The sequence below is a fragment of the Chiloscyllium punctatum genome, chromosome 26 (genome assembly GCF_047496795.1).
Source record: "Chiloscyllium punctatum isolate Juve2018m chromosome 26, sChiPun1.3, whole genome shotgun sequence".
NCBI lineage: Eukaryota > Metazoa > Chordata > Chondrichthyes > Orectolobiformes > Hemiscylliidae > Chiloscyllium > Chiloscyllium punctatum.
This window is the reverse complement of record NC_092764.1, coordinates 13,797,043-13,860,215: the sequence shown is the minus strand read 5'-3', so window position 1 is coordinate 13,860,215 and position 63,173 is coordinate 13,797,043. Positions and strand designations below refer to the sequence as shown.

Sequence of the window (63,173 nt, the reverse complement as noted above, 5' to 3'; positions counted from 1 at the left end):
GGGGGGTGTTGGGGGTGGGGGGGGGTGTTGGGGGTGGGGGGGGGGTGTGGGTGTTGGGGAAGGGGGGGGTGTTGGGGGTGGGGGGGGGTGTGGGTGTTGGGGAAGGGGGGGGGTGTGGGTGTTGGGGAAGGGGGGGGGGGGTGTGTTGGGGGTGGGGGGGGGTGGGGCTCACTCACCGCCGCCCTCAGCCGCGCCGCCGGCCCCATGGAGCTGACCGTGTGTTGTCGCCTCCACATGACGTCACCGACACTCACCCGGCTCCCCGCCTCCGCCCCGCGCGGTCACTGCCGGAACTGCAGCCAAAAGGGCTGCTGCATTTCCCAGGGAATGGCGCTGCCCTGCAGCAGTTCCCAGGGAATGACATTGCACAGGACCTGGTGCAGATCCCAGGGAATGGCGCTGCCCTGGTGCTGGTGCAGTTCCCTCAGAATGGCACTGAACTGGAGCTGGTGCAAGACTCAGGAATGGCACTCAGAGTGCCACTGCTGTGATGTTAAATGATGTGCTATGACCAGAGCCAAGTAATTGTAATACTCAAAGCAAGTTCTGCATTTCTCTCAGAGAGGTTTTTCTCAAGCATAATCATTAACTAGAAAAGTTAAAGAATTGAAATACACTAATTGTTGAACTGGCATCACAATTTGTCATAGACAACTCCACCCTCCTCTTGGCATTTCCAAACTAACTACATTGGCTCCACTAGTACTTCTTTGACGTATAAAAATGTTTTTATAGTACAAAAATGTTGCAAACGTCCTGAAGAGTGCAAGATGAAGAGGTTCAACAAAATGGGACTGTGTTTTAGCAACACACTGGGATGTTTACTTATGTGCTGGTAAAATGTGCTTCACGTCAACATAACCAGATCAAAAAAAAATTGACATGGCCTCATCGTATGGAGACGACAATAGGACATGTGACTGATAGCTTGGTCAAAGGAATGGGTTTTCAGAAACATCTTGGAAAGGAGCAAAAAGATTGACAGACAGGTGGAGATTTGGGGAAAGAATTCCAGAGGACTGAGACCAAGCAGCTGAAGGAACCATTATTATTTTTATAAATTACTAACTTAAGGCAAAATTGTCAGTCATTAGTTATATCACAAATTCACTGGTGTACGTACATAAGTCAGTGAGGAACACCCAAACAATCAGGGAAAGAGTGGGGCCTATTAGAAACCAAAGGAAGAACCTGCACATGAACCAGTGGACATGGCGAGGTCTATAAAAGGATATATTTAATCTGTATTCACACAGGGAGAACATTGTAGCCAGGAATATCAGTTGGAATGGTGATGTTCTCGAGCATATTAAGATTAATAAGGAGGAGGTATTAGATGTTTTAATCAGACAGAAAGGTGCATAAAACCCCAGGTTCTGATAAGATGTAAACACCAAAAGAACTGCAGATGTTGGAAATCAGAAGCAAAAAAAATTACTGGAAAAACTCAGTAGGTCGGTCATCTGTGGAGAGAAATCAGAGTTCGCATTTCAGGTCCAGCAACCCTTCCTCAAACTCAGTTCTGAGGAAGGGTCACTGGATCAGAAATGTTAACTCCAATTTCTCTCCACAGATGCCACCAGACCTGATGAAATGTATCCCCAGCCTGCTATGGGAGGCAAGAGGAGAGATTGCTGGGGTGTTGTTTGGGCTAGTTAATACTTCATTGGTCACAGGTGAAGTGCCAACTGTCTGGACATTAGCTAATGTGGTTTCTTTGTTCAAAAAGTGCTGTAGGGATAAGCCAGGAAATACCAACTGTCTGATGTCAGTGATGGGGAAATCATTGGAAAAATTCTGGAAGGGTAGGGATTGATCAGTGTTAGTCAGCATGGATTTGTTGGAGGGACATCCTGTCTCACTAACTGAGTATTTTCTAAAAGAAAGGCGACTCAATAGTGCAGTTGATGTGGTTTACGTGGACTTTGACAAGATCCCACATGGAAAGCTGGTCCGAAAGGTAAGAATACATGGGATCAAAGGTAATTTGACAAACTAATTCCAAAACTGACTTAGAAATAGGAGGCAAAGGGTAATGGTGGAGGTGGTGTTTGTGATTGTGACCAACATTGTACCTCAGTGATCGGTGCTGGGACATTTACTCTTTGTTATGTACATTAATGTCAGGGATGGGAGTGTAGATGGTACAATCAGCATGTTTGCAGATAATTCAAAAATATATTGAGTTAGGCGATCAGCTATGATCACATTAAATGGTGGAGTACATCAAAGAGTTGAATAGCCTACTCCTGCTCCGATCTTTGAAGTTTCCAGTTTTTTTGCTGACTTGTGTTCACTTGCAGATTTATTACACCCCATAAGCCGATGGGCATTGACCATACAATTTTGATTCTTTCAGATTTAAAACAAAAGTGGATCAGATGCCATTCAATATTCCTCTGTCTCAAATACTGCTTAGTCAAAATCACCAATCTAATACCCAGGATTATTAGAATGACCACCGTACCAAAGATAGTCAGGCACTCTGTGCCTTTAGTAGCCACACAGGTTGATTACCAATATACCACTGCCTCCCCTTGTGCCAGTCACTGAACTAAATGTTCCAGGCCAATGCTCTGGGGAATTGGGTTCAAATCCCACCAGGGCAGATGGTGAAATTGGAATTCAGTAAGATCTGGAATAAAGAGCTGGGCCTTTGTAGTAAAAGCCATCTGTTTCACTTACACCTTTTAAGTTAAAAGGCTGGCATAGTCAGTGATGCCCACATCCAGTGTATGAATAAAAATTGTGTGTACAAAGCAAAGTTGGTCATTGCAGACAACCCTTTAAGCCAGTCAGGTATCTTGCCAAGTTTGGTTTATTGCTAATACATCCATATCTTACATTCACAGAAAAATAAATAAGAGAAAAATACATTGAAATGGCAAATGTACTGAAAAGTATATCCCACACCATGCACTCAGCTCTGAGATCTCTAGCTTGTGCTCTTAAATGCAATGTTTACAGGGCAAAGATGCAAGCAGCACATCCCCTAATGTTAAAATGTTGGTGGGAAGCCAATCTGGCAACACTGCACACAAAGAGCATGCCAACACATTCACATGCTCAGCAGAGGATAGCCACAATGACCAAACCACATTAAAGCAGGAAAAAGCCCACTAACGGTAGATGGATAGAAATAAAATGAGATTGAAATCCTATCAGAAGGGGGTTTGGAATTCTTCATTTCTTGCTTCCACTTTGGCAGAAGAAAATTAGTGTCGATGGGTTCCTATTTTCTATCAAGCGATGGGATTTAAAAAAAGAGAAGAAATCTGCCAAAATAGCACCTCAATCTGTTATTCAGAAGACTCTGCTGCCTTGTAGTGTCTTTGCCTTTCCACCCCCAGAACTCCCCTTGACCTGGTCATTAGAAATATCACTAAGCCACAGCACCATGGGACTGGGATGTGCACCTTTGCAGAGGGACATGGCCCTGAGGGAGGGAGAAGGACACCCATTTATTGCTCACAAAACAGAATTCCAAATTCATTTGCAAACTGAGCTGCAGGGAGATGGACACCTTATAACTGGCCTGCACCAACAGACGAAAACAGCTCTGTAGTGAATCTGTCATTTTCTATTCAGTCTGGTGCACTGCCCCATTGAAGTCAATAGGAATTGGATTTGCTATGGATACATTTCATGCCACTATTTTTTAACACCCCCAGCCTTTGGAAGAATTGGTTGTTGTTTTCAACTACTGATTGGTGGCCCACCAAAGCCATTCTGGATTTATCACCGGTGTAGCCCTATTCGAGGCAACTGGCCCTCGCTCAGTACACTCCCAATCCCATCAACCCATCTCCAACTTTGTTGGGTAGGCTTGGCAAATGGAGCCCACCTGCCCACTCTGACAATGCTTATTCATGAGAAGTGCTGCCCAGTTTTACAAGATTGGGCCATTGACTCTCCAACTGTTCACCACTGCCTGGTGTGAAACATGGAGCACAGATGCTGCAGATTTGATTCTGATACTGCCTTATGCTCATTTGCACATATCTCAACAAAACATCTGAATACAAAAATATTTCTGTTTGCTCTCAATGTTTCCAGGAGGGAAAATTATAACTTTACAGCATATTTCAAATATAAAAAATTAACCCTTTCCATCAGACAATACAAAAATAGTAAATAATCTGACATATGTGCAACTATGTACATTCCTTTCTGCACACATTCCATTGCCTATTTTCTATATAAAACAACTGATCGAAGGGGTAGGGATGTTTCAGCATCTACAATGATCTGTTCCTTGTCAGAATATTCACGTTATTGCAAACATGTCCTCTGCATCTTCACACCTTGTACTTTTGTCTTCCTCTTTCGCTGATCACACAAATATGCTTTGAAAGAAAAAAAGGTTTAAAGCGACACAGGCACAGTTTTGCTAATTAAAAAAAGTCAACATTAATCTTTTTGTTTATATTCACCATTACACTCAACTGTTTTAATGTTTTGGTGAACAGGTGTAACTAGAAAGAAAGACGTTGAGAAGTGTGGTCATTTTTGTGAAGGATGAGAGAATCAAATCAGTGCACAAACCCAACAAGCAGTAAAGTGACAATGGTTTCTAAAATAATGAAGGGTACAGATAGAGTTAATCAGTTTTTTCCGCTAGGATTGGGGATTGCGAGACTCAGGGGGCATATTTGTAAGGTGGGAGGAGGGAAACTGAAAAAAAGGGCAAATATTTTTTTGAAAAAAGTTTCGGGTGCGGAATGAAATTCCTGAGGACATGGTGGATGTGGGTACAATTACCTTTTAAAGACGTTTGGATGGAAACATGAATAGTAAAGGTTTAGAGGGACATGGGCCAGCAACAGGCAAGTTGGACTGGTTTAGTTTGGAATTATGTTCGGCATGTATCTACGCAAATGTCTTTTAAATATTGTAATTGTACCTGCATCCAACACTTCCTCAGGAAGTTCATTCCACACATGAACCACCCTCTGAAAACAAAAAATTGGCTTGTCATGTCTTTTTTGAATCTCTCCACTCACCTTAATCGTCCATCCTACAGAAAAGACAAATGCCGTTAACTCTATCTATACCTCTCATTGTTTCATAGATTGCCTTTCAACCTCCTATGCTCCAGTGAAAAAAGTCCCAACCGATCCAGTCTTTATAACACAAACCTTCCATACCTGGCAACACCCTAGTAAGTCTCTTCTGAACCCTCTCTGGCTTAATAATATCCTTCCTATAACTGGGCAACCAGAATGAAGCATGGTATTCCAGAAGTGGCCTCACCAATGTCCTGCACAATCTCAACATGACTTCCCAACACCTATCCTCAAGAGCAATGAAGGCAAGTGTCTGTATGTGATGCAAACTTTAAAAAAAAGAGTTATGTACCTGCATCACGAGGTCCCTCTCTTGCCGTTAATTGATAAGCCCTACCCTTGTTTTTCTTACCCATTTTTCACCACTACCTGAAAAATATCTCCGAGATACTTGCAGTACTATCTTCTGGGGGATAGGGTTACTGTCCAAATGAGACTTCTCTGAAGATTGTACCATTCAGCCTACCTTTTAAACCATATAAAGTAAAACAGAATCTTCTCAATTACAAATGATCTACTGGAAGGAGATAGGAAAACAAACTGTTGAATAATGATGGTGACTCATCTCAGTTAGACAGACTAGATCTAGATCAGCCTCAGCCACACACCATGTGTCACAGCGATAGCCCATTTCCTGTCTGAGTTGCTGCGATAACCTCCCACCCGCCAAGAGGCAGATTGAGGGAAAGGCAAATGAAAATCCACCATGCCTCAGAGTTGGAGCCAGAAAGCAGCAGCAATGATGTATTTTCTGCTGGATTGCAAGGATGGTCTTGGTTTCGCAAGCTGCTGCCTCAGTAAGAACTCCAGCTGACAGAAGCTGTCATTCCCAGCAGGTAGAGGGGGAGAAGAGGTGATGGGTGCAGAGCAGAGTAGGTCATGCCTTTTGAGTGACTGATTATCAGCAGCAGCAGCTAATGACTGTCAAAAAGAATTCTCGAAATTCATCTTCCCATCCAAGTTCAAGATTCTGGAGTGGGACTTATAGGAGAGACTGGGACTTTCTTCCCTGGAGTGTAGGAGGCTGAGGGATGACCTCAGTTAATAAAATCATGAGGGGCATGGATAGGGTGAATAGCTAATGACTTTTTCCCCAAGGGTAAGGGAGTGCAAAACTAGAGGGCATAGATTCAAGGTGAGGGTAGAAAGATTTAAAAGGAACCCAAGGGGAAACCTTTTCACACAGAGGGTGGTGCACGTATGGAAAGACCTGCCAGAGGAAATAGAAGAGGTGGGTAAAATGATAACACAAAACACATTTGCATTGGTACATGGATAGGAAAGTTTTAGACGGCTATGCGCCAAATGCTGGCCAAAAGCAATAGTTCAGTTCAGGAAACCAGGCTGGCATGATGAGTTAGCCAAAGGATGTGCTTCGTGCTGTATGACTATGTGACTTGTAGCTATATCCTGAATACTGCATGCTCCCGTTGGAGGAGTTTTGTGTCCCCTCCTCACATAAAACAGTGGACACCCAGCCCATCAGCTTCCCACACATACACCCAGAGGGTGGATAAACATTGAAATCAACAGCTCACCCAGAATTTGCAATTAAATTGTGTCAGGTCAACAGAGTTCTTTAAACGCTTAACCCGACTGCAAGATTTCCCTGTCCACCCCATAATTAATGGGAACGAGAGTGTAAAAAGCCCTCCCTGTTTTTTTTTGTTTGCAAAGTAGAAAGGAAGGAGTCACTATGTTCAGAGGCTGCCTCTTTGCAGATTAGGGGGTCACAACTCAGACAATAGTATCTCTCCTTCTTCCTCCCTCTAAAAAATTTAGAAACCAAAATGCTACCACCCTCGTCTCTCTCTCTCTCTCTGTCCCACACCCAATGCCAATCCCCCACCATGTGGGCAAGTCACCACTGCCTGTTGCCCCTCACTTGCCTGGTTCCAAGGGTACAAGGAAGCCTGCAATTCTGGGTAACCTCCACTGTGGAGTGCTGCTGCTACTGCAGTCAATCATGTTGACAACAGGTCCAGAAGATTGGACCTACTACTTCCTTTCACTGGGAATGGGTGGAGAGGTATTGACCTACTCTGCACTGATTTAGCCACCCACAGCGTGACACATCTGCAGTGCACACCTCTTCACAATCTGTCAGTCAGCTGCTAACTTTCCTTCAGGAGGCACCCTCCCCTTACCCCAGATGTTTCTACTCACAGATATAGCCAAGCTGCTGATTTACTGCATCATTGATTACAGTTTAACTGCAACATTATAAAAAGGGGATTACAGGTTAGGCAGGCTATTCAACTTCCCACATCGCCTGTATTCTGCCAAATGTTCAGCGAGGGTCAAGCACTAGGGACAACTTTCCAGCTCTTCCTGTGGGATCTTCAAGGTGTAACCGACAGGGTAGGCCAAGCCTCCATTTAACATCTCACCTGAGACACGATGGCCGACAGCGAATCACTCCCTGCGCTGCACTGGAGCTCCAACCCAGGGTTTGCTTAAGTCTCAGGAACGAGACATGAGCCCCACAGGAAGGAAGGGCCACTGGAAATGTTAACTCGGCTTTCTCCCCACAGATGCTACCAGACCTCCTTGTTTCAGCAATTTCCATTTTTGTTTCCGTTTCCAGCATCATCAGTTCTTTGGTTTTTTTTTTAATCCCCTCAACCCGCAAACAAGAGAGTCCCGCGTAGAACTCAAGCTACAAAAGAAGCTGTTTTTGCCAGCCAGTGTGTCTTTAATTTTAATCACTCTACCATTGCTTTCAAGGAAGGAATAGATATTGTTCAAGGGAACAAAGCGAATGGGTCGAAAGCAAGAACAGGGTATTGAGTTGGATGATTAGCCATGATTATCCTGCTGGTGGATGAAATAACAGTCATCAAGTCCCATTTATTTACATGTGCACAGTATACAGACTCTGACTGGTCAGCTCAGAGCCAGTCCCTACAGTGAGGAGAAGTCAGGAGACTCAGACTTCTATTTATATGTCAGCCAGGGCTCCCTGACTGTCCCACATACTCAATGAGATCCACCTGGCCAACCTCGTTTTGATCACCACAGCGGAGCAGGATTTTGAAGGGCCAAATGGCCTACTCTTGCTTCTAGCTAGTATGTTTCTACTGGTGATTAAGTCTTCAAATGCCTGGGTTATAATCTGTGAACACCATTTTCTCTCTCTAAATTCAACATATAAATGAGAAAAGGTGGAATAATTTTTTTGTTCATCACCAGATCATCCATGTCACTGGTTAAATAATTAACAAATTACAAGCACTACCTCCCAGGGGCAGTGCAGCAAGAAAATGAAGTTGGAAGAGGAAACTACTTCTCCTTTAGACAATGCCTTACAACCAGGCTCACCCATTCCAAAATATCCTAATGTGGGTTGGAATTGAATTTTGTTTGATTACCCTCCTGTGAAGGGATTTCATTTGTTGCCAATTTTGAATTGCACTGAACTGAGTCACTCATTCAACCATTTCAGAAGTTAGTTAAGAGTCAACCACATGGTTGAGAGTCTGGAGTCACAGGTGGGCCTGACCAGGTAACAGCAGATGCCCTTCCCTGGATAAAGGCTTTAGTGAAGCACAGCTTTTCACAATAGTTAATGGTATTGTCATATTCGACATCACTTTCAATTCTTGATAGAGATTAACCTACACCAACTGCTGTGATGGGATTTGAATGTGAGCGCCCAGAGCATTAGTCTGGGTCTTTATTTCAGTGATATTACCATGAGATTAGTGTGGTGCTGGAAAAGCAACACTGCCTCCCTCAGAAATATAGACATTGAATCTGAACAAGGAAACAAGTTTTTATTGGCCTGAGTGTCAAGAACCCAGAAGAGATCACACTCCATAAAAACCTGAAGAACTGAACATGTCGGAAATCTGAAACAAAAACCAAAGTTGCTGGAAAAGCTCAGCAGGTCTGTCAGCATCTGTGGAGAGAAATCAGTTAACTTTTTTAGTTCCAGTGACCCTTCTTCAGAACCGATGGTAGCTAGGAAAAGGTTGTTTTATTAAGTGTATAAGTTAGGTTGGGGAAGAGGATTAAGGAGTGACCGATGTGGAGAGAAGAACAGTTGAATAGATAAAGGAGTGAATAACGATCAGCATAGGAGATTGAATAGCTACTAATGGGGGTCAATGGGTTGTGTGGGGTTTGGGATAAGGACAAGGACATAGGAGGAGGTGCCTCAAGTCCCAGAATTGTTGGACCCAATATGGAGTCTAGAAGGCTGTAGAGTTCCACTCCAAATGGCTACCGCTATTGTACTGAGTGAGGAGAGGGGACAATGTGATGGGCATATCATTAGACTGTACACGAAAGGTAATGAGAGAGGGGAGCAGAACTGGATCATGCATTCGCAAGATCTAATAAAGCTGGGCAACACGAAACCTTTGAGTTAATGGATGAGGAATTGGAACAAGCCATTAATTACTGCACAAGTAAAGCAAATGTGAAAAAGAACCCTCATTACAATTTGTGTGGAAGCTTCAGAGTCTAAAAGGCATCATTTAAAAAATTCCATGTTGCAAATAAAACTTGTAGCAATGCATACTTACATTCAAGTCTCGGAAATACTCGTTGTAATCCAAGGCATATCCCACCACAAACTTATCTGGGATTTCAAATCCTACAACTGAAAAAACAAGGCATTAAATGTTAGCACCATAACCACTGGTAGCTGCAATGTCCCTAGATAAAACTTTGTTCAGTCCCTTTGATTGCAACCTTACTGAATGTTTCCTGTCTTCCAATTACAACCTCCAACCATTTGGTACATCGATTCAATCCATGAACTGGCCTCACTGGAATCAATGGTTAGGATGAGGCCATTCAGCTGATGAGGCCTTGTGCTAGTTCTTTGAAAGAGGACATCGGTTAATCCCATTCCCCAGAGTCCTGCTAACTGCTATATCCAATTTCTTTTGGAATATCACTATTGAATCAGCTTTTGCCATTCTTTCAGATACTAAAATCAAGAGTGTAAACTTGCTTAGGACAACTTTTCGCAGCCTCCCTTTGAGAGGACCATAGTTTTAGAGGCAGTGAAGTTACAATTATGGAAGCTCCTTCTGAATTCCTGATTGCAGGGAAATCTATTTGTCAGCTCCCCTTCCACAGTTCTACTAAATGAGGAGCGAAGCAAAAGCAACTTGAATTTATATAGCACCTTTGACAGAACTTCACAAGCTGCTGCAATTTACCCAGTACTCGGAAACACTGCCAGTGAAACCTACCTCCAGTGAATGAATAAAACACGAAACCTCACTGCAACAATAATTAACATCGGAGTCAACAAAACAGGCATTGCAAAAGATGTCCAAGTGTTTGGTGAAGGTGGCTTTTAAAAGGGTTATCTTAAGACTGGCAGAGATCTGGAGAGTTTTAGGAAAGAAATTCCAGGGATTACAGTCTGAATTGCTGGATTATTTCCCACTAACAAGCATTATGTGCATTTTGCAGCCTAAATCCAATAACTACATTTGGCTATTTTGGGATAACCCACACTCTGAACAAAGCTGAAGTGATAAACAGATCATTTGAATCCAGTATAATGATTTAAAATGTCACCTCTGCATCTCAACTATTCCAATGGTTCCTGACCATCCTCCCATAAACATGCACTCACCAAAAAACCCACAAACACCAAACATCCTAACACAAAGTCCTCTTCACCCATCATCACTGTTCTCTCTGACTGATACTGGCCCCTCGTCCAGCAATGACTATTTTAAACTTCACTTCAGATTTCAAATCCCACCCTTACCTTATCCCTTCTCACTGTTACATCTTTAATTGCATAACCTTCCCATTTCAGTCCTCCTCAAACACTGCCCTCTTGTGCATTCACAAGGTGGTGGTGGTGTCCTAATGGTGACGTCAATGGACTAGTAATCCAGAAATATGGGACTAATGCTCTGGAACACGAGTTCAAATCCCACTACAGCGACTGGTAGAATCATAGTTCAATTAATAAATCTGAAATAGAAAGTTAGCTTCAGCAATTGGGACTTTGAAGGTATCTATTGTCATTTAAAAGCCCATCTGATTCACATAGGTCCTTTTGGAAAGGTTATCTACTGTCTTTACCCTGTTTGGCCTACATGCAAGTTCAGATCCATAGGATTGCAGTTTCCTCTTAACTCTATGAAATGGCCTACCAAGCCACTCAGATTGAAATTAATTCAAGGTCAGTGATGTGCTTATATTCCAGAAAAGAATCAATTTTTAAAGTTCCAATTTCAACGGCTCAACCATTGGTAGCTGTGACTGAGCAGTGAGGACCCAAGCTCTCAAGTTCTGTCCCTATGCCTCTCAGATTCTCTTCCCCTTTAAGAGTGCCTTAAAACCTAACTTATTCTTAAAGCCTTGATCATCTACGTAAATATCCTTTGTGCTTTGGGTTCAACGTCGGTTTGAGAGTGCTGCTGTACAGCATACATTTTACAACACTGAAAAAGGTACAACAAAATGCAAAATATTGTGCTTAGTTTGTACCGCTCAACACCAAGCACAAAGATTGAGAATCCATTGGGATCTCTCGGATATAAAATTGGAGACTTTTGTCCCAAAATTTCTCTCTCAAAAAAATTTTTGATATTGCAACAGCAGGCTGTTTTACAGCCTCTAGTCACTGGGTGTAACTGCTAACTCCCAATCAGGAGATTAGAGCTGGGGCTCAATCTTCTTTCTTGGACATTCATCAAGTAAACGGAGTGCAGTACTTACAATCTGGTCTATATCCTGAACTTCGAGGGGTCCTTTTCAACAACAAGCTGCAAGTCGATTCAAAAGAGAAACAAAGTCATTTAACATGGGCCCATTCAGCAGCACCTTCATAAGCCAGGACCCTTACTGCCTAGATGATCACAGTTTTTGATCATCTAGGCAGTGGTTTTCCAAGGTCCATTCCAAGCCAAACATTATCCCAAACTGGAACTTAATCACTGTCTCTTTATAGTCAGTGGGTCAAAATCTGGGTACTCCCTTACTGACAGCACCCAAAGGACTGTAGTGGTTTAAGGCCGTGGCTCATGACCATTTTCACTGGGGTAATTAGGGATAGGCAATAAATTCTGGCCTGACCACAGCATCCCATGAATGAAAACAAAACAAAATAAAATTAATATAGTGACTTCCTAAACCAGCACAGTGAAAAACTGGTCATGTACCATGAAGGGAATGGGGTATAGGGCAGAATATTCAAGGTCACTACATTAAATTGTAATGGAATGTACAATCACAGTGGACTCCTTGATCCAACAATGCATCACAACCTGTTAGTTCAGCTCATGTGGTTATGTGCATTTTTGAATGTAAATTGACATTCTACTTCAGAGATGCAAGTATCTGCCTTAAATTGACATACCGTATTGTCAAATGTTGTCATCGCTAATGAGATAAAAAGGGGGAAAAGAAAACCCTCATTTCTGATAAGCCTTTGAAGAATTTGGGGCATCCCAACATTTAACACAACGTAGAAGTTTCTCATTAGCTCTAATGTAGGAAATCCAGGAACAAGGATCTGTAGTAGTCCATTTCAGACTGAGCTGAGTAGAAATGTCTTCACCCAGAGAGTGGTGAGCCTGTGGAATTCTCTGCTACAGAAACAGTCAGTCAGTCAAGGTCAAAACAAAGGGTATGGAGGAGAAAGTGGGAACAGGGCACCGAGCTGGATGATCAAATCAAGATCACAGACCCAGAGGACCCTATTTTCTAGGTTTCCACATAAATGCAGCAGTCAATTTTTTTCTCAGCAAATTCCCACAAACAGGAAGTGTGAATGATCAGATAATGACCAAAAAAGTTTTTAAATCGACCTGTAGGGACACTAGTACTGCACCACAGACTATTGATAATCTGTTTTATAGTGCTGTTGATTGAAGGACAGCTATTGAAAGGACACTGGGAAGCACTCCTCTGCTCCTCTTCAAAATAGAGCTATAGGATATTTTAGATTCACCTAAGAGTGCAGCAGATTCTCAAAATATAGTACTCCCTCACTGCTGGACAAGAGAGTTATAAAGACAGTGTCATACAGCGAGATACAGACCCTTGGGTCCAACTTGTCAGTGCCAACCAGATATTCCAATCTGACCTTGTCCCATTTGCCAGCTTTTGTCCCATCTCTCTCTCTAATCCCTTGTGTTCACGTACTCATCCAGATGTTTTTTTTTAATGTTTAACTGTACCCGCGTCCACTTCCTCTGGCAGCTCGATTCATCACTCATCATCACCCCCTAGTCACCCAAAGGTCAGAGTTGGATGTTGTACAGGGGCCAAAGTGCCAACTGGCCTACAGAAGTGCACTCTACCTTGCTACTTTGACCATTTGTGGCTTGTATTTTTCTAGGAGTGCGAGAAGTTTCCTCATAGTTCTCCCAGTTTCGACAATGTCCTGGAGAGGGAAGCAACACGAGGCACTGAATTATAACCAGGTAACGGAATTCAAGGAGTTAAATGCGGTGGGGCGGCGGGATGGAAGAAAATTAAAAGTACTACGTAAAACTAACATTACTGGCAATAAATAGCAGTACATTATACTCAGATCAATCACCTTTCCACAATGATAAACTAGCAATATCCCTAGCATCCCTGCAATCCCTCCATTTAACTGTATGGGTGTCACTGTTGGCTTAATAGTTCTGACCCTGGGGTCTGATGGGGTCAGTCTCCTACTTCTCCAGTCAACTGTAAAACACAATGTTAGTTTTTGCTTGAAAGACCCTAAATTAATAATCCATACATTATTTCAAACAACTATTATGTTTTGTATTCTGCTTGAAACAAATAGTTAATTGCAAAACGCAAGACTGTTTAGTCCTGGTTGTGACGAATGTTAATTTTAAATAAAGAAAGCGGTGATGATAAGAATAATTAAAATAAGTTTAAAAACTGACCACGCAGTGTCTAACCAAGCCAAAGACAGAATTATTGGAGGCAGTTCAGAAAATGTTCACAAGGATGATCTCTGGTATAGAGGGATTGTCTTTGAGCAATGTCTAAACAGGCTGGGACTCCACTCACTGGGAGCTTAGAAGATGGAGAGGTGATCTCATTGAAAAATAGGATTCTTAAGGGGCTTGACAGGGTAAATATGCAGAGGTTGTTTCCCTTTTTGGGAGAGTCTAGGATTAGAGGGCATAGTCTCAGAATAAAGGAGTACCAATTTAAAGACAAAGAAGAAGGAATTTCTTCTAAGGGTTGAGAATCTTTAGAACCCCTTGCCACAGAGAGCTTAGCCCTAAGTATATTTAAAGATGAGACAGATAGATCTTTGATTAGTCAGGGAATAAAGGGTTACAGGCAAAAAGGCAGGAAAGTGGATGTGAGGAATGTCAGATGAGGAATGATCCCATTAAATGGCACAGCAGGTTTGAGGGCCCAAATGACTTACTCCTGCCTCCTTATAGTTCAATTGTCTGGAAGGCTGGTTTTCTCTCCCAGATCTCCACGTCTTTGAGCTTTAATACCCAGCAATAAAATGAAATTGGAAAAACATTAGTTCACCATTAACTCAAATTTAGCTGCACATTTTGCAGGTTTGGGGAGGGAACCCCAGGGCTGAGGGCCTGAGAAACTATAGGGATTGCCTCTAATGAGAATGAGCAAGAGATTGAAGTTGGGTGAGCTCAGACATTAATCACAGAATTGTTACAGTGCAAAAGGAGGCCATTCAGCCCAATACCCACTGGCTCGGTGGGTATTTTGACTTGGTGCCAATCATCCACTTTGACCCAATAACAAGTTCACAGAGAAACAAATCATCCAATGCCCTCTTGAATGCTTTAACTGAACTCGCAGAGTGCAGAGAATGCTGGAACATTTAAGGAGGAGGGTTTTTTTTTAATTAGTAATGGGTTGAAGGGTTATGGAGAGCAGGCAGGAAAGTGGATTTGAGGCAAAGATGAGACCAGCCGTGGTCGTATCAAATGATGGAGCAGGCTTAAGGGTTTGATTGCCCTACTCCTAGCTCTGATGAAGCTGCTTTCACCCACAATTCACAACAGTGCATTCTAATCCTGAACCACTGTGAAAGTGCTCTTCTACCTCCCACTGGCTTCTTTTGCAAAAGACTTTAAATTTGTCCCCTCTGGTTCTCGATCCTTACATAAGCAGGAACAGTTTCTGCCTAAGTTCTCTGTCCAGACCCCTATTGTGAGATTTAAAATAGTTTACCGAAATAGTAAGGGGATTAGAAATTAAAGACTCATTTTTTAAAATTGATAGCACATGAAAGTCTATTTTCATAACAAACCAGGAGACCCATTGCATTTTAGAAGTCATATGCCAGACATTAGGAAATGAGAACATAACTGACTTACCTCAACTATTAGAACATTCTAGATCATGTAGCAATAGACGGGGAAGAAAAAAAAGAGATTAAAAGAATTTGATTTCAAATCAACTTTATAGTAAATGATCTGTAATCAACTTGTACATTGTTAGAAGATCTAGTTAGAAGAGTGCGATAGTTTTGGCTTTAGCTTAGTTGACTCCAACCAAATCCAGTCTTAATTGATCAATCTTTTCAGTCCCTCTACCTCTTCTCTTCTTTAACATAAAATGACTGTTGTCAAGGCTGCTTCCCACAATATTGATTTATAACATCCAATCAAAAAATCTCTTTTCTCAAGTTTTGAGAAGATTTGTAGATCAGGTTCAGGTTCTGGATGTAAGTTTGCTGGCTGAGCTGCTACCTTCCAGCTCAGTGAGCAAACTTACATCCAGACATTGCCCCCCCCCCCCCCACCCCTTCAACAACCCCAAAACTGCTCACAATATTCCACATGCAGTCTGACCAGAGCCTTACAATAATCTCTGCTTGCATATTCTAGCCTTCTTGAAGCCTTCACACTTTCCCATATTGAATTTGATCTGTCACTTCTTTGCCCACTCCTCTGAAGTGTCCAAGTCTTTCTGTAGTCTCCCCATTTCTTCAATACCACTTATCCCTCCAACCTTTCTGTCATTGTTGCGAAGTTTGCCAATGCCCTCAGTTCCTTTATCTAGATTGTTAATGTGCCATGTGAATTGTTGTAATCCCAACACTGACCCCTACAGAACTCCACTAGTAACTGGCTGCCATTGTGAAACAGACCTCTTATGCTCACTCTCAGCCTTCAACCAATCAGCCAATCTTCTCTTCATGCTAGTACCTTTCCCCAACACATTGGTCTCTTATTCAGCAGCCTCTTGTGTGGCACCTTGTCAAAGTCTTTTGGAAATCTAATTGGATGACGTCCACTGGCTCTCCTTAGTTTAAGTTACTCATTATCTCCTCAAAAGAATTCTAACAGATTTGTCAGGCACAACCTCAGCCTTATTTTACTATGCACTTCCAAGCACACTCTAATCTCATCGTTAATAATGGATTCCAAAATCTTACCAACAACTAAGGTCAGTCTAAGCCCTTCAGTTTAAGGTCTTTCTAATTCCTCCCTTCTTAGACAGGGGTTTTACATGAGCTATTCCCAGTGCTCCAGGACCCTCCCTGACTCGTGTTTCCTGTAAGATCACCACCAATGCCTCCACAATCTCTTCAGCCATCTCCTTCAGAACTCTGGGGTGTAGTCCATCTGATCATTTAAGGGCGTGGAATGCACTGCCTGCAACAGTAGTAGACTTCCCTACTTTAAGGGCATTTAAGTGGTCATTGGATAAACATATGGATGAAAATGGAATAGCGTAGGATAGATGGGCTTCAGAGTGGTTCCACAGGTCAGTGCAACGTTGAGGGCCGAAGGGCTTGTACTGTACTGTAATGTTTTATGTTCTATGGTCAGACTGATTTCTTTATCTTCAGCTTCCCAGCATCATCATCTTAGTAACAGCCACTACACTCACCTGTGCCCATTGAGTCTCAAGTTCTGGTACACTGCTGGTATCTTCCATTGTGAAGATCGATGCAAAGTACCTATTCAGCTATTCTATCATTTCTTTGTTACCCATTACTATCTCTCCAGTCTCACTTTCTAACAGTCCAATATCACTGTTGCCTCTTACCTTTAAAAAAAAAGTCTTGCAATCTTTAATATTTCTAGCTAGCTTACCCTCTTATTTAATCATCTCTCCCTCATTTCCTTTAAATTATCCTCTGCTGGTTTTTAAAGGATTTACAATCCTTTGGCTTTGCACTAATCTTGGTCATATTGTATGTTTTTTCTCTTATGCTGTCCCCGACTTCTCTGGTCAGCCATAGTTACCTCCTCCTCCCTTAATACATAGCTTCTTCCTGCTGTGCCTCCGATATTACCCTCAAACTCCTGCCATTGCTGCTCCACCATCTTCCCTGCTAGTGTCCTCTTCCAATCAACTTTGGCCAGCTCCTCCCTCAAGTCTTAGTAGTTACCTTTACTAAATTTTAATATTATATCCGATTCCAGCTGTTCCCTCCCAAGCTGCAGTGTGAATTCTATCATGTTATGGTTCCTGTTCCCTTAGGGTTCCTTCACCTTAAGCTCACTGGTCAACTCTGCCTCATTATACATCACCCAATCCAGAACTGTCAGTTCCTTAGTATGCTCCACAACAAGCTGCCCCAAAAACATTTGATAAGCCACAAATCCCTGTCCTCAGGATCAACATGATTCCCAGTTCATTTGCATCTTGAAGCTCTCACGTGATTATTGTAATAGAAAAGGCATTTAAGAAAGGCACTCTTGATTTATTTTTGTCTCCACATGATGCTAGGAGGCCTGTGTACAACTCCCAGCAGGAGCTTTTGAACTTTGTAGTTCCTCAACTCTACCTACACAGTTTCTGCCTTCTGACCAAATGTCACTTCTTGCTATCAATTTCACTTTATTTCTTACTAACAAGGCAACCCACCACTTCTACCCATCTGCCTCTTTTTTCAATAGGACATATATCCTTAGATATCAAGTTCCCATCCCAGATCCTCTTGCAGCCACGTGATATCTACAACATCCTGTCATTCCTATACATTCTGTACTCTGATCTATTCCTTGTTCTGGAAACTTGAACCACTGCTGAACCTTCCCCAGCTTTCAAGTTTTTCTATAATTTTCCATCAACTGAACACCCCCACCATTATTGTTGAAGTCTCTACCCATAGCTCTTGTTATGCAATTCACCACGACTCTGGTCCCACCATGATTCAGGTGGAGCCCATCCCATTGGAAGAGCTCCTTCCTTCCCAGTACTGGCACAAATGTCCCAAGAAATGGAACCCATTTCTCCCACAAACTTTGAGCCACTCTTTAATCTGGTTGACCCTGTGCAAATTTTCTCATGGTAAAAGGTAGTAATCTGGAGAGTATAACCTTGTTGGTTCTGACTTTTAAATTTATCCCCTAGCTGGACCTCTTTCCTCTTGCTACCTATATTGTTGGTATGGACCATGACAACTGAATCTTTCCCCCAACTCTAAGTTCGTCTGCAGCCCAGATGAGATATCCTGAACACAGGCACCAAGCAGGCAACAGAGTCTTTGGAACACTCTATCTTGGCTACAGAGAACAGTGTCTATTCCCTTGATTATACTATCCTCAATTACAATTACATTTCTCTTTTCTCACCCCTCTTGAATGGCTTCCTGTATCATGGTTCCATGGTCAGTTTGTTTATTATCATCCTGACTCTCAGCCACAGAAGAAACAAGAATCTCAAACCTGTTAGTCAAGCTCAAGCTTAGAGGCTTCTTCAGCTCTACCTCCTGGATCCCACTACCTGCCTTGCTCATAGTCACACCAAATTTGAGGTAGTTAATCTGAAGGATGTGAATGCCTCTTGAAACAGCATCCAGGTAACTCTTCTTCCCCCCCCCCCCCCCCCCCCCTGATGTGTCAGTGTTCAAAGTTCAGACTCCAGATCATCAACTCTGATGAGGCATTCCTCAAACAACCAACACCTGCTACAGGCGTAGTAATTACAAACCATAATGGGTGCCACCACCAATCACATCATACAGGTAAAACACATCATCTGGCCCTGCATCTCTATTTTATTTCCTCAGCTCTTAATTTGAGTTTTAAAAGTTTCCTACTGGCCTTTTAGTTCGTAACCAGTCAATATTTCCATTATCTTTCCTTCAACCTGAAAGTAACCTTTAATTGTCAAATTAATAGCCATTACCAATGATCTTACAGTCTTCCTGTGACATAACTATTTCTCTCTCATGGTGGGTCCCAATTTATTCTGGAAAAACTTTACAACAATGAACCAAAAAAGAGCAAGCAAAAAGCAAATCTCCCGCTTGGCACTGAATCCCATTGCAATATTGGTGGGTAAGTTAGTAGATTAGATATCCATTTTGTTGGGAGAGGGGGGCCGCAGGATAGCAGAGTCATCTGAAGCCCGATAAGGAGACCACCCATCCCCCGCATCCTCCACAGAAACGTGCCCAGCACCGTCAAATGGCAGGGTGAGAAACTGAAGGACATTGTGATGCCAAGCAGAACAACTCCAAGGGTACAGGCAGCCCAAGTGTGCTTCCTCACCCTCACCAGTTGAGGTCTTCCTAGCAGGTTGTAAGCTATCATCTGCCCCACTTACCAGAGTGCTCCCAACCTCTGAGGCACCCTCATGCTCTTGCTGCAGCCCCAGCAATGCCCTTCGCCAGAGGTGCTGCTGAGCTGTCATTCCTCTGATCGAGTGGCAGCTCTTGGTGTTGAACTACCATTCTTAATAAGGGTAGCCACTCCAGCAGCAGATCACCGAATTTGCTGCTGCCCATAATCTATGGCCGCAGTTCCACTGGCCAAAGTCACTCCATGTACCATATTCAATCCCAGTCCTGGCACCTCAAACATTTGGGCCAGGAAGTGAAGGTGGTCATGAATAATTAATTAAATGCTTGTTTAAAAATTACAGGAGGCATGAAATTTAATGAAACATTGCCAGGAATGAAGGGCTTGAGTTATAAGGAGAGGCTGTATAGGCTGGGACATTTTTGCCCCCACTGGAGCTTCAGAGGTTAATGGGTGACCTTATAGAGGTTTAAAAGATCATGTGGGGTATAGATAAAGTGAATGGCAGGTGCCTTTTCCCTAGGGTGGGGGATTTCAAGACTAGGGGCATAATGTTAGGGTGAGGGGCAGAAAGATTTGAAAAAGATAGGAGGGCAACATTTTTAAAATAAAACAGTGATGTGGAATGAACTTCTAGAGGAAGTGACAGATGTTTAAAAGACATTCGGGTAAGGATATTGGAAGGTTATGCGCTAAGTGCAGGCAAGTAGGACTAGTTTAGTTTGGGATTATAGTTGGCAATGGTCCAAAGGGTCTGTTTTTGTGCTGTATAACACTATCAAAATTGAGAATTAAAATGTTCAGTCACCCTGACGCACACTGCTTTATTCAAATGAATAGAAGAAAAAAAAAGCAAGGCTCAAAAAGTAGAACCAGAAGCCAAAATTCACCTGAGTCCAGCTGGGCTGGTCAGCTATAAAAAGGTTCTGAAATCCCTGGAGGTGAGTGGAGGGCAAGTACACAATACTAGAATCAAAGGGATAAAGTAGAGGAGGAGCTACCAGGCTGGGGAACTTAACAAAAGCAATGTCAGACATCATGATCGAAGGATTGTGAAGAAAAGGTGTAAATATAATTTTTTTGGTGTTTGGATTTTAAATTAGTGGCATATGGGTGTCGATTACTTCTATGAAGCATTTTCTTTTCAACAAAAACACAAGGTCAGACAAACCATCTGGAACAGCATCAGACAACAGGTGACTGCAAAACCCTGGATCAATAATAGAACAAGATGTTTATACTAAGGACAGTTCATGGAAACATCCAAGACCATTAATTTTCTCCGCCTCCACAGTTCACAAAAATCTAGGAGCAGCATTTTTTAAAAAAAAAAGTCAATCCAGCAGATAGATTCTTCACAAGCAAAGGGGTGGAAGGATAACGGGTAGGAATATAGAGTAACCAGATAAACCACATTTGGCAGAGACAGTTCAAGGGGCTGTGCCACATACTCACACTCATTTGTATGTTTGGCTGTTGAAAGTTGAAAACAATAGCATTATCTGCTTGATGGTGAGTGGTATTTTGCTGGGTGCTACTCTGGAATTCCCAGCATGTCGTGCCATGCACAAGTGTGCACATGCACACTCTATACACTTAAATATAGTTAAATTGTTATGGCACCAGAGAGTATTATACTAACCTTTCCAGCCAACATGCACAGGTCGTCCCCTCCAATAACTTTCACCTCCTCTACTGTCTGGTCATTCTTTACAAAAGATAGAGAAAAGGGTGTAGTAATTTTGCAGGAGTAACAGATGGAAGATCAATACACACAAAGCATTCACTTGGACATCACCAGGAATTAACTCAGTTCCTAATTATAAGTTATTGAAACCTACTGTGGATTTGATCCATTGTGGGCTTTCCTGTTTGTGTTTACATTGCAATTTCACTATTCACTGCTTTGTTGCACTTCACATTTCTACATTTCATACAGACACTTGCTGCTGGAGTCCCTCCGGTTTGGTGGGAAAGGATCACAATTATGAAGGAAGCTTGGTGTGCGATCATTTAATCAACTGAGAATTGGACCATTATTAATCCTCTGCTATGCATCAATGCTTGAGGGGCCAGCTGTGCGCATCCCACTGCCAGCAACCCCTTGTTATCTCTTTCCTCCTCACTACATCCCACCCCACTCCCCCTCCAACCCCCTCTCCCTCCCACAAAGCTGTAACCCCAGCAAGGCCCCAATTCAATCCCAGCCTAATGATTCAGGAGATTGTGCTAAAAAGGAACTGTTAGAGGTAATATGATGGGCTTTAAATGCCTTTAGGCTAGTAGTAAGGGAAATGAAAGAGGGATTACATATCCAAGCGATGAATGTTATTCACATGTCACCTTTTGCTGTTAAAAGTACCTGTGTCGCTTGGATCCAGCACTGACGTGAGCTCCGTTCTGCCAGACTTCATGGTTGCACAGCCTTCCAATATTCAAGGTCTAGGCTTATATATGAAGGGTTCTGGAGGGTGCTGACTCTGGCAGGAGTGGGATGTCGAGGTTATTAGAAGTGAATTTGGATGGGGTGGGTGATAGAAATCACAAAACCAAACCAACCCACCCACTTCTGGTGTCAACGGAGGGTGACCACCCAAACTGCTCCCCAGGAGGTAGATTGCTCATTTATCCATTTCAATGAGGGTGCGTGCCTCAAACTTCAGCTCCATTATGAATTTAACCCTAAGCAGAGAGACATCCCAACACTCGGAAAACCCAGCATTTAAGAGAGAGGTAAAGAATGCTGGAGAGAAATTTAATGTGTGGCACTTGTAAGCATATGAATCCTCAGTCCATAAATTAATCTGTTTTCCTTCCCATATTAGGAATGTCACCTCAGCGACCACCCCAATCCCTCCACAACATCCCAGTGTTTCTGAATTCTGGGTGCATCCACGAAGCTTAAAAACTAACATGCAGCTAACTCTGTCCACAACTAAATTCCCAAGCAGTAAGCAATAAACCAGTTCTTGGAGTGCAGCAGACCCCACACAAAAAAGCCACGCCCGTCCATTACAATGGTATCCTGCTTTGAAAAAAAAATGCCATAGCACCAATACCTATCCCGACATGAATCCCACCTATTCCCAATCAGCTTTTCCCCCACCAACTTGAAAATCCCACTTTAATCATCAGAATTGACAATACAAACCAACTCAGTTCCTGCCCCCGAAATCATAACATATTGGTTCTGTCTCCAGCTCACTTCACTACATTATTTTGTCCTCTGACTGCAATACGTAACCCAAACAGACCATTTGGGCCATCTTCTACAGCTGACAAGGACATACTTACACAGTAGCTTTTCAATCTGATGAAGTCAATGGTCATTGGCAGCGACTCGTCCTGGTTTCTATTTAGAGCCTTTATGTAGTCCAAAAGGTCTGCAAAGAACTTGTAACCTCCCTTCAGTACGCAAAGGACAACAATGTGATCACCTCCCATCTGCTTCATTATATCTCTGGCCATGCGTTCTGTCCTGAGAAAGCAAATAATACCTACTGCATCATCCGAATCCAGAATGAAACCTTAGGAAAGTCATGGCACAGAAAGACGCCATTCAATCAGTCATCTTTGCGCAGACTGCTGGAATCCTGGAGCTGCTTTGTTGCACGTCTCCAAACTATAACATTAATAGGCCAAGGCAAAAGTTTGATTTTCAGTTCTAATGTCACGCAGTTAATAAATCTCCATCACCACCTGTGCTCTCTGTACACTGGTGGTTAACTTTAACAAAAGTACAAACCTCAACTTTTATGCATTTCAAGACATCCGGCACTTCCTCCCCTGTAATATGGAGATTTTAAGATGTCACCATTTATTTCCCCACATTCTATATCTTCTATATCATTTTCCACAATAAACACGGATGCAAAATACTCATAGTGTCTCCTACATCTCCTGCAGTTCCATACAAAGACAGCCTTGCTGATCTTTGAGGAGCCCTAATGTCTCCATAGTTACCCTTTTGTCTTAAATGCATTTGAAAAACCTCTTTGGAGTCTGCTTATCTCTGTTTGCCAAAGCCAACTCATGTCCCCTTTTTGTCCTCCTGATTTCCATCAAAGTATCCAACTACTGCCTTTATACTCTAAGGATTCACCCAATCTATCTTGCCTACACCTGACATAGGCTTCCATCATTTTCTTAAACAAACCTTCAATTTTTCAAAGTTTGGGAGAAGATTTGTAGCTCGGGTGCTCATTGTTGTGGTTCTGTTCGCCGAGCTGGGAATTTGTGTTGCAGATTAGATTAGATTAGATTAGATTACTTACAGTGTGGAAACAGGCCCTTCGGCCCAACAAGTCCACACCGCCCCGCCGAAGCGTAACCCACCCATACCCCTACATCTACGTTTACCCCTTACCTAACACTATGGGCAATTTAGCATGGCCAATTCACCTGGCCTGCACATCTTTGGACTGTGGGAGGAAACCGGAGCACCCGGAGGAAGCCCACGCAGACACAGGGAGAACGTGCAAACTCCACACAGTCAGTCGCCTGAGGCGGGAATTGAACCCGGGTCTCAGGCGCTGTGAGGCAGCAGTGCTAACCACTGTGCCACCGTGCCGCCCACAGAAGAATGAGGGAGGGTTTAGATTACTTAGTGTGGAAACAGGCCCTTCGGCCAACAGGTCCACACCGCCCCACCGAAGCGCAACCCACCCATACATCTACCCCTTACCTAACACTACGGGCAATTTAGCATGGCCAATTCACCTGACCTGCACATCTTTGTGGGAGGAAACCCACGCAGACACGGGGAGAACGTGCAAACTCCACACAGTCAGTCGCCTGAGGCGGGAATTGAACCTGGGTCTCTGGCGCTGTGAGGCAGCAGTGCTAACCACTGTGCCACCGTGCCACCCACTTACAGGAACATATAATGTTTCTCCCCCTGTCTAGGTGACATCCTCAATGCTTGGGAGCCTCCTGTGAAGCGCTTCTGTGATGTTTCCTCTAGCATTTATAGTGGTTTGTATCTGCCGCTTCCGGTTGTCAGTTCCAGCTGTCCATGAACACCAACTAGCCACGAAACGACATGACCAGCAATCCTTAGTAGCCACACACTCAGATGACAAGCAACATGAACTCGACTGGGACAACACTACTATTATAGGACAAGCCAAACAGAGAACAGCCAGGGAATTTCTAGAGGCATGGCACTCATCCACAGATTCAATCAATAAACACATCGATCTGGACCCAATATACCGGCCACTGCAGCGGACAGCTGGGACTGACAACCGGAAGCGGCAGATACAAAGCACTATAAATGCCAGGGGAAATATCACAGAAGCGCTTCACAGGAGGCTCCCAAGTCCTGAAGATGTCACCTAGACAGGGGACGAAATGTCTGCAACACAAATTCCCAGCTCGGCGAACAGAACCACAACAACAAACCCTCCATTTCTTTAAATCATCCAGCATTCCCTTCACCCTAATAGGTATATACTGTCTCTGTACTCTTGTTATCTCATTTCTGAAGGCTGCTCAGTTTCCAGCCATCCTTGTACCTGCAAACATCTGCCCCCAATGAGTTTTTGAAAGCTCTTGCCTAATACAGTCAAAAAAATGGCCTTCCTCCAATTTAGAACTTCAACTTTTAGATCTGGTCTATCCTTTTCCTTCACTATGTTAAATCTAACAGAATAATGGTCGCTGGCCCCAAAGTGCTCTCCCACTGACACCTCAGTCACCTGCCCTGCCTTATTTCCCAAGATTAGATCATGTTTTGCACCTTCTCAGGTAGGTACATCCACATACTGAATCAGAATATTTTCTTGGACACACTTAAATTCCTCTTCAGCTAAACCCTTAACACTACGGCAGTCCCAGTCTATGTTTGGAAAGTTAAAATCCTCGACCATAACCACCCTATTATTCTTACAGATAACGGAGATCTCCTTACAAACTTGTTTCTCAATTTCCCTCTGACTACTGGGGGGTCTATAATAGAATCCCAGTAAGGAAGGGGTGATCACCTTATTTCTCAGTTCAACCCAAATAACTTCCTTGGATGTATTTCCAGGAATATCCCAGAGTTTTTTGAACTAACAAAAGGGAATTGATGAGTGCAGAGCGGTGAATGTGATCTATATGGACTTCAGTAAGGCGTTCAACATGGGAGACTGGTTAGCAAGGTTAGATCTCATGGACTACAGGGAGAACTAGCCATTTGGATACAGAGCTGGCTCAAAAGGTAGAAGACAGAGGGTGGTGGTGGAGGGTTGTTTTTCAGACTGGAGGCCTGTGACCAGTGGAGTGCCACAATGATTGGTGCTGGGTCCTCTACTTTTTGTCATATACATAAATGATTTGGATGAGAGCATAAGAGGTACAGTTAGTAAGTTTGCAGATGACACCAAAATTGGAGGTATAGTGGACAGGAAGAAGGTTACCTCAGACTACAACAGATATTGATCAGATGGGCCAATGAGCTAAGAAGTGGCAGATGTAGTTTAATTCAGATAAATGTGAAGTGTTGCATTTTGGGAAAGCAATACTTAGCAGGACTTATACACTTAATGGTAAGGTCCAAGGGAGTGTTGCTGAACAAAGAGGCCTTGGAGTGCAGGTCCATAGCTCCTTGAAAGTGGAGTCACAGGTAGATAGGATAGTGAAGGGGGCATTTGGTATGCTTTCCCTTATTGTTCAGAGTATGGAGTACAGGAGTTGGGAGATCATGTTGCAGCTGTACAGGATATTGGTTAGGCCACTGTTGGAATACTGTGTGCAATTCTGGTCTCCTTCATATCAGAAGAATGTCGTGAAACTTGAAAGGGTTCAGAAAAGATTTACAAGGGTGTTGCCAGGGTTCGGGTATTTGAGCTACAGGGACAGGTTCAATAGTTGGGGCTGTTTTCCATGGAGAGTCGGAGGCGGAGGGGTGACCTTATAGAGGTTTATAAAATCACGACAAGCACGAATAGGGTAAACAGACAAAGTCTTTTTCCTGTTTTTTTTTGTGGGGGAGTGCAGTCCAGAACTAGAAGGCATAGGTTTAGGGTGAGAGGGGAAAGATATAAAAGAGATCGGAGGGACAACATTTTCACACAGAGGGTGGTACGTGTATGGAATGAGCTGCCAGAAGAAGTGGTGGAGAGGCTGGTACAATTACAACGTTTAAAAGGCATTTGGATGTGTTTCTGAATAGGAAGGGTTTAGAGGGATATGGGCAGGTGCTGGTAGGTGGGACTAGATTGGATTGGGATATCTGATCGGCGTGGACGGGTTGGACCGAAGGGTCTGTTTCCATGCTATACATCTCTATGGCTCTATGACAAACATTCACTCAGTTACCAGAAAGCAATCATTTTCTTAATTTGAATGCAGGTTTTATTATTATGTGTAATTTACACTGAGAAAAAAAAACTGCAAAATACAGTGAAAAGCCTTTCCACTGTCGCCACTTTGAACATTAAGAAAAACATATAGCTTAAAAGTATCCATCAGTCCTGAGCCAGTTCATTGTCAACATTCCCCTCCTCATTTGAAAAGGCATTTGCTCATACAGCTGTGGGACACAAAGGGTTGAGAAATAGAACATTCCAAGGTCCAAGCCTATGTGCTGAGGGGCGCAGTAAAGCTTGGGGCAACTGCCGCTGAGGCAGTGGGGAAGAGACCACCATCTAAAGGTCTTTCTGAAGTTAAGTGGAGGTTTGTTCAGTTATCAGGCATCCCACTGCTCAAATATGTACATATAGTCATGGACAAGTGAGAAATGCCTTTGGTTTGTTTGGTAGATACAATCAAACTCTAATGCTGGTTTGTTTCTTCATAAGGTACTCTGCAGAACCAAACTGCTTTAGTGACTGTTTCTTAAAAAAAAAACTTCAAATACGCAAAAGTGCTGAGAAATGGAACATCTTACTTCAGGCAGTGTCAAATACTCCCGGCTCAGATGAACACCAAAGACCCCCTCCCTGTTGTAGTTTCAGAGCTACAGCCTCTCAAAGTTCAGTGCAGTGGGACCTCTTTCACTACACGCTGTACTGACATTGTTGACATTCATTTTGTATTGAACGTTTCTCCCTGAAGAAAGTAACTGCACATTCTGTCCTGAAATCAAATCCATGTCCCAGACTTGCCAAATTTCCATTTATTCACAGTGAGCGAGTGCCCAAAATAAGTGAAATTTCAACCACACCCTCAACCCTGCTGCTAAAAAAAAATCTTAAGTGATACATATGCACACAGCTGGATGTAGTCCAACGGACTGTGCTAGTAATCAAGAGCATAAGCATTTCAAAAGCCTCATCTCCAATAAATATTCTTTCAGGGATTTAAATCCAGGATTCTCAATGATCTATCTTGATAAAGCAGATTCAAACCTCATTCTCACCTTTCTTCTCCCACTTCGGTGGTCTTAGTCTGAATGCTAAAACATTATCCAGTAAGACAACAAATCCTATCAAAAGCAGTGTTACTTAATTCTTAGTCCAAAACAAAGTATAAAGTAGCATTCTGATCAAAGTCAAGGACTGGAGGGAGGTAGCCCAACATCGAGTGTACCTACTCCAGATCATTTTCAAGTTAAAAAATATTTCAACTTCATGCCGAGGACAGTTACAATTATCACGGGTTTGATGGACAGCACCTTTCAAGCTTCTGGATTAGAGTGGTGCTGGAAAAGCACAGCAGGTCAGGCAGCGGCCGAGGAGCAGGAAAATCGACGTTTTAGCCAAAAGCCCATCATCTGGAATACAGGCAGAGTGCCTGAAAGGTGGAGAGATAAAATGAGAAGAGGGTGGGGGTGGGGAGAAAGTAGCATAAAGTACAACAGGTGAATGGGAGCAGGATGAAGGTGATAGGTCAGAGAGGAGGGTGGAGTGGATAGCTGGAAAGGAAGATAGGCAGGTAGGACAGGTCATGAGGACAGTGCTGAGCTGGGAGCTTGGAACTGGGATGAGGTGGGGGAAGGAGAAATGAGGAAACTGTTGAAGTCCACATTGATGCCCTGAGGTTGAAGTGTTCCAAGGCGGAAGATGAGGCATTCTTCCTCCAGGCGTCAGGTGGTGAGGGAACGGCGAAGGCGGCCCAGGACCTACATGACATCAGCTGAGTGGGAGGGGGAAATCGAAATGTTAGCCACAGGTGGTGTGGTTGATTGGTGCAGGTGTCCCAGAGATGTTCCCTAACTCGCTCTGCCAGGAGGCATCCGGTCTCCCCAATGTAGAGGCGGCCACATCAGGAGCAACGGATACAAGAAAGTGATATTGGTGGATGTGCAGGTAAAACTTTGATGGATGTGGGCCTTGGATAGAGGTGAGGGAGGTGGTGTGGGTGCAGGTTTTGCAATTCCTGCGATGGCAGGGGAAGGTGCCAGCACAGGAGGGTGGGTTGTTGGGGGCCGTGGACCTAACCAGGTAGTCACGGAGGGAACGGCCTTTACGGAAGGCAGAAAGGGGTTGGGAGGGAAATATATCCCTGGTAGTGGGGTCTGTTTGGACGTGGCAGATGATTTGGTTTACGTGAAGGTTGGAAGGAGAGCACCGGGGGGTTCTGTCCTTGTTACAGTTGGAGGGGTGGGGTCTGAGGGCGGAGATGCGGGATGTGGATGAGATGTGTTGGAGGGCATCTTTAACCACGTGGGAAGGGAAATTGCGGTCCCTAAAGGAGGAGGCCATCTGGTGTGTGTTCTGTGGTGGAACTGGTCCTCCTGGGAGCAGACACGGCGGAGGCAGAGAAATTGGGAATACGGGATGGCATTTTTGCAGGAGGTAGGGTGGGAAGAGGTGTAATTCAGGTAGCTGTGGGAGTCGGTGGGTTTGTAAAAAAGGTCAGTGTCAAGTCAGTCATCATTAACGGAGATGGAGAGGTCCAGGAAGGGGACAGAGGTGTCAGAGATGGTCCAGGTGAATTTGAGGTCAGGATGGAATGTGTTGGTGAAGTTGATGAATTGCTCAACCTCCTCGCGGGAGCAGAAGGTGGCACCGATGCAGTCATCAATGTAGTGGGGGAAGAGATAGGGAGTGGTGCCGGTGTATCTACAGAAGATGGACTGTTCTATGTGGCCAAAGAGACAGGTACAGCTAGGGCCCATGGGGTGCCCACGGAAGTGGAGGAAGTGGGAGGATTCGAAGGAGAAATTGTTAAGGGGGAGGACCAGTTCGGCCAAACGAATGAATGAGTGTGTCTGTGGAAGGGTACTGTTGGGGACGTTGGGAGAGGAAGAAACAAAGGGCTTGGTGGCCCTAGTCATGGCGGATGGAGGTGTAGAGGGATTGGATATGCATAGTGAAGATGAGGCATTGGGAGCCAGAGAACCAAGTCTTGGAGGTGGTGGAGGACATGGTGGTGTCTCAAACGTATGTGGGGAGTTCCTGGACTAGGGGGGATAGGACAGTGTCGGAGTAGGTAGAGATGAGTTCAGTGGGGCAGGAGCATACTGAGACAATGGATCGGCCAGGGTGGTCAGGCTTGTGGATCTTGGGAAGGAGGTAGAACCAGGCAGTGCAGGGTTACAGGACTATGAGGTTGGAAGATCTCCTGAGGTGATAAGCTTCTGTGTGTTCTGGAAGATGATGATTTGGTGATGGTCATGGTCGAGGGGGTGGTAGGAGGAGGTGTCCTCAAGTTGGTGTCGGGCTTCAGCTGTGTAGAGGTCAGTCCGCCAGACTACCACTGAACCCGCTTTATCTGCTGGTTTAATGGTGAGATCGGAATTGGAGCAGAGGGAGTGGAGTGCAGCGCATTGTGAGGGTGAGAGGTTGGAGTGGGGTGGACAGGTTGAAGTGGTTAATGTCCCAGTGGCAGTTGGAAATGAAGAGGTTGAGGGCAGGTAATAGGCCAGCACAGGGTGTCCAGGTGGATGGAGTGTGTTGAAGGCAGGCGAAGGGGTCCTCGGAAGGTGGGCGGGAGTCCAGATTGTAAAAGCAAGCTTGGAGGCAGAGGAAGAAATGTTCGACGTCATGGCATGTATTAAATTCATTGATGCGTGGGTGGAGGGGGATAAAGGGGAGTCCTTTGCCGAGGACTGATCGTTCGTCCTCAGGTGAGGGGGGAGGTCAGAGGGAATAGTGAAAACTCAGCTGGGAGCTGGGATCTGGTGTGGGTGTGGAGCGGAGCCTGTAACTGGAGTGGGTGTGGTGGGGGGGAATGGGGGTGGAGTCATGAGCAGGGGTGGTGTTCCACAGGATTCTGGGGGGTAGGGATGGTGACAGTGGGATCTGTGGGGGGCGTGTCAACTGAATGCAGGTGAGTGGTGTTGGTGGGGGCGGAAGTGATGGCAAACACGGCTGTGGGGTTGGGGGGGGGGGGCAGCGTGGAAGTCACTGAGCAGGTGACATCAGTGATGATGTGAGGGGCGGAAGTGATGTCACATGTGGTGCACAAAGAATTGTGAGGGGCGCAAGTGGCTGTGGAAGTAGACATGATGGGGGCAGAAGTGTCATCATCGATCACCATGGGGATGGTAGCTGCACCAGTTGCATAGCTAATGGCGTCCGAGCAGTTCCAGAGGAATCTACTGTAATGTTTGAAGAGTGCTGGTTATGGAGGTGGGTAGATAATAGTTTGTTGTACTTACAGTTTTTGATGTTTGAAACGGTGTTGCAATACTGTTTGTTGAGTGTATGAATTCTCCTGAGGATTCAGTAAAGGAGGGATCCTTTGCAATTCTGAGAGAGTGTGACCCTCAGCTGAGGCAGGGCTGACTGCAGAGAGGTTAGGTGCTGGCATATTGCTGTGAACGTGGAGCGGAGGATCTTGAAGGAGAACCTTTGCTGGTGTTTTTGAATCAGTAGTCTGTACTGTTTGTCCTGTTCGGATCCGAACTGTGCTGGTTTAAACCTCACACTTTTCAAGCCCATATCTAGAAGGAGAACACCACTGGCAAGTTCCTCGATTCATTGGCTCTTGCACTGTCACTGGGTCAAAATCCTGTAACTTCCTCTCCATCAGCATTTTGGTGATGGGAAGGGCACCACCTGGGAGAATTCTTGTACACCTGGTTGGTTTGCACCACTGCATGCTGCCTTTGAAGCAGGTGCCAGGGCGGTGGGGTAGGAGTGACAATTGAGACTGGCACACATCATCTTCTGGACTATGCTTTTGCAAAGGAAGTCTGGAGACAGATGCAGTTGTTTTGTATTGAGGTTCACCTTGAGCAGCTCTCTGACGTGGGACTCTGTGCTCTCTGTTACCCAGGACGCACAGAGACAAACAAACAAACAAAACATCGACTGCACCTGGAGGACCATCAACTCAGTGAAAAACGTTCCTTGTTCTGCCTGAAACTTGTCGGTCTTCCAGAACATGGAGGTGACTTTGGCCAAGTGTTGCAGACTGGCACATTCCAAGGTCCAGGACTACGTGCTGGGGGATGCACTAAAGTTTGGGGCAGTTACCGCTAAGGTGTGGCCTGAGGTTTTCTTGTGAAAGTTATCAGACCTGCCCTAGTGTCTCAATGCATGTAAATTGAGTCTTGTAAGAGATGCCTTTGGTTGTTTGAACAGAATAAACTCAAATATTTGTTTATTTGCTTGCTTGACATGCTACTATACAAAACAATACTGCATCAGTAATATATTCATACAAAGATATTATTTGAGTCTGTCTACGTAAACAACAGGAGCAGGACATTCAGTTCTGAAATGCTGCCCTGTCATTCGAGAAGATCTTGGCAGATCTGCCCAAGGCTTCAAATTTTTCTTTTGCCCCAGCTTCTCTTAAGCCTCAGTCATCTGATATTTCAGAGATTCTAACCATCTCCTGTTCAAATAGTTCTGGTGCTTCAGCCTTGACAACTCTCTGGTGTTGCCATACCATACGTCAGACCAAGGTTGGCAGATTTCCCTAAAGCAATTAGTGAACCAGATGGATTTTTAAAACTGTTGACAATGGTTTCTTGGTCATTGCTAGACTTTTAAATACTGTACACGTTTTTACTGAATTCTATCGTCTGCTGTGGTGGGATTCAAGCCGGAGTACCCATAATATTACCTGGCTGTCTGGATTACAAGCTCAGTGACAACACCACTAAGGTCATGTAAAGGCTAGAGGCAAAGCAGTTTCCACTTGGCTGGTTCACCACTTTAATCTTTTAAGCAATGGCTCTTTAAAGCAAGACTTCTCTGCATCTCCAGGAGTCATGTTGTGAATTGGACATCACTAGGAGTGGGAGCCACTGCTGGTACTATAGGCTGGCCAAGTTAGAGAGAGCTTGGACAGTGTGGGGTGGGGTTGCAGATATTTTGGAGGTGCGATGGGGATGGAGAGAGTGTGGATGCAGGGAGCCCCAACTACCACCAGCAACATGGCTGCAGGCACTTACTCCCATGACAAAAACAATGACTGCAGATGCTGAAAATCAAACACTGGATTAGTGGTGCTGGAAGAGCACAGCAGTTCAGGCAGCATCCAACGAGCAGCGAAATCAACGTTTCTGGCAAAAGCCCTTCATCAGGAATAAAACTCCCATGACCCCACCTCCCCCCAACGAACTGGCCAGCTGCCCACAGGGTTAAATCTGCCAGGCTCTAAGTCAAGCATAGGCCCCTCCCAATTGTCCTTTACATTGGAGTGGCAGGCCTTTAACAGGCCCCAACTGCTCTCTTTAAAAATGGGCCTCAACTGGGTCACAGGAGGACAACCTGCCTGACATCAAAACTACTCTCCCTCCCATGTCACTCAAAATCAGAGTAGGGGGCATGGTGCAGCCTAATGGCCAATTTCCAACTACCTCATACCAACCCCCCTTTTATTTTTCCTGAACTGTTGAGTTTTCCACATTTTCTAACTGAACAGGAATTGAGGTGTCTGGAACATTTTTGGTTATGCCTTTTCTTTCTTAAAGCAGGAGGGGTAAGACCTTGATACTCTTCATCATTTGGCAAAACTCCCACTCCTAAAGCCTTTGAGAAATTATTGTTTGTTCCTCCCACAGCTCCTCAGCATTTAGAGATTCCCATCATTTAAAACTATTGATCTATTTTTAAAGTCAAAAAATGTTGGACTTCTGAAGTCATTTGCTATGAGCAAAAATTCAACATTCAATGGCATGGCCGGTTTGGTGTTAGGCAGGGTGATAAAGCTCTTCACATACTTCAAAGCAAACTTGAACCGGTCAAATTGGAAAGCTGACAAGTCTAAGACAGCTCCATAAAGTAGCAAAAATGTTCTTGGTAGTCGGAGGGAAAAGGAAGAAAAACCAAACATATAGACACACAGACCATTAAACAATGAACAATTAGCAGCACGTTTGTCTGGAAAGTCACATAATTGTAAAAAGATACATCCAGCACAGAGGCCTTACACCAATTCTTTGAAAGGAAAACACATCCAGAAGGCCTATGGACCCAAGTTGACTTGTGCAATATTTATTTGAAGGACGTATAAAATTCCCTTTTGAAAGTTACTCCTAAATCTGCTTCCTCCAGGACCTTGGTGGGCAGGGCAGTTAAAGGCCTAATAACTGGGGCTTGGGGAAATCCAAGGGGCTCATTTTCCTCAGGTTAAAGTGGTCAAAAGCTGGAGTTCCTAACCATTGATTTCTGTCCCTGACTCTGAAGCCTTCAACAACCAGCCCTTGCAGGTAACCCTTTCGCAAATCGTAACAGCTCACTGCTTAAAACAATTTCTTATTTCACTTCAGGTTCTTCCCCAATTACTTTGAATTGATGACTCTCGTCAAACTTTCTGGCAATGGAATCAATTTTATCAAAATACTCTATCAAATGGTTGCAAATATTTCTATTAAATCACCACATGCCTTTCTCTGCTCCAAGGGAACATCTCGGCAACTCCAGTCAGACAATAGAGTCACAGTAGTAATAATGTGGACAGAAGCTATTTGGTCAATCAGGTCTGTTCTGGCTAGGTGTGAGGACAGAACTCAAGCTGCGGTGTTTCTCTTGACTCAGACCTTTGGCCCAAGTGCATTGCCAGCTAAGAGCATTGGGGCTCTGTCCCTGGCCACAACTGCTCAACTGGTCCCCACTCTACATTTTCCAAACTCTCTTTAGATTATCAGATTCTTGTTTGAAATTCACAACAGACTCACAATAGAGGATGGAAGAACATAGCAGGCCAGACAGCATCAGGGAGTTGGAGAGGTCAACATTTCAGGACTCCAGCCCTGAAGAAGGGTTACATCTGAAATGTCAACTTCTCCACCTCCTGATGCTACTGGTCTGCTCTGTTCTTCCAGCCTCCTACCTGTCTATTTTGGATTCCAGCATCTGTAGTTTTTGTTTCCAACATTAAGGCAGGGCATTTCAGATTCTAACCACCCACCACGTTTCAGTATTTTTTCTCACACCACCTTTGATCACTTTGTCAAGCACATTAAATCAGTACGCTCAGGTTCTCAATCTTTCCACCAACAGTTTCTGTTACCTACGTTGTTAGATCACTCATGATTTTGAGCAGGTCAATCAAATATCCTCAACTACCTCTTTTTCCCCATGAAGAAAGAGCAGCTCTAGCTAGTCAATCCATGTAACTGGAGTAATTTAACCAATTAAAAAACAAACCGTTCTGGCCCTCCCTCCCTCCAATGACTTCAAATATTTCCTGAAATGCAGTGTCTAATTCTGAGCACAATACTCCAAGTGGGTCCATACCAATGTTTTGTAAAGGTGTATGACAAGTTCCTCACTTTGGATGTGTTATTTTTATTTGTAAAGCAGAGTATCCTGTGTTTGTCTCAACCTAACCTGCCCTCAGCTATTTGCGCATCTGTTGGTTCACTCAGCTTGCTGGAACAGCTGGTTCGTGAAGCACAGTAATGCCAAGGGTTGGTTCAATTCCTGCAACAGTTGTTGTTACTATGAAGGACTCTCCTTCTCAACTTCTCCCCTTGCCTGATGCACAGTGACCTTCAGGTTAAGCCACCAGCACCAGGTTGGAACCCTAACCCTATCGTGGTACTCTGCAACTATGTAACTGTGTAACCAGATCCCTCGGCTCCTCCACACCCTACCTTTAGAATTTTATCCTTTATTAAATGTTTTATCTTGCTTTCCTATCAAAATACATCACTCCACATCTGCATAAAACTTCATCTGCTGATTTTTGTCATCTTGAAGAGGATCACTTTGCTCCTCAGTTTATAATTCTTTTAAGTTTCAAGTCATTTGCAAATTTTGAGATGGACTCGCAAGTTAAGATGATTCACAGAAGTTTGATATAATACAATGCCAACAGGTATCCCATTAGTATCATCCCTCAAGCCAGAGACTGAACAAGAGTCACTTGTCTCTATTTCCTTCCACTCAGCGAATTTCATATTTATGTCTGAGTTTAAAGTCCCTCTTCTCTTGTGTCATTAACAATATTCTTTTCAAGGCCTTGACATCCTAAAAGTGCATTAACAAAATCTGAATCCAATCACCTAGCTGGGGGTCAACTAGTGATTCTTAAGATATTTTGTATAGCTTCCTTGTTTTGTTTATATGCAGAGTCGCTGTTTCTGGGAAATAAAACACAAGGATCTGGTCATTGATTAGCCTTAACTTGACCTCCCACCTGCGAACAAAACAAAAGGCAGATCATATTCAAGTAGAAGATGTGAACAGAATCAGGAACTTTCTTAAAGTCACTATCAAACTGAAACATTGTTCTCAAATTGATGTCCAATGGAGGATGCCCAATAAAAAAATACAAAGGGTTATTTCTTACCGGTCCATAATAAGGCCATGAGGAATGAAAACTCTTTCCAGGTCATCTATGTAGTGTTTAGGGATACAAAACATCTCAGGATCGTAACCACTTTCATTGTCACTGATCTGCAGAAAATCACAAAAAGATAAATTAATTCCAGATTTATTCTAACGTGCCAATTAGAAACCTGATGCTGCAGAAGGTGCTCATTGCATTTGCAATGCTTGGGTACTTGCATGGCAACGCAACTCAAAATCTATCCTAAGGCCTATATTTGGTGCATAAGTGCTATTCCAACGCTTTCCATTTTTATCACTACCTGCTCACGACATGTGGTCATGTTCAAGAATGGTCAATTGTACCATTCTTACATCTTTGAATAGGAGCATGCTTTCTCCCAATATCCAGCAAGGGTCTGTTAGCGAGTTTTGAGAAGACTTGTAGCTCAGGCTGAGGTTCTGGATGTAGATTTGCTCGCTGAGCTGGAAGGTTCATTTTCAGACATTTCGTCACCAGCAAGAGTCTGTGGCCAGAAGCCTGAAAGACCCTGTTCCTGGTGTTGAGCAAGTGTCCAGGAGAACATACTTGTGGTTACATTAATGTCTGAATCTAGTTGTTCAATCTTGTACATCATGTCAATACCAAAGTTCTGAAATGTTCTGGTTCCGCATTAACAAACATGTTATGACAAAGGAATGCTGTCTGCTAACTGTACGGTTAGAGGCCACAGTAAGAGAAACACAACCGACTGGAATTCAATTTTGCCTTTGGGGAAGGACATATTAAATCCCAATAACAACCTTTGTTTTTTTTCTCCATTCAATCACTCAATGTTTCTATGGCATTCATAATGCTTCAATTACAGTGCACTGCGCTCACTAATTTATAATGCTTGCTTTGCCAAACTATCCCTTGTCCTACTAACAGAGTGTGGAATAAACATCCACTTTCATCGAATCTCTACAGTGTGGAAATGGGCCATTTGGCCCATCAAGTCCACACCAAATCTCCAAAGAGTAACCTACCCAGATCCATTCTCTTACCCTATTATTCTACATTTATCCCTGACTAATGCACCTCACCTACACATCCCTGAAAACTATGGGTAACTTAGCATTTTATAATATAACATTCCTGTTCAATAAAAAAAGGCCCTGAATGAAGCTGCTTCAGGTATACATCAGAAATCCTTAGCGGACGTAAGCCATGCAGTGTCAGGGAACTGATCATACTCAGTGGCCATCAGAAATCAGATGCTGCAGAAGGTCATTTAGGTTTGAGGTAAAGACACATTGTTGGAGGTTAGAGCAGAATCAGCTAACAAAAAACATTTTCACTTTGTATCATAGTCAGCATCACTGAAGCAGAAACCAATGACAGACTTTAAATGATAACTACTACCCTAGTTAATTTCCTACTATTTTATGGAATAATGCTTAAAAACTTTTAAACACTCACTTCTCTTACTTTGTAAGTAAGAGAACTAGGTGATTTGGTACCTAAGATGGCATCATGTGTGGCAACATTAGACACTTTTCACTACACTCCTGTACTTGAGTACACGTGATAATAAAGTCTAAGTCTATTCAACACATTTGTCTTAAGAGAAAATGTGATAATGACCAGATAATATGAGAAATTGATTGATAGATAAATTCCCAGTGGTTCTTTCAAATTGTGCCAGGAGCGCATCCACTTAAAAGCAGGATAATGGGGTCCTTTGTTTCATCTGAAAAACAGCATCTCAATGCTCTCAGAACTGCACTGGAATATTAGCTTTGTGTTGTTTTGTGCGCTCAAACCCTAGAGTGGGACTTGACCTGGTGGCTAAAGGCAGAGTGCTACCAACTAAACCACAGGCAAGTGCCTATATCGTAGCTTATTTTTAAAAACATTGTGCTCCATGTTTATTCTAAAACTTTCCAGCTCTCAGATCAACCAACCAGACTATCTTTTCTGGTACTATGGATCCTACTTCCCCATGTATTGTCAAAATAAACCAACTTTGAACTACATTCCTAGTCTACCTTTAACACTGGTGTAATGGGAGAACAAAACAAGTCACAGTGTTTGAACAGGGTAGGTTAAAGACATGTGAAGTCACTCAACATCACCTTGACATCCAACCATCGTCACTGGTGGCTTCAGACCTCAAAAACAATTTACACCTGGGAAAAATAATTCACTCTGAGTATAATGTCTGAAGCAAGATTAAAAAGAAAAATCTATTGCTTGAATAGGTGTTGTGACAAATGTTGAGTGTGTTACTGGGAAAGCATAGCAGGTCAGGCATCATCCAAGGAGCACGCTCACTCCTGATGAAGGGCTCCGGCCCAAAACATTGATTTTCCTGCTCCTTGGATGATGCCTGACGTGCTGCGTTTTTCCAGCAACACACAACTCTGATCTTGAGCATCTGCAGACCTCGCTGTCTCCTAAGTGTTGTGACAATCACCACCCTGGGAAATCCCCATGTGATTAAGTTTGGAAGACATCTTTCTAAAATGGGTTAAAAAAACATCACAACGCCAGGTTATAGTCCAACAGGTTTAATTGGAAGCACTAGCTTTCGGAGCGACGCTCCTTCATCAGGTGACTGTGTGTTGGACTATAACCTGGTGTGTGATTTTTAACTTTTTACACCCCAGTCCAACACCGGCATCTCTGAATCATGACTTCTAAAATGGGAGTTTTCAAAGTTGAGGAAGTCTTGGGAGAGACTCAGTCCGAGGTGTGTTCAATGGAGCAATAGTGCTACTCTACAGCAAATCTTCCTAGTTCATTCTGCAGAGGTGCAGTTACAATGCAATGCATTACTCCCTAATAAGTCAATAATATCAACAGTATTAGCCTCCTTAATGGATGGTTTACAAGCACTACCTCAGTCTCCCAGCAGCCTCATCTCGCTCACTGGTGGGAAAGCCTCAACACCATTTCCGGTGATTTATTGGCATTTTAGTCACGAGTGGGTAACTGCTTTTTGTGTTGGTATTAAAAGAGCAGAACTTTCTAGAGGTTTTGAGATTTGGAACTATTCAACACTGAATGAGCCCATGTGAATGGGATCCCTGGAGTAGCTAAATAGAAATTCTTGGATAGTCTTGAAGAATTGTTTTTTTTTCCTAATTCACTCATGGAATGTCAGCTCCACTGGCTGGCCAGCATTTATTAGACATCCCCAGTTTCTCTTGAGCAGGTCGGGAGCTTCTTTCTTGAACCACTGCAGTTCACTTGCTCCAGGTAGACCAATGTTGTCATTCAGGAAGGAATCCCAGTGACACCGAGGAACAGTAAGATATTTCCAAGTCAGCATTCTGACATGTCCTATTCACCTCAGCTTTTGTACCTGTGTTTTGAACGATCTTCATATTTCTTTGTCTCATTTGATTTCACAACACCTTTCTAAAGCCAGCACTGAGGATGTTATGCTGGGGCCGATATGGCATCCCTAAGTTGGCCAAGCTTTAGTACCATAGAGAAATAGCGGGGGGGGGGGGGGGGGGGGGGGGGGGGGGGGGGGAAGAGAGAAAAGGAGGACTGCTCAGTAGACGTTATTATAATTGCTGAAAGCTCAAGTACATATACCACAGGTGGAACTGGCATACTGAAGAGGTACACCAGTAGGAAAAAAGGAAAAAAGAAATAAAAAAAAAGGAAAAAAAGAGAAAAAAAAAAAAAGGAATTTTTCCAACACTCCCCCATATCAAATGAAAGCATGAGACTGGATACATTTGTCATGCTTTGGCAAAGGATTCTGATCTTTCTGGTGCTCTGGGACAGTTCCATGTGCTTTTCGCCTTTGCAGAATATGTTCAGCAAGCAACTTGTGCATGATGAGAACATTGTAGTTCTATTACAGAGGTGTTTGCTGCCTTAGTTTTGGCCTACACCTGATTAAAGGTTATTACCACAACAGGTAATGGCAAGCTCCCACTACTAAATTACAGGTAAGTAGTGAGGACAGCAGATGCCGGAGATCAGAGTCGAGGGTGTGGTGCTGGAAAAGCACAGTGGGTCATACAGCATCCAAGGAGCAGGAGAATTGATGTTTCAGGCATAAGCCCTTCATTAGGATCCCTGGGTGAAGGGCTTATGCCCAAGATGTTAATTCTTCTGCTCCTTGGATGCTGCCTGACCTGCTGTGCTTTTCCAAGCTCACACACTCTCAATACTAAGTTATAGCAGAAATGCTGTAAAGGATTGGCGATAGTGTTGGAATGACACCAGCGTTTGAACCCTGGTTTGAAAAGGTCGGGCTCTGGATGATCCATTGGGGTGGCTCAGTTGTTATCACTGCTGCCTCACAGCACCAGGGACCCAGGTTTGATTCCAGCCTGGGGTGACTACCTGTGTGGGGTTTGCACACTCTCCCAGTGTCTGCGTGGGTTTCCTCCGGGTGCTCTGATTTCCTCTCTCAATCCAAACATGTGCAGTTTAGGTGAATTAGCCATGCTAACTTGCCCGTAGTGTTAGTGTTAAGGGATGTGCAGGTTAGGTCCATTAATCAGGGGTAAATAGGAAAAGGGAATGAGTCTGGATGGGTTACTCTTCAGATGGTCAGTGTGGATTTGTTGGGCCAGTTTCCACATTGTAGGGATTCTATTATTGTGTACAATTATTTACGTAGCATGCAGGAAGGATGGTATTTGTAAACTTAGTTGGTCATCTATAAATTTCAAGCAGCAGCTTGATTTACCGAGTCAAAAACATTTGAGCTGGATGACTGCAATTTCCAAAAGGATGTTTGGTTCTCTGCACATTCCCTGAAGTTGTCGTGCAATGAGGATCAGATCAGTTGCCCCTCTAATGGGGCAGAAACCACACTGGGAGTGTGCAATTGGTGAGTGGCTATTAACAAGTAACCTATTGTAGACTTTGCCAGCAGTTAAGGGCAATACTAGGAATTGCAGTAATCACATGGCAATTTATCTCATTCTTTAAATTGTGATTATCACCACATCTCCAAGGGTACGTCAGAGTGGGGTGGGAGGTTCAGTTTGCTTAGTTGGCAAGATACAGTGTGGTGTAGGCTGATGCCAACAATGTGGGTTCATTCCCTATCAGATCATGGAAGTCTGATTCCTTGCCTTGTCCCATACTTGTACAATGGCGCCTCCCATGCTATCAGCAACCAATTACTCTAGTGAAGAGAGATGCCCATGAATCTTTCTGGACTGTGGCTAATTACTGAAGGCATATTAAAGAAACTCCAATTTGCCAACATTTTACAAGTATAGCACGGATCCAAGGATTCATCAATTCTCCAAAAGCAACAATCTTCATCTGGGGCTGTCAAAATCATAAGAGTTAGTTTTTTTCCATGATTGCAGTTATAAAATTTGCTGATCTTTGGATCATTCCACTATACAATGTTCCACAGGTGTGCAATGAACATGCTGGGGCAGTGATTCGATAAAATGCACTTTTAAGAGGGAGTTGAGACAGCTTTTGTCCTAAAGATAGATGTACAATGTTGGATCTTTAGTATTGGCCTGCACGTTAAAAGCCCAGAGATTTCTTGTTGGTATCATGCATGTTAGTCAGGAGTTTAACTTCCTCGGCTTTCTCTGCCCACCATTTGTCAAATTTGAAACTTCAGTTGTGGCTGTTATTGGGTTTGGAAGGCTTTCTGTGTACAGTTATGTGTCCAACTATTTGTATCACTTTAACAAAACAATCTTGTGACTTTGTCATGTGTCAGAGGATTTCTTGCCATACAAGATGACAACTGAAAAATCACTGCAATCTATTTTGGATATTGATGATCTGTGGAAGCATTGTCCCTGAACTAACTGATTTGATTTCAAAATTCCTTGGCGTTTTTTTGTTTGATAGAAGCAGAGAAAGTTTAATGTCTCTGGCTTGTCACAGCTGTTGGATCACCTCCAGGAGAAAATGAAGTCTGCAGATGCTTGAGATCAGAGTGGAGAGTGCGATGCTGGAAAAGCATAGCAGGTCAGGCAGCCTTCAAGGAGAAAAAAAAAGACGTTTCGGGCATAAGACCTTGAGACCACCTCCAGCATCAATTCTGAAACAATGATTTGGCTGTCCATCCAACAGTCATTAGCCATAAGCATAGCACATATAATCCCCGATCTTCTCTGTCCAGTATGTCAAGATATCTCAAAACATGTTTTGTTGCCAATAAAGTGCATTCGTGATGACAAGATCAAGCCCAAGATACAGGGAAAGGTGGCACACACCACTGGAATTGGACATTGCAACTCCATGTCTTGTTTTCCTGCAGACATTTAAACTAAGGGACTAGTTTTCCCCTACCCACACAATGAAGTCACCAAGTCCAAACTTTGACTGGATGGTATCAATGCCAAAGTTGCATCTAGTTTAGAATAATTGAGCTTTCTTTCACTTTGCCTTTGGAGCTCAAGGTGGGGGAAACAAGTGCAGATGCAGGTGACAGTTAGATTATCCTTTAGGCTTAAGAGAGAGAGTGTTGCAAGCCAGTCACTGAACCCAGTTAGAGGTTCATGGAGTCTCTTACATGTTTGTTTTAAATAGCAAAGCTAACTCCATGAAACTTATCACTTCCTTAAGGTTTCACATTCCAGAAAAAAAAACCTTCACGTTCTTTAACATGTCCTTGATCTGCTCGCTAAATGGTGGCTATGTCAAGAGCATTGAACCTCACAATTATTGTTACTGTTCATTCCTCAAGTCATTCAAAGATATCAATTCATAACCAGATATTTCAAGATTTAACTTGTTTGTTTAAGAGTCCTGACTGCAGCTCTTGCAGGTGCTGTTTCCCAGTCAGACTTGGACACAGGCACATCATCTTTATAGCAACTTTTTAACTCCTTTCTATTATGGGGCTAATTCAGAAGAGAGCTGCTACAATATAGCCTCAAATCCTTGACCAAGGTTGATGGGTTGAAGAATTCATCTTGAAAACTGGATTCAGAGTTCAAGCCCCAGCAATGCACTTTTTTTTTTTTGAGGTCAGCTAACTCGAGCAGTACGGTGCCAAACTTTTCATCTGTAGGTTTGAACTCCAGGAGTTGCGATGCTTGTCATACAATTCCTTAAAATAAAATGGACAAACCCTTCAACAAAACAACAAAAAAAAGAGAATTTGACTGGTTACTGCTTCCACCATCAATGCACAATAGCAACAAGGTGTACCATCAAAATAATGCACTTCAGAAATGTTCTAAGGCTCTTTAGGTAGAATCTCCCAAACGCACAACCAGAATTATCTACAAAGACAAGAGCAGCTATAACATGGGAACACCAGTTGCCCACAAATTCTCCGCCAAACCACACATCATACAGATTTAGAATTATATGATTGTTCCTTTACTGTCACTGTGACAAATTCCTGAACTCCCTCCCACAACAGCACTGTGGATTGCCTTTACACCAGTGACAACAGTGGCTTAAGAGGTAGTCAACATCCCCTGAAGAACATTGAAGATGGATAATAAATGCTGGTCTAACACATTACATCCACATTCCAGGATTAAACAATAAAAAAGGTCCAGCTTATATCTACAGCTGTAATCACTTAGAATCATTGCAGTGCAGGTGGAGGCCATTTGGCCCAAAGAGTCTGCACCAACCCTTTGGAGAGCAATAAAATGGCAACTAGGTTATGATCCTCTGGTTGTCCATTTTCCACTGCAAGGACATCTTCCCCCTGAAATACCATGACGACAGATATTGACACTAATAATTGCCAGACAGTTGATGACTTCTGCGGTGCTGAATGTTAGAGGGCCATTAGAAGTGGCAAGCTGAAATGAAAAGCACAGCTGGCCAGAAGGATTCAGAAAACAGAAGTATATTGTGCCATGCACCTTCTCAACATGCCATCCTCCTCAGCACTGAAACAAACCTGGAAGCAGTGATCCAGAAACCCAGGAAGTGTTCTGAGGACTTGGGTTCGAATCTGCCACAGTAGAATGTGGAATTTGAATACAATAAAAACCAAGATCTCAAATGAAGACCATAAATCCATCGTCAATTATTCACTAGTGCTCTTCAAGGAAGGAAATTGCTATCCTTATGCGGTCTAGCCTATATTTGACTCCAGACAGTGTAAGTTGGTTCTTGCCCCCATGCCATAAATGATGAAAAAAAGGTAGGCCATATGGGCTTTGATCTTGCTCAGCCGATCAATATGATTATGGTTGATTCTTTATTTCAACACTACATTGCCACTTTCTCAACAGACTCTTTGAAGCTTTTAATATATATTAAAAAACCTCTTTTCTTGAGCATATTCTCTGACCTGGCTTTCATTGCCTTCTGCGGTAACAAACTCCACAAGTTGACCACCCTCTGGATGCAGAGACACAAAGACAGTTATGGCAGTGAAGGATTCCTGAGTCACACTAGATGACCTTAACTCAGTCAGCATAAACCACCATCTCACAAGATAGAAGCCAATCAAAACTAAAATTGTCTACACACGTTTGGTTGTACAGGACTGGAGCATTTTTTTAAAAAAGCTAACTTCTTGATGATGAAGCTGTTCATCTTGCTCTCAATTTTCAAGAATACCATTTGTTTTACAAACAGAAGGAACTTGTATACACAGTATAAACTTTGTCAACTTAAACTAGATGACAGTCAGCTTTTCTTGGTACATTTTTTAGGGCGGTGCTCTGATCAGAGTCAACCTGCCTGGTTTAAAATTTAAACAAAGTCTGACTGTCAGTCACTATTAATGGGCCCTTTGAGTTTGCTCCGCCAATCAATAGAATCATGGCTGATTCTTTATCAACTCCACATTCGCCACGGCAACAACTTCACCACAGTACACTTGCCATCCAACCAGCACTCAGTACATACTGCATAAAACTATTTTTTTCCTTGATTTGATTAATTCATGAATTGACCAAATGATTTTAAAATGAATAGCTTTAACAAAGTGTCTTTTTCCCATCAATTATTTGGTGAATTGATTAAATTTTAATCCAGAAAAATCACAGATTTTTGTGATAAATGGCTGATCAACAGTAGGGTTAGGGATCGGGATCTGATTGAGTTCTACTTCTGTTTATTTCATGGTTCATTCAGTTAGCTCCCCCTGAAGATATCTTGATATACATGATCATGTTCTGACTTGCAGTGAGCAAAGATTATGGTGTTGTCAATTTGGGCTGTCAAAGAGGAGAGGGACAAACGTGAATGGGAAGAGGCCTGAATTCTCACATGTCAACTCAACATTATCCAGAGATCCCTCATAACAACACAAAATATATCTCAGCTGAGAAGTAGGAAAACTGGAGTTAATATGTTAGGGTACCTTGATCAATGGTCATTCCAGTATGCTTTCAATCACAATAAAAAAGAAATGCTGTTTAAGGGAAAATTACACATTGTTCTATTGGCCCTGATGAGATATTACAACAACTACATGGCAGCATGGTGGCACAGTGGGTGGCTGCCACCCTCATCATGGAACAGGGTTTGATTCCAGCCTCAGCTGACTGTAGAGTTTACACATTCTCCCAGTGTCTGCGCTGGTTTCTTCCGGGTGCTCCAGTTTCCTCCCACTGTCCAAAGCTGTGTGGTTTGGCCATGGGAAATTGTCCTGTAGTGGTGTCCAGGCTTAGGTGGATTGGCCATGGAAAAGGAAGGGTTACAGGAGGGTGGGGTGGGGTTGCTAATGAATAGGTTTCTATTTGGAGGGTTGGTGCACAAATGGCCTCATTCTACACCATTGGGATTCAATGATTTGTCTCATAAAGCAGCTAGGTCTGATTTTAGGGCTCAGACACCTAGTTCTAAAATTACCTAAAGAATGTAGATGCTTATTATTATAGAATCCCTACAGTGTGGAAACAGGCCCTTCGGCCCAACAAGTCCACAATGACCCTCCAAAGAGTAACCCACCAAGACCTATTCCCTCACCTTAGTATGCTATGTTTACCCCCGATGATTGCACCTAACCTACACATCCCTGAACACTATGGACAATTTAGCATGGCCAATTCACCTAACCTGCATGTTTGGATTGTGGGAAGAAACACACTCAGACACAGGGAAAATGTGCATACTCCAAACAGACAGTTGCCAGACACCCTGGCACTGTGAGGCAGCATTGCTAACCACTGAGCCATCATGCTCAACTAAGACTGTTCAACATTGTAAAGTCAAACATGCTCCTTTGATATTGTCAATTATTACTGCAGGGAAACTTGCCTTCAGGAGAAGTTCCCAACTATTTTTAAATGCAAGTCCACGTCTGAATCAGTGAGGCAAATTGCACCATGTTGCCCTAAATCACTAAGGGCATGAAAAGGTAATTTACCAAGTGGAGTCAAACCTACTAATACAATGACTCACAATATTCGGAGCTGGGACCGTGAAACCAGTGTTGGATTCTCCGGCCCAAGAAATTATGAACAGGAGGGAAAGGGAAAACTGAAACTTTGTACTCTTTAAAACACACACTTAAAACGTGAAAATTCAAAATGCATTTACACACCACGCATAATTGGCAATCGTGGAACCAGTCGTGGAATAATGTTTTCGCAAATATTAGGAATGTCGCTCAACACTATACCAAAAGACCATTCGGGAAAAATGCAAAGACAGAAGGAATACCGACCATGAGCGATTCAAATAAATTCTCAATACAGAAACTGAACAGTGCAGTGTCGGCACAATGTAAAAAAAACAACTGTACCAAACAAACACACACTCAATGGCAGTGCAAACAGTCAACGCTGTACGAATGCTGTTGAAGATGAACCTACCAGGAGCAAACAAGCTGGTTGATGCAGAAACACTGCGCAAATTGAGAAAAGATGCTTACCAGCAGCCCTGAAGCCATTGTAAAGGTATGTTATTGTTGTTTTTGTTGTCGCTGCCGCTTGCAAATGCCCAAGGTTGTTGACCGGCTGCTGAATTTGGAAGAGCAGCGTCAGCTGTAGCCTTTCCTGCTCTGACCTATGGGAAGGAAGAGGATGAAAAAAGCTGAGCGGCTGCAATGCCGTCACTGCGGTTGGGCAAGTGGAGGGGATACCCGCTGACGTCACTGCAGCCTGATGGTTACTTTCAGCCGCACCTGTGCACTCCCGTCACCTGTCAATCACAACGTCTCCCCGGCAACGCTGGCCGCATCTGATTCTATCCCCAGTCACCAGCCCCATACACCTGTCAATCACTGTTCCAATCTCCCCTCACTCTCACACCTACTCACCCCCCACCTGCCAATCACTGTTCCAATCTCCCTTCACTCCCACACCTACTCACCCACCCACCAGCCAATCACTGTTCCAGTGTCCCCTCACTCCCACACCTACTCACCCCCCACCTGCCAATCACTGTTCCAATCTCCCTTCACTCCCACACCTACTCACCCACCCACCAGCCAATCACTGTTCCAGTGTCCCCTCACTCCCACACCTACTCACCCCCCACCTGCCAATCACTGTTCCAATCTCCCTTCACTCCCACACCTACTCACCCACCCACCTGTCAATCACTGTTCCAGTCTCCCCTCACCCCCACACCTACTCACCCACCCACCAGCCAATCACTGTTCCAGTGTCCCCTCACTCCCACACCTACTCACCCCCCACCTGCCAATCACTGTTCCAATCTCCCTTCACTCCCACACCTACTCACCCACCCACCTGTCAATCACTGTTCCAGTCTCCCCTCACCCCCACACCTACTCACCCACCCACCTGCCAATCAATGTTCCAGTGTCCCCTCACCCCCACACCTACTCACCCACCCACCTGCCAATCAATGTTCCAGTGTCCCCTCACTCCCATACCTACTCACCCACCCACCTGCCAATCAATGTTCCAGTCTCCCCTCACTCCCATACCTACTCACCCACCCACCTGCCAATCAATGTTCCAGTCTCCCCTCACCCCCACACCTACTCATCCCCCCACCTGCCAATCAATGTTCCAGTTTCCCCTCACTCCCATACCTACTCACCCACCCACCTGCCAATCAATGTTCCAGTTTCCCCTCACTCCCACACCTACTCATCCCCCCACCTGCCAATCAATGTTCCAGTCTCCCCTCACTCCCACACCTGCTCACCCACCCACCTGCCAATCAATGTTCCAGTCTCCCCTCACCCCCACACCTACTCATCCCCCCACCTGCCAATCAATGTTCCAGTCTCCCCTCACTCCCACACCTACTCACCCACCCACCTGCCAATCAATGTTCCAGTCTCCCCTCACTCCCACACCTACTCATCCCCCCACCTGCCAATCAATGTTCCAGTCTCCCCTCACTCCCACACCTACTCACCCACCTGCCAATCACTGTTCCAATCTCCCTTCACTCCCACACCTACTCACCCACCCACCTGCCAATCACTGTTCCAGTTTCCCCTCACTCCCACACCTACTCACCCACCCACCTTCCAATCACTGTTCCAGTCTCCCCTCACTCCCACACCTACTCACTTCCCCACCTGTCAATCACTGTTCCAGTCTCCCCTCACTCCCGCACCTACTCACCCCCCCACCTGCCAATCATTGTTCCAATCTCCCCTCACTCCCACACCTACTCATCCCCCCACCTGCCAGTCACTGTTCCAGTCTCCCCTCACCCCCACACCTACTCACCCCCCCACCTGCCAATCACTGTTCCAATCTTCCTTCACTCCCGCACCTACTCACCCACCCACCTGCCAATCACTGTTCCAGTCTCCCCTCGCTCCCACACCTACTCACCCACCCACCTGCCAATCACTGTTCCAGTCTCCCCTCGCTCCCACACCTACTCACCCACCCACCTGCCAATCACTGTTCCAGTCTCCCCTCGCTCCCACACCTACTCACCCACCCACCTGCCAATCACTGTTCCAGTCTCCCCTCGCTCCCACACCTACTCACTCCCCACCTGTCAATCACTGTTCCAATCTCCCTTCACTCCCACACCTACTCACCCACCCACCTGCCAATCACTGTTCCAATCTCCCCTCACTCCCACACCTACTCACCCCCACCTGTCAATCACTTTTCCAATCTTCCCTCACTCCCACACCTACTCACCCCCACCTGTCAATCACTTTTCCAATCACCCCTCACTACCACACCTACTCAACCCACCTACCAATCACTGTTTCAATTTCCCCACCCCATACTTGTCCCCACCACCTGTCAATCACTGTTCCAATTTCCCCTCCCCACACCCGCTCATCCCTGTATGTCAATCATTGTCCCCATCTCTTCAACCCCAAACCTACTCACCCCGCACTTGTCAATGACTGACACCATCTCCCCTCCTCCACACCTGCTTACCCCCACCTGTCAACCATTGCCCCATCTCCCCCTTCCCGTCAAACCTGCTCACACTTCTCAATTATTGTCCCATCTTCCCTCCCCCACACCTGTTCCTCACTGTCAATCATTGCCTCCATCTCCCCTCCATTCCCCCTCTCCTACACCTGCTCCCCCACCTGTCAATCACCGACTCCCATCTCCCCTCCTCACACCTGCTCCTAACCTACAAATCTCTCCCTGTCTCCCCTGCCCCCCCAATTTGATCCCTGACCTGGCAATCATTATCCCCATTTTCCCTCTCCCACATCTGCCTCCTCACTTTTCAATCACTGACCTTGTTCCACCTTCCTCCCCACCTGCCCCCCCACCCTCACCTGTTAATCACTGTCCCCATCTTTCATTCTCCCACATCTGCCCCTTCACTTGTTAATCACAGATCCCTGGTCTCCTCTCCCCATTTATGACTCTATGATCTGTCCCCTCATCTGTCAATCACTGACCCTGTCTGTCATCCCCCCTGCCCAGAACCTGCCACACTTGCAGCTTGATTGAAACAAAATCCTGAACTGTGTTGAAAGGGTTGATGTGGAGAGCATGTTTTTCATGTAGGAGAATCCTAAACTTGTGGACACTAATTAAAAATCAGGGGCTGCCTATTTAAAACAAAAAAATAGTTGAATTTTCTTTCTTGGAAGAACACAGGTCTTTGGATCTCTCTTCCTGAAAAATGATTTAAACAGAGTCTTTGAATTTTTTTTAAGGTAGAGCTGAATGGATTCTTGTCAACATAGTGGGTTGAAAGGTTATCTCAGATAGGTGGGAATATGGATTTGAGCCATGATCTTCTTGAATGGTAGAGCAGGCTCAAGGGGCTGAATGGCCTACTTCTATTACATATGTTTGTACAATTTATGCCATCCAGATAGACATGGACAGCAGATACAGTAAAACATCACCAAGCCACACTATATCCCCATTCCTTCTCTGTCACTGGGTCAAAATTCTGGAACTCCCTCCCTCACAGTGCAGTGAGTATTCCCACACCATAAGAACTGCAGCAGCTCAAGCAGGCTGCTCACCAACAACTTCTCAAGGGCACTTAATGATAAGCAATAAATGCTGGCCTAGTTAATTTCACCCTTATCCTGTGAATGAACAAATATAAATGTATTCAGCACCCTTTTATCTACATCAATATATGTCTTGACTGCTCCATGTGGTACTGAGTTGCAATACTCCCCACTCTAAGCAAAGGAGTTTCTTCTGAATTACTTATTGAACTCAAAGTGGCTATTTTAGTTTTGTGGCCCCTGGCTTTGTTCTCCCCTGTACAAGTGGACACAACTTCTTCCCATTTAACCTAGCAAAGTACGTTATCATATTAAAGAGCTCTTATCAGGTCACCCCTCGGTATTCTCTTTTCTGGATATAGAGCCTTAACGTGGTCAGTCTTTACATTTTTTATTGATTACCTTTTCTCCAACTTAAAAAAAATACATTCGTTCTTACTTCCTAGTATGTCACAGGCCATACATCTAATTATAATTAAGTGACTCTGTCTTAAGACTTGGCGTTGAAATGCCCCGTGAGTGAGGGATTAGTGACTGAGTAGAGTTCAGCTCCTTCCACCTCCTGACGACTGGAAACTGATTAATGTTCAACTTGCTCTGTGTGTTATTCTGGGTGCCCTGATTAATACGATCACGTTAAATCCTGCCAGCTCTCGACTAACAATGCTGGTCTGATCCAATTTCTAGGCCTTGAGGACTGGGCTAGGTAATTAATGTTAATTGTGCCTTATTCATTTTCTACACAACTTTTACAAATAAAAACAAAGCAGGAAGGGGAAGAAAGCTTGCCTGCTTTTAGATTATGTGCAACGTATTAATTTCATGAATTATAACATTCAATTCTTATGAGCTATAATCTTTTACCAATAGAACATGTTAATGACCTGTTTATTCAAGTTGCTCACATATCACATGTGTAATCAAACATAATAGACAGATAATGAAGGAAAGCAAGTGGAGTGGCATTTCTATAGTGCCTTTCACAAAGGCAGGACACCAAAAAATGTTACAGCCTTTTAATAGCCTATTAATAGAATACCCTCACTGTTGTTCTTGAAGAATATAAGAATGCAAGTAAATAAATATGAATAATGAGAAATTGTTTCTGGTGGTCTGTAAGATGATTCTGAGAAGGCACATGTTTTCATGTATAATCGTAAGAAAAATTAAGATGTTAAAAGGAGAAACCTCTGGATAATGGTTGTTTTATTATTTTAAAAGATAATTGCATATTCTTTTGAAAGATAATTAGAAGTTGCTTGAAAAAATTACTAGAAGAGAATGGGATTATTGAGCTATTGAGCAGAGAATGACAAGCCCAGTCAGAGAGTCGCACAGCACAGAAACAGACCCTTCAGCTGAACTAGTGCATACCAAACAGGTTTGTTAATGAAAACTGGTTCCATTTGCCCTCATTTAGCCTAGGCCTCTCTAAACCTTGAGGTAAAAACAATGACTGCAGATGCTGGAAAGCAAATTCTGGATTAGTGGTGCTGGAAGAGCACAGCAGTTCAGGCAGCATCCAACGAGCAGCGAAATCGACGTTTCAGGCAAAAACCCTTCATCAGGTAAACCTTTCCTATTCATGTACTTGTCCAAATGTCTTTTAACTGTTGTAATTGTACCAGCCTCCACCACTTCATCTGGCAGCTTGTTCCATACATGCACCACCCTCTATGTGAAAATGTTACTCTTCAGGTCCCATTTAAATCTTTGTCCTCTCACTTTAAACCTATGCCATCTAGTTTTGGTCTCCCCTACCCTGGGGAAAAATAGCCTTGCTTATTCACCTTATCTATGCCTCCCAAGATTTTATAAACCTCTTAAGGTCACCCCTCAATCTCTTACATTCCTGGGAAGAAAGTCCCCACCTATCTGGCCTCTCCTTATAACTCTAATCCTCCGGTCTTGGTAACAACTTTGTAAATTTTTTTTTCACTCTTTCCAGTTTAATACCATCCTTCCAATAGTGGTGTGACCAAAATTGTATACAGTATTCCAAATATAGCCTTAGTATTTTATAGTATTTTATAGCTCTCACATGATGTTCCAACTCTGATATTCAATGCTTTGACCAATGAAGACAAGCATGCCAAACATCTTCTTCACCAGCCTGACCACATGTGATGCCATCTTCAAGGAACTATGTACCTGCGTCCCTTGCTCTGTCTGTTTGACAACATATCCACTCGGGCCTGACCATTAACTGTGTACATCTTGCACTAGTTTATCTTACCAAAATGCAACGCCTTACATTTAACTAAATTAAATTCCACCTGCCATTCAAAATCCCACTGTACTCTTAAATAATCTTCTTCACTGTCCACTAACCCACCAATTTTGGTTTCTTCCTCAAACTTACTAACCATGTCTTCTATATTCTCTTCCAAATGATTTATATAACTTACAAACAACAGTGGACCCAGCATTGATCCTTGCGACACATCGCTGGTCATCAACAATCCTTTATCACTGGCCTCTGTCTCTTATCATCAAGCCAATTTTGTATTCAATTGGCTGGATCTCCCCGGATTCCAAGTGATCTAACCTTATTAACCATGTTGGAATTCTATGAAGATGTAACTAGTAGAGTTGGCAAGGGGGAGTAGGTGATGTGATACATTTTGACTTTCAGAAAGTGTCCTACATAAGAGATTATTGCACAAGATTAAAGTATATGGAATTGGGGAAAGTGTATTGAGATGGATAGAAAACTGGTTGGCAGAGAGGAAACAAAGAGTAGGAATTAATGGGTCCTTTTCAAATTGGCGGGCAGTAACTAGTGGGGAGCCACAGGGATTGTTGCTGGGACCCCAGCTATTCACAATATATATGAATGATTTGGGTGAGGGAACAAAATGTAACACCTCAAAATTTGCAGATGTTACCAAGTTGGGTTGGAGGGTGAACTATGACAAGGATGCAGAGATCCTTCAGCATGATCTGGAAAGGGTGAGTGGGCAAATCAATGGCAGATGCAGTATAATTTGGATAAATGTGAGGATATTCACTTTGGAAACAAAAACAAGCAGGAAGATTGTTACCTGATTGGCTATAAATTGGGAGAGGGGAGTGTGCAGCGAGACCTGGGCGTCCTTGTGCACCAGTCGCTGAAGGTAAGCATGCAGGTGAACCAGGTGGTAAAGAAGGCAAATGGTATGTTGGCCTTCATTGTGAGAGGTTTTGAATACAGGAGCAGGGATATGTTGTTGCAGTTATACAGGGCCTTGGTGAGGCCACACCTAGAATATTGTGTGCAGTTTTGGCCTCATTTTCTGAGGAAGATGCTCTTGCTCTTGAGGGAGTACAGCAAAGGTTTGCCAGGCTGATCCCAGGGATGGCAGGACTGATGGATGAGGAGAGATTGATCAGGTTAGGATCATTTTCACTGGAGTTCAGTTGAGTGAGGGGTGAAATCCCATAGAGACTTATAAAAATTTAATGGGACTAGACAGACAGGGAGGATGTTCCCGATGGTGGGTGCAATCAGAATCAGGGGTCACAGTCTGAGGGTTTGGGGTGGACCATTTAGGACAGAGATGAGGAGACATTTCTTTACCCAAAGAATGGTGAGCCTGTGGAATTCAGGAAGCAGTTGATGCCAAAACATTGAGTGTATTCAAGAGGCGGAAATATCAAACCAGCGAACAAGTTTGGTTGGGGAGGGGGAGGCACAGTGGTAGTTTGGCACACTGACCTGTACACCACTGAAGCCAGGTGCCAACTCAAAATCACCTCTTCCTATTGGCCCCTCAACCATGACCTCACCTCCCATCACCAAACTATGATCTCCCAGAACATACACAACCTCATCACCTCAGGGGATCTCCCACCTACAGCTTTATACCTCCTATCCAAAAGCCTGACTACCCCAACTGATCCATCATCTCAGCCTGCTCCTATCCCACCTAACTCACCTCCACATACCTTGATACTGTCCTATCCCCCTGATCCACAAACTCCCCACATACATTCAGGACACCACCCATGCCCTCCACCTCCTCCAAGACTTTTGTTTCCCTGGCCTGCAATGTCTCATGTTATTTAATTATCATACAACATTGATGTGGTGTAAATGGATTTCAGTGAGGTGTTTAATAACGTTCCCCACAGTAGGCTATTGCACAAAATATGGAGGCATGGGATTGAGGGCAATTTAATGTATTGGATCTGAAATTGGCTAGCTGAAAGAAGATAGAGGGTGGTGGTTGTTGGGAAATATTCATTTTCGTGTGCACTGGTGTAATGGAAGGATCTGTTTTGGGTCCATTGCTGTTTGTCATTTTTATAAATGATCTGAATGAGTGCATAGAAAGCTGGGTTAATAAACTTGCGGATGACACTAAGGTTGGTAGAATTGTGGATAATGATGAAGGATGTTGTAGGTTATAGAGAGACATAGATAAGTGGCAAAGCTGGGCTGAGAGTGGCAAATGATGTTTAATGTGGAAAAGTGTGAGGTGATTCACTTTGGAAGGAGTAACAGAAATGCAGAGTACTGGGCTAATGATAAGATTCTTGGTAGTGTAGATGAGCAGAGAGATCTTGGTGTCCAGGTATATAGATCCTTGAACGTTGCCACCCAGGTTGCTGGGGTTATTAAGAAGACCTATGGTGTGTTAGCTTTTATTGGTAGAGGGATTGCGTTTCAGAACCATCAGATCAGGCTGCAGCTGTACAAAACTCTAGTGCAGCCACTTGGAGTATTGTTTACAGTTCTGGTCACCCCAATATAGGAAAGATGTGGATGCTTTGGAAAGGGATCAGAAGAAATTTACTAAGATGTAGCCTGGTATAGAGGGAAGGTCTTATGAGGAAAGGCTGAGGGACATGAGGCTGTTTTTGTTGGAGAGAAGAAGGTTTAGAGGTGACTTAATTGAGACATATAAGACAATCAGAGGGTTAAATAGCTTGGACAGTGAGACCCTTTTTCCTCGGATGGTGATGGCTAGCACAAGGGGACATAGTTTTAAACAGGGGTGATAAACATAGGACACATGTCAGAGGTAGTTCTTTACTCAGAGAGTAGTAGGGGTGTGCAATGCATTTCCTGTAACATTAGTAGATTCGCCAACTTTAAGGGCATTTAAATGGTCATTGGATAGGCATATGGACGAGAATGGAATAGTGTAGGTTAGATGGACTTAAGATTGGTTTCACAGGTCAGCGCAGCATCGAGGGCCAAAGGGCCTGTGCTGCGCTGTGATGTTCTATGTTCCCTAACACACCAATTGATACAGTGAAGACTTCTGCTGAATCTTGCCCACGGTTTCCATGACTACCATGCAATGATAGCATTTAGTTCAAGTGGGCTAGACTACAAGTACAGATTTGTTTTGCTGAGGTTATATAAGGCTCTGGTAAGAGTTGATTTGGAATATTGTGAGTAGAATGGGCCTCTAACTAAGGAAAGATGTGTTGGTTTTGGAGGAGGTTTACAAGAATGATCTCTGAATGAAGGGCTTGTCATATGTGGAGCGGTTAAGGATCCTGGGTCGGATCTCAATGGAGATTAGAAGAATGAGGGATGATCAAATTGAAACTTACAGAATACTGAGGGGGCTGGATATAATGGACTTGGAAAAGATGTTTGTGCTATGGAGGAGAGATTAGGATCTGAAGACACAATCTCTGAGTGAGGGATGACCGTTGAGAACTGAGATAAGGAGAATTTCTTCAACCTGAGAGTGGTTGATCTGTGAAACTCATTGCCATGGAGGGCAGTGAAGGCCAAGTCAGTGTGTGCATTTAGGACAGAGATAGATAGGTACTGGATTAGTAAGGGAATCAAGGGTTACAGGGAGAAGGATGGAGTTGAGATGCATAACAGCCATGATTGAATGGTGGAGCAGATACATAGGCCATAGAATCCCTACAGTACAGAAACCAGCCATTCGGCCCAACAAGTCCATACTGACCCACTGAAGAGTAACCCACACAGAACCAATCCCTTACCCTATTAGTCTACATTTACCTTTGACTAATGCATAGCCTACACATCCCTGAATACTATGGGCAATTTAGCACGGCCAATTCACATCTTCAGATTGTGGGAGGAAACTGGAGCATCAGAGGAAACCCGTGCAGACATGGGGAGAATGTGCAAGCACCACACAGACAATTGCCCGAGGCTGGAATCCATAAATGGTCCCTGGTGCTGTGAGGCAACAGTGCTAACCACTGAGCCACAGTGCCACCCTTATGGTCTTATGGTCGACGGTATTATGGACTTCCTTGAATATTTTGTACATAAAATTTAAATCTTTTTGGTGTAATTCAGATCTCAACACCTCACTGTGTACAAAAATACGTACATATTTTTACTCCAGGTTTTAATTAAATTTAACTTTCCCCATTTGCTATGTTGGGATTCAAACCCACATCTCCAGAACATTAGGCTGGGTTCCTGGATTACTAACCCAAAGCTATTACCACTGTACTAGAATCCAAAACATTTAAGACATTTCTATATAGTTAATCCAAACGGTGTTATTTTTGAAATGTAGATAGGAACTTCAAGAGCAACAGAAAGAACATACAACTAACTGTTTCTTGCACACAATTCAAAGGACAATCTATATTTATCTGTTTTCTTGAACTTTTATCTTCATGAGCTCAGCTCTTATTTTTAATCTGTGTGTACGTGCCTTGCATTACTAATTCTTCTCACATGTAGTCATTGATAAATTCACCCTTTGTTAACTCAAGAAGACCTGGTAAAATTAGTTCCTTTTAAAACACAAGGTCTTTTGGGTCTGGAGAGAAAGGTATTCAAAAGAGAAGGCAAAGAGAAAAGTAGCTGACAACTTGCATTAATGCACTGTTTGTGAAAATAAATCTCCTTTCATCAAAACAATGAAGTAGAAGTCACATTTCAGCAAAAGCACCCCAGAAGACTTTTGAATAGAAGAAGCTCTTTAATAGCTGGCTATCCAATCAATGCAGGGATCACAAAAGAATTCCAGATTGCTGACTCCAATATTGGCCTCCCTCGAAAAAAAACATGGACGTGGATAAGGTGATATTCTCTTGGCTGTTTTGCACTTAAGTTGTAACCAATTGACTAATCTCTTTATCCATTCCAGTTCTGTCTTTCTTTGGATATTTGTAGGTGTGCTTATGTGGTAAGATTTTCCCCAGACCTGAGAGCATGTGAACTAAATTCTATTCCTAGTTTAACTTTACCACAGTGTTCTTACCATCCTTAAAAAGGTCTGAGCTTCAATTAAGGGTCTGAGTTAAAAAGAGAGGCTGGATAGGCTGGGACTTTTTCTCCCGGGAGTGTCGGAGGCTGGGGGTGTGACCTTATAGAAGTTTATAAAATCACGAGGGGCATGGATAAGGTAAATAGCCAAGGTCTTTTTCCCAATGTAGGAGTCCAAAACTAGAGGGCATAGGTTTAAGGTGAGAGGGGAAAGATTTAAATAGGACCTGAGGGGCAACTTCTTCACACAGAAGTGTGAGAAAGTGGTCGAGGTGGATACAATCGAATGATTGATTAATTGATTTATTGTTCCATGTACTGAAGTACAGTGAAAAGCTTTGTTTGTGAGCAGTGCAGACAGATCACAGTAAGCAAAGATATACAGATGAAAGAGCCTTAGACACAGCAGGAAGAAGATATAGAAGCCTGAACACACATTCCAGCAGGTTCAGGAACAGCTTCTCCCCGACCATTATTAGACTGATGAATGAACTCTCTGTCCTCAAATAAGACTGATCTTGCTAACGTTGATCTTACCTAGCACATGCCTTGTGCAATAGAACCTACAACGTTGATAAGATACTTGGATGGGTACATGAATCATAAAAGTTTAGAAGGATATAGGCCAAAAGCAGGCAAATTGGACTAGTTCAGTTTAGGAAACCTGGTTGGCATGGACGTATTGGGCTGAAGGGTCAGTATGATAACCATACGTTTTGAGTGATTAAAAAGAGTCAATATTATTCAGGGTCCTATAGGTTTCCACCCAATAATATTAAAAATCAGAAATGTGCATGCATTGTTCACAATTGAGAGTCTGGCATTGTACTTGAAGTGAACAACTGTTACTTTGATTTGAAAAAAAAATCATGTTTGTCATCAAGTCGAGTTAAGGAGAAGGAAGGAGTTTGTAGGTTTGTTTCTGGGATGAGTTGGTCTGAAAGGTATGTTTCAGTGCTGTACATCTCCACGACTCTATGATTTCAAATCAACCTCTCATTGTAACCCCTCCAGAAGTACAAAACTGAACAAATTTAATAATCCATGTTTCAAAATACATTTTAAGAATGCATTTCTTAATTGGGATTTGGACATATTTGTTATTGTATTTGTAAATGAACACACTTGGTGGTGCATCGTCTTAGTATGTGGTATAAGTATTGTACAGTAAGATACTTGAACTTATATTCACATTTCTTATAACTTCAGCATGTCCCAAGATTTTTTTTTGGGAGGTTAACTGATTTTTTTCCTAATCACACCTGGAGCACTGTGTACAATTTTGGTCTTCTTACTTGAGAAAGGATGCACTGACACTGGAGGGGGTGCAGAAGAGATTCACTAGGTTGGTTCTGGAGTTGAGAAGGTTGCTTATGAGGAGAGATAGAGTAGACTGGGACTGTACGCGTTGGCATTTAGAAGAATGAGGGGGAATCTTATAAAAGCACATAACATTATGAAGGGAATAAACAGGATAGAAACAGGGAGGTTGTTTCCACTGGTGTGTGAAACTCAAACGAGGGGGCATTGCCTCAAAATAAGAGGGAGCAGATTTGGGACTGAATTTAGGAGGAACTTCTCCACCCAGGGGATTGTGAATCTGTGGAATTCCCTGCCCAGTGAAGCAGTTGAGGCTTCCTCGTTGAATGTTTTTAAGTCAACGATAGATTTTTGAACAGTAAAGGGTTATGGTGAGCAGGTGGGTAAGTGGAGGCGAGTCCATGAAAAGATTCAGCCTTGATCTTATTGGATGTTGGAGCAGCCTTGAAGGGCCAGATGATCTACTCCTGCTCCTATTTCTTATGTTCCAAACTGTTCAGTGATGTTATTACATACCTCCAGAGCAGGTAGTACTTGAATCCAGGCCACCTGGTTCAGGGCAAGGGACACTACCAGTGTGCCGCAAAACCGCACCTTTTTTTGTGAAGCATTTTTAAGGTATCATTGGTGTTGTAATGAAGAAAATGCAGTGTCCAATTTCAAAGCATCACAATCTCACAATTTGGGATGATTTATGAGGTATTCTGTTTTATTGATACGGGTTTAGGGATAGCATTGACCATAATGAACAGGACCATGGAATCTTTTCCATTTCCCCTGAGATATGGTGTACCTCAGATAGTGGTGACTTGTAAACCTTTCACCGTACTCATGTGTGAGTACATGTGACAATAAAGCTAAATCAATTCAAGTTAAATTCACAATATAAAAGACACCAGTTATGATAGTTGTGACATTCATTCAGTACTGTACTGAACGTATCACCACGGATTACATGGTCAGCTACTGGAGTGGGGCTTGACCCTTTAATCTCCTGAATAAGTTGCAGGATCATCACCCAAGGAGCCAAGCTGCTATCTGCTGTGGCCTGGGAGCTGAAAGCAGATAAAGAAGCTGTCAGGGAAGGGTGGTGCAAGTGTTGCAGATGTTGTGAACAGTCTTTGGTTTAAAGAGATTAATGCTTTGAAACAAAGTTCATTAATTAGGTAACAGAGAATTGAAATGTGTTTACTAGCTCGCATTTTACTGACTCGGATTCTCAGTGACATTGCTTAATGTAATATAAAACTGTAACCAGCTCTATTATTTTCATGAGTGCACAATCTGTCAATATTTCATGTAAATATATATATTGTTTTTACAAGAGTGCAGCTTTGGTAATTATTGCTGATGGTGAAATTAATTGCAATTTAAAATAGACATTTGGCGATAATATTACTGAGGTCAAGCTTTTCAAAACCATTGATATCATTTCAAACCTATTGCCTCTAAAATGAATAGAGCTGTGTTTAGTGTTTTTGAATGAGTTTTATGCTCAACAAATTGAATTTCGGAAATGGCAGTTACACGCAATTACAATATTATAAGCAGAACGGTGACTGTGGTAGCTATTCACCATTTAATTTATTTAACAGATATTTTAGGATTGTTTTCCCCAACCTTCGAGGGTCCAAGGACAACCAATGTTGCTGATTGAGATCTGAAGCAGCCATTTGGCTCTGTATGAGAACAGAAGCAAATAGCCAAGAGCTTTTCCCCAGGATAGGGGAGTCCAAAACTAGAGGGCATTGGTTGAAGGCGAGAGGGGAAAAATTGAAAAGGAACCTGAGGGACAATTCTTTTACACAGAGGGTGATGTGTTTATGGAATGATCTGCCAGAGGAAGTGATAGAGGCGCATAAATTACAACATTTAAAAGGTAACGAGACAGGTACATGGATAGGAAAAGTGTAGAGGGATATGGGCCAAACACAGGCAAATGGGACTAGTTCAGTTTATGAATAGGAGGGGAATAGAGGGATAAGGATCTTGTAAGTGAAGATAGTTTTAGTATAGAAGGACAAAATATGCCGGCATGGGCTTGGAGAGCTGAAAGGCCTGTTCCTGTGCTGTGTTGTTCTTTGTTCGTTGCTCCTTGTACTTTGTTCTTTGAAACCTGGTTGGCATAGATGAGTTGGGCCCAAGGGACTGTGTCTGCGTTGTATAACTCTGTCACTCTAAGAAAGAGGAGAAAGAGTAAATCATTTGGTCATTCCTCAAAATCATTGTAAACCTGTTTGAGGTCTTAACTCCACTCATCTCCCTGCACCCCCTCTACCCCTCAGCCCCCACCATGAACCCTGACACATGAATCAAAAATCTGTCTAACTCGGCCTTCAATGTATTTGTTGACCCATCCTCCACTGCTCTCTGGGCTCCAAAGAATGATCTCTGAGAGAAAAAAGTGTTCTTCATCTCAGAGGTCAGCAATCGCTCACGAATGACTATGATGGTCCACTGATGAAACTCCACTGTGTTGAATTCCTCAAGACAAATGCAATGTCTGGCATATCTTTTAACATGGGAACATTGTTGCACATCAGCAGACACATGGTTTTCGATAGGAGGTAGACCCAGTTCTGGTGGCCAGGGAATCTCGCCGACTGGGGATCTCCCTGCTGCTGCAGCCTTCATCTCCCGTCACAGCCATAGATATCACATGAATGTCTTCCACCTGGATCACCATTGAGGACTTATTGTGGATGTACTTTCTCTAGTTCCTCCCCTCTGACCTTACCATCAAGGCTGACCCGACCAGAGTTGAGAACTCCTGATAGCATGCCTCTCAGGACCCACAGGATACTCATGCTTCCCCACCATAGGTAGATGAAGAGCCTCATCTCCGTATTAAATAGAACATTCCTTATTTTGAATTTGTGACCCTTAATTCTAGACACCCCCATGAGAGGCAACACTGTTTCTGTATCAATATTGTCATAGCTTATATGTTTCTAAATAAGATCACCACTCATGTTTTGAAATGCGAATGAAGGTACACAAAGAGATCAGATTCTCCTCCAGGACTGGATAAAGGACTACTCTTCTTTGTTCTTTACCAAAATGGTGAGTGTTGTATTTCTGATCTGAATTTTGCACACACTCCCTCTAATTCCCCATTTTGCTGTCTCAGTAAGGTTGATGTCCAGTGCCTGGAAATGGACATTAGGTGGTCTACGGTGTAGTCTGGAACAGGGTGTCTCTAGGATCCTGCAGACTCCACATCCAGTGTACACAATATTAATTTATCCAGGCACCTTAGCATTTATCAGGAAAGGACTACACAGCATGAGTCTGCAGTCAGTGAACTAGGTTGCAACTTTATTTGAAGAAAACAAAGATTAAGAGTTAAACTTTACACTTTTAACAACTCTATTAGTTCGAAACTTGAAATACTTCCCAGATACTTGTAGCTTTTGCTGGTGTGGAATTGTTCACTCTGTTCCTCTCTTCACGGGTCAATTCTCTCTTTGGTTGGAGAGTGAGCTGCTCTGGTCTGTGCTGTATGCCAATGTGCCTCTGGGTAGCTGGAGAGCGGGTTTCCCAAGTCCTGCCAAGTTGGGTTTTTATACCTTCCTGGCGACCTTCTGGAACTTTCCAAGGACTTGATCGATCAGAGTAAAAGGAAGACATTAAGAACAGAAATAAAGAGAAACTTCTTCAGCCACAGAATGGTGTATCTCTGGAATTCATTGCCACAGAAGGTTGTGGGGCCAGCTCTTTGAATATATATAAGGCTGAGATAGAAAAGTTCTTTACAGGGAGAAAGCAGGAGAATGGGGTTGAGAAACCTATCAGCCAAGATTGAAAGGCAATGGACTAAATGATCTCATTTCTGCTCCTATATCTTATGATCTTATGGTCAGGGGGATCAAATTAATTGACTTTATCACTTTGAAATGTTGTTAATGGCTCTTGATGATTTGCTTAATACCAACCCTTTTCAGTTGTCAGCTCTTGGGCCTGGAAATCTGCTTTCATTCCAGAATATACACCTCATCTTTTGTCTTACTGTGTCGTGTCTGCCCAATGCATCTAGTGTTGTTTGTTTGTCAGGAAGGGTTGAATTGCCCTTTCACAGATCCTGATGTGTTCTGGTGCCTCTGGTTTTCAACTGTCTGTGTTTACGTCTTGCAAGGACTTGTCCCAAGGCAGAATTGTCTCTTGTATCTATCTTGGTTCAGCCAGTCCCAGCATACTTTGCTTTTTGGCCAATTTTT

General features: G+C 43.5%; 2 protein-coding genes across 2 annotated transcripts in view; both read right to left on the bottom strand.

Annotated features, from left to right (window-relative positions):
- Window positions 1-249, bottom strand: part of bola3 (bolA family member 3) — an 8,074-nt gene extending 7,825 nt beyond the window's left edge. Inside the window, exon 1 of the mRNA XM_072595851.1 lies at window positions 177-249. Within this exon, the coding sequence (XP_072451952.1) occupies window positions 177-236 (60 nt within the window). The 5' untranslated portion in view covers window positions 237-249. The remainder of the gene's footprint in view (window positions 1-176) is intronic.
- Window positions 250-2,809: 2,560 nt separating this feature from the next.
- On the bottom strand, window positions 2,810-47,109 carry hprt1l (hypoxanthine phosphoribosyltransferase 1, like). The gene is made up of 9 exons (XM_072595850.1): window positions 46,920-47,109; window positions 36,152-36,258; window positions 22,823-23,006; window positions 21,171-21,236; window positions 15,362-15,379; window positions 13,352-13,434; window positions 11,766-11,812; window positions 9,596-9,672; window positions 2,810-4,346 (listed from the first exon to the last, which is right to left on the bottom strand). The coding sequence occupies exons 1-9, from the start codon at window positions 46,935-46,937 to the stop codon at window positions 4,299-4,301; spliced, it is 648 nt and encodes a 215-aa protein (XP_072451951.1). The 5' UTR covers window positions 46,938-47,109; the 3' UTR covers window positions 2,810-4,298.
- Between the last annotated feature and the right edge of the window lie 16,064 nt (window positions 47,110-63,173).

Bases quoted from the DNA above. Each gene is read 5' to 3' on its own strand.
- hprt1l (XM_072595850.1), bottom strand. The intron at 23,007-36,151 runs GTAAGAAATAAC...TTGCTTTCTCAG, and splicing joins CATGGCCTTATTATGGACCG to GACAGAACGCATGGCCAGAG. The intron at 11,813-13,351 runs GTAGAGTGCACT...ATCGACTTGCAG, and splicing joins CAAATGGTCAAAGTAGCAAG to CTTGTTGTTGAAAAGGACCC.